The 72,089-nt window shown below is 43.9% G+C and overlaps 1 protein-coding gene and 1 long non-coding RNA gene across 2 annotated transcripts; both read left to right on the forward strand.

Moving 5' to 3' along the window:
• Positions 1–34,146: 34,146 nt before the first annotated feature.
• LOC308314658 (kelch domain-containing protein 3-like) lies at positions 34,147–35,271 on the forward strand (the record flags this gene model as incomplete). The annotated part of the gene is made up of 1 exon (XM_080762290.1): positions 34,147–35,271. One exon carries the CDS (start codon positions 34,147–34,149, stop codon positions 35,269–35,271), a length of 1,125 nt encoding a protein of 374 aa, XP_080618416.1.
• A 33,925-nt stretch (positions 35,272–69,196) lies between these two features.
• Positions 69,197–70,741, forward strand: LOC308313585. The gene is made up of 4 exons (XR_013963897.1): positions 69,197–69,312; positions 69,847–69,921; positions 70,026–70,126; positions 70,432–70,741. It is a non-coding gene; the product is annotated as an uncharacterized lncRNA (long non-coding RNA).
• The last annotated feature ends 1,348 nt before the right edge of the window (positions 70,742–72,089 follow it).

A 72,089-nucleotide genomic window follows, 5' to 3' on the forward strand; every position in this document is an offset into this window, starting at 1 on the left:
GGCCTCATATTTGGTCTTGAAGCGGGCCTCCAGATTCCTAAGGCCGCCCCTGGCAGTATTGCAACCAATTTCAAACTCTGTTGCCATGCAGGACCCAAAGGTGAGATCGGCAAGTGGGAAGTTGGTTCGATCGAAAATAATAATTCTGTAAAAGCCCATGAAGTAAGCTGATGTGATATAGACTGGTCACAGAACTCCATACAGTAGGCTCTACTGTATAAGGGGCACAGACGACAATAATATTCAGAAATCAACATGAGGGCATGAAAAGGGAAAACCATTTCCAACTTGCATCGTTCCTCAAGTAGGGTGGTCCTCAAGTCTAAATTGGGTTAACAAGAGTTAAGGTCATTACACACTGGCGAATTAGCGACGCGATGTGAATAAGCGATCTGAAAATGCGAAATAGTGCATGTTGCAGTTCGCCTGCGAATCTCTGCAAAATGCGACACCAGAGCGAACAAATAAAGAGCGAAAACGGTCGCATTTTCGCACATTCGCCACTGATGTGGAAGCTTGCATGGACTTCAATTGTTTTTTTTTTAAATGCGAATTATTCGCACGAATATATCGCGTCGCCAATTCGCCAGTGTTTAATGACCTTTAGTAGGCTACAGTGGATCAAAAAACAAAAAAAAACACATTCAGGGTTTTTTTTCTTCGATTTTCTGAAAAATATAGCGGTTTTGGACATACAAGGTTTCTGCCTATTAACCCATTCTGGGCGGGAACCCATTTTGGTGTTATAGCATCATGTCGTGCTTTAAGTATTGAAAAATAGCAGATCTACAAGCTCGTAGCGCGCCACCGAGTGGCGCGCTACGAGCTTGTAGGTCCGCTATTTTTGAAAAATCGAAGAGCGACTGACGTATAGAAGACATTTTTAGAATCTGATCTCAGGTCAGAATGGAAAACTGTCAGGATGTAGAAGACAGAATCTGATCTCAGGTCAGAATGGAAAACTGTCAGGATGTAGAAGACAGAATCTGATCTCAGGTCAGAATGGAAAACTGTCGAAGACAGAATCTGATCTCAGGTCAGAATGGAAAACTGTCAGGATGTAGAAGACATTTTTAGAATCTGATCTCAGGTCAGAATGGAAAACTGTCAGGATGTAGAAGACATTTTTAGAATCTGATCTCAGGTAAGAATGGAAAACTGTCGAAGACAGAATCTGATCTCAGGTCAGAATGGAAAACTGTCAGGATGTAGAAGACATTTTTTAGAATCTGATCTCAGGTCTGAATGGAAAACTGTCAGGATGTAGAAGACATTTTTAGAATCTGATCTCAGGTCAGAATGGAAAACTGTCAGGATGTAGAAGACATTTTTTAGAATCTGATCTCAGGTCAGAATGGAAAACTGTCAGGATGTAGAAGACATTTTTTAGAATCTGATCTCTGGTCAGAATGGTAAACTGTCAGGATGTAGAAGACATTTTTTAGAATCTGATCTCAGGTCAGAATGGGTTAAGTTAAGTATAGAGCCATGTCTGGCACAGGGATGGAGCCTGGGAATGATTTGCCCCGTGATGGGTCTTCTGGGAGGCTATGGTCGCACCGCAAAGCCTGAAACCTCTTATGAATCCGTTATTGTTTTTGTCACTTAAAGCAAAACACCATCTTTATTCTCATGAGTCTCATGTCATTATGCCCCCATTGTTCCGCATTTATTGTGTGGGTAATGTTGTATTTTTTAGTGCAACACAGAGAGCCCTCTGTTGCTCCTCCTCGTCGTCTCTAGGGGGAGCTATAAACAAGGTGACGTGATAGAAGGCGACAGGATTATAGTTTAGTTTAGACGTAAGGAGATGTGTTATTTAAATGAGGCTATGCTCTTGTTGGTCTGTTTGTCTGTTTATATTTTATTTTTATTTGCCTCTGAGGAGACAGCCTAGATAATGGGCTCCATTTTCGTCACCGCTAAACGCCCTTATCCCTAAACTACTTTGCCTTTTTTTACTAAAACTAAAAAACTAAAAACATTTAGCACTTTAGCCAACACTAGCCAATATACATTGACACGTTGTGAGCTTGTAGGACTGGCCATTTTAGTTTAGGGATAAAGGTTTTATTATAGCGGTGACGACAATGGATTATGTTTGTACAGTTTGTGTGAACTTCCAGTAATCCATAATATACTCCAGTTTGATCTGAAAAAAACAAACAAAAAAAACAGCTACATGTCTTCACTGGCTGCTCTCCTCCGTCTCTCCGTGTGGAGGGAGAACAAAGGTCATGTTTTTTATTTCCAAAATTAACTCTTTGGAAATTGCTTGGGCATTAACCCATTCTGACCGGGAACCCATTTTGGTGTTAGCATCATGTTATGCTTTAGCTATTGAAAAATAGCAGATCTACAAGCTCGTAGCGCGCCACCGAGTGGCGCGCTACGAGCTTGTAGGTCTGCTATTTTTGAAAAATCGAAGAGCGACTGACATTTTTAGAATCTGATCTCAGGTCAGAATGGGTTCATCAGAACAGTGTGTGTCCACTAGTGGAAACCTCGTATGAATCTGATCTCAGGTCAGAATGGGTTAAAATGACAAAACGCCGTGATTTATCGTGAAGAAGATCGAAGAAGCGTCATGCTGGCTCTCCGAGATTGGCAGCCAAATGAAGCAGGCCTGTATTATGGCCGGGGCTGGTTCCATTATAATTGAAAACACACTGTTCTGTTCACTCGCATTCTTGTGGCCGAGACAAAACTTGTTTTTCGAGAGGTTGGTCCCGCTTTCTGTCCTGTGTGTCAGAGCTGAGTTACAGTTTAACCCATTCGGACCGGGAAACCCATTTTGGTGTGTCAGCATCATGTTATGCTTTAGCTATTGGAAAATAGCAGATCTACAAGCTCGTAGCGCGCCACCGAGTGGCGCGCTACGAGCTTGTAGGTCTGCTTTTTTTTTTTTAAATCGAAGAACGACTGACATTTTTAGAATCTGATCTCGGGTCAGAATGGGTTAATCAAGACCAGTGTGTGTCCAGTGGAAAACCTCGTATGAATCTGATCTCAGGTCAGAATGGGTTAACCCATTTGGACCTGAGGAGGATTCTACAAATTAATGCCTTCTCTCTAAATCCTGACGGTTTTCTGATGTTTCTATGACTGCGCAAAAAGCTTGGAATACGGATGTGTATAATTACAGGAAACTCCCGTTGAACTTTACAACAAACTCCGGTAAACTCCCGAATTATACCACCACACCTGTATATTACCGTATATTAACTGTATATGTACCATCCACACCTGTATATTACCGTATATTAACTGTATATGCTGCTAAACATGAGGTTTACGGGCAAAATACAGTTCCCATAATTGCCCCGTTAACTCTCAAACTATCTCACGTCAAAGGATTTGAGCTAAAAGCGTTCGCTCTCAAAGAATATACAGTATATAGCCAAACATTTCTGCCATGCACATTGTCACGATAAAAAAAGCAGATCTACAAGCTCCGCGCTATGAGCTTGTAGATCTGCTATTTTTCAACCGTTAAAACTGTTTAGTAGCCATAAACGTCAAGACGTCTAATTGCCAATTAAGTACCGGATGCCGCGGACGACAAGACGTCTTCCCTTGGGAATTAAAAATTCATTTTTAATATTCTTAAAAATATATATATTATTTTTTCATCCATATTTAGAAAATGTCTCTAATCTGGTGTACAGGTGATGACGACATGCACATTACATGCACATAATAGAATGACAAATTATTTCTTTCTTTATAATGGGAGAATTGGCACTCAGAGCCTAAACTGGTGACCACCAGGTGGCGCTGAAGGAGTTTTAAAGTATAACATGACGCTTGAAAAACCCCAAAAGGGTGTTCCCGTTTTGAATGGTTTAAACATCCTCCGTTCTCTGTGCTCACCCTGGGAGCCTGCTTCAGATGCTCCTGACCACATTATCACTGTGGAATGTCTAAATGATTCTTAGCTATAGATCCTAAGAAATTGTATTTCAAGTACAGCGTTTATTCTTTAGTGTTTGATCCATAAAGCATGTTCGGAGTTACAGCTGTGTGTTGAAAAGACCACTGGTTTGATTGATAAACATAATAAACACATGTTTACTCAACATGTTTCTCATATGACTCAAAGTATATGACATACTACTAATGGGTTGGCGCACACATACACACACACACACACACACACACACACACACACATGCACACACATGCACACACACACACACACAGGGGGTGCGACTGCTTGGCGAGCGACTCCTGTGCGCGCGTGATTTTTTTAACCTTTTTTTTATTATTTTAGCGTTTTTACATGCCCTAACCCCTAAAAATGAGTTATTTAGGTAGTACAGCAGCTCACACACATACACACATGCACTACAGCCGTACAGCGAGTCATCATATGATAAGAGAGATGATTACAAACTACAGTCAGAAGCCATAAGTTAAGTTTGAAAAAAACTTTTTTTGTTTTGTTTTTGCCAGGGGGTGCAGTGCATCCCCTGCACCCCCCCCCCAAAATCCGCCCATGACACAGCATGAAGAAATGAAGAAATGTATACGGTAATAGGTGCTACTTTTCCCCCTAGAGGGCCATGGGATAGATTGTGTTAAACTACAAACCAATTCCAGCTCTACACTGACCTTTAAGTGTAGCTCAAAGTAGAGAAGTTGGTGAGGTGAGTTTAGACTTCAACATGATTATACTCTGTGTGTGTGTGTGTGTGTGTGTGTGTGTGTGTGTGTGTGTGTGTGTGTGTGTGTGTGTGTGTGTGTGTGTGAGTTCTACAGACTGACCTGACTGCAGCGTGTCCGGCTCCTCGGGTTTCTGGGCGATCTGAAGGTAGTAGAGCAGAGAGCCGTACAGGTGCGCACGCAGACGCTGGAACCCACCGCCTAGGAAACACACAGACAGACACCGGTCAATAAATACTTTAAAAATATTATATCTTCTTACAAATAAGTGTGAGCATGGATTCGTATAGAAGAATCAGTAGCCCGTCCACTTTGACATGATGAAGAGATAACAGTTTTCCATTCTGTGCATTGGTTTCTTAATTTGGACACATGCTAAACTCAAGAGTATCTGTGAATTCAATAGGTTTCGTGCATGTTAATACACCACGTAGAAATGACTCCAGGTTGTCTAATGATAATGAAAGTATACTGTCACCTCATAGACACACATGAACAACTGGAAAAATACAAAAAAATTGTGGCACTCCATCCTTTAATAAACTCACATTCTGGGGGCCAACATTCTGCCTCAAAAGACTATTTTATATTTACTAGGTGTTACCGTGTATATTTCACAACACCTAGTTAGCCTTTAGAGCTTCGGGGAATTGCGGTCAAAGTGCTTCGTTCAGTAGCTACGACGTTGTCCCTCACGGTGCTCAGAGTTCATATTATCGGCCCAGCAGTGGAACTAACATCAGCTGCCCTGACTGACTGGTCAGCTCAGCTGCCACATTATAATCCCTATAGGGAAGATATAAGACAGCTGACCGACCAAATGCAATTATGCAAGCTTATACGACCCTCTCAATCATGTTGGCACTCTCCCCCCTCTCTCTCCCCCACGGACAGGAACATATAATGTGATGAATAATACGGCATGCATAGTTGTCTGTATGTACAGTATGTATGTATGCTTTGCACTTACAGTACAGTATGTGTAAGACCTCTGATGACCCGACGGGTTGCTACATAAGTAATTCCATGTGTTTTGCAAGCAGGAGAGCCATAATCCAATTTGACGGAACAATATCTCTCCGAGGAGTACATGGTGAGGGTGTCCGAAGGATATTAACCCATTCTGACCTGAGATCAGATTCATACGAGGTTTCCACTGGACACACACTGGGTCTGATTAACCCCATTCTGACCTGAGATCAGATTCTAAAAAAATGTCAGTCGTTCTCTTCGATTTAAAAAAAATAGCAGACCTACAAGCTCGTAGCGCGCCACTTGGTGTCGCGCTATGAGCTTGTAGATCTGCTATTTTTCAATAGCTAAAGCATAACATGATGCTATAACACCAAAGTGGGTTCCCGTTGAGAATGGGTTAACCCATTTAGACCTGAAGACGATTCTACAAAATTAATGTCTTCTGACATCCTGACAGTTTTCTGAAAAAAAGCCATGTTTCTATATGTTCTGTGGTTCTCAAACATTTTCATGTCAAGGACCCCCAAATATTATATGTAATTGGCCGCCGGCCCCCCCATCTGAAAATATGTTGTTCCAGGGAAGATTTGAGTTAAAAATGTTCACTCTGAAAGAATATATTCAAAGATTTGTGCCACATTTTCACGATAAAAACCTACAAGCTCATAGCGCGCCACTATGGGCTTGTAGATCTGCTATTCTTCAATAGCTAAACTATAACATCATGCTTAAAATAAAACACCCAAATGGGGTTCTCGCCCCAAAATGGTTTAATAAAGGAATTTGTCTCCGTCCTTATATATCCTTCAAGGTCTTATCTTTTTAATTTGCAGAGAGAAAAATGTTCACCCTGTGTGCCCTTGTGCCCCTTACAGTTATGAAGTAATATAGGGCCTCACGTGACACACTAATGTATAGGGGAGAGGGGGCTTTTATGTTATTATATTTTTATCTCAGTGTGTGGTGCCGTGCATGAAGGGAACATATTGTATAATGTCCAAAACAAACAGGTTGAGTAATGGATGTAAAAATGGGTTAACCCATTCTGACCTGAGATCAGATTCATACGAGGTTTTCCACCGGACACACACACACTGGTCTGATCAATCAAATCTGAGATCAGATTTAAAAAAATGTCAGTCGTTCTTCGATTTTTCAAAAATAGCAGACCTACAAGCTCGTAGCGCGCCACTCGGTGGCGCGCTACGAGCTTGTAGATCTGCTATTTTTCAATAGCTAAAGCATTTAACATAGTGCTAACACCAGAATGGGTTCCCGTTCAGAATGGGTTAAAACACGGACGTTTCCACGGAGCAACCATACTTTATGCATGTAGAGAAGCATCAATAATTCTAAAGATCTGACAGCAATCTATGAAGAAGCAGATGTTGGGGCGAAGAGAAGAGAGACGTTTTGCACGACGCTACCTACACCGGCTCAAAGCTATACTCAACGCTTTTGGTTAACCAATTCTGACCGGGAACCCATTTTGGTGTTATAGCATTATGTTATGCTTTAGCTATTGAAAAACAGCAGATCTACAAGCTCGTAGCGCGCCACCGAGTGGCGCGCTACGAGCTTGTAGGTCTGCTATTTTTTTTTAAATCGAAGAACGACTGACATTTTTAGAATCTGATCTCAGGTCAGAATGGGTTAATCAGACCAGTGTGTGTCCAGTGGAAACCTCGTATGAATCTGATCTCAGGTCAGAATGGGTTAAACGTTGGGGCGATTTTTTGGACAGTCTTTGGATACCTTTTGGTATTATACCTCCGTGAAGGTTCCAAGCCAGTTAAAAGACAGTGGTAGACAAAGTACTCAACGGCCAGTACGAGTATTTAGAAACACTCAACTATACAACTAAAGTTGCTCAGTCAAATATATACTTGATTTAAAGCAGTGGAGTAGCCCCTGTTTCCCCTCACTGTATATGTTTCTTTTCCCTTTTTACCTCCTATGATGATTTCCTTTTGACTATATAGTTGTGTATATTCGTACGTCTCTACATGTTTTTGATGAATTGAACAAGGTGGACCCTTTTGTAAACAAGTGTATAATGCTTTATGGTGTCGTCCACCCACAGTTAACAGTTATATTGTATTGAGTTGTACTTGAAATGTACTGTAATTCTGCAAACTGTTAATACACCTTGGTTTCACTGTTCACTGAAACCAAGGTGTACTAAAATGCTTATAAGTAAACAATGGAAAATGCTAGAATCATAATTAATTTTTCATTGTAAAGTACAGACTTGCAGCTTGAGAATGAGACATTTCGTGACATTGTGGTCATATCGCACATATTTCTATTGTCATTCAAAAACTCGCCATATCTGGCCCAATGCACAATAAGATGTTATTAAGATTGTCCAGTCAGAGGGTTAATAGATCAATCATTCCATTCCTCCCCTCTTCTGTGAATCCCCTGCTATGAGGCTGGCCAAGCCAAGGCTACTGGAGTAGGTGTTTCCAAAAGGCTATTCAAAAAATACAAATAAATACAAATAAAACATTTAAAAAGTACAAATTACGAAGTGCAATGCGTCGCAACGCATTGTGAAATGGCACATTCTGCACAATGAGTACTGAAATGTACTTTAAGTACATTTCGCTGCCGATACTTTTGTACTTCTACTCAAGTACATTTTCAATTCCGTATACTTTTACTTGTAAACCAAGTAGTTCTAAATTGCAGTATTGGTACTTTTACTTAAGTAAAACAATTGAGTACTTTTTATCCACCACTGCTAAAGTTGTACTCGGAGCTATAACGCTGTACTGTGCTGTACTGTGCTGTGCTGTGCTGTACTGTACTGTACTGTACCCAAAACAAATACCACCCACCCACCCACCCAGCAAGCCTGCATGGCAATAAAAAGTGTCTTGAATCTGTAAAAAATGTTATAAGAGTTATTATTTCTTCATCCTTAGATATTATCACAGCGTCCTATAGTTTTAATGAGTGGATACAGTGGGTTTTTCTCCTGCCTCCTCCAGGCCTCTCCAACGCTCCATGAGCATCTGATATAGTACAGTAAGTGTGTAAATATATGAACAGACACTGCTCTGTCTCTCCCAGAGCAAAGAACTGTGCTTTAATAAAGAGTGACATACCTTAACCCATTCTGAACGGGAACCCATTTTGGTGATTAGCATCATGTTATGCTTTAGCTATTTAAAAATAGCAGATCTACAAGCTCATAGCGCGCCACCGAGTGGCGCGCTACGAGCTTGTATGTCTGCTATTTTTTTTTTTAATCGAAGAACGACTGACATTTTTTTAGAATCTGATCTCGGGTCAGAATGGGTTATAATCGGACCAGTGCAGTGTGTCCAGTGGAAACCTTGTATGAATCTGATCTCAGGTCAGAATGGGTTAAGGGCTCAGAGCTATTGTTATCACAGAGGGAGGCTCTGAGCTGACCTTTTCTATAGAACTGTAGGATGTCTCATTTCCCCTCCGTTTGACTTCTACACAGTCATACAGTCTTAAAGGGACATTTCACCCCTTTTTGCAAAAAAAATACATGTTAATGACGTTTAGGAGCTTTAGAACACTTTCCTGGGGGTCTTTATGTGTGTAATGTGTGGTTTTAGATATTTTAGATTGTAGCAGTGAGCCTGTTGTCTCTGATGTCATGGACACTGGTCTCACTTCCTTCCTGGACTACATGTTGTCTCAGTAAGACAGCTCTCCCCCCTATCCACAAGGAGGAGCAGTGCACCAAAGAATTATGGGAATTGTAGTCCAGGAAGGTAGTGAGACCAGTGTCCATGACATCAGAGACAACAGGCTCACTGCTACAATCTAAAATATCTAAAACCACATATTACACACAGAAATACCCCCAGGAAAGTGATCTAAAGCTTCTAAACGTCATTAACATATATTTTTTAACCCATTCTGGGCGGGAACAATTCTACACAAATGACGTCTAAATCCTGACAGTTTTCTGAAAAACCCTATAATGTTTCTATATGTCAGTCATTCTCAAACATTTTCATGTCAAGGACGCCCAAGATTATATGTAATTGACCGCCGACCCCCCCATCTGAAAATAATATGTTGTTCCAGGGACCCCCGCCCCCCCCCCCCCCCCCCAGAAGCAAAGATTTGAGTTAAAAACTTTGGCTCTGAAAAAAAAAATATATATATTCAAAGATTTGCGCCACATTATCACGATTTTTCCAAAATAGCAGACCTGCAAGCTCATAGCGCGGCAACTCGGTGCCGCGCTATGAGCTTGTAGATCTGCTGTTTTTCAATAGCTAAAGTACAAACATGATGCTTAAAAAACACCAAAAGGGGTCCCGCCCAAAATGACTTAAATGACACAATGAAACATGTTTCACACATGCAAGCAGAACAGGACTTTATAATTGTAACATCATGGAGTAAAGCGAAGCCAAGAGAGACGATGGTAGTCTTTTATCTGCAAGTTATTCTAATCTAGCTGCATTTATCTGTTAACCCATTCTGAACGGGAACCCATTTTGGTGTTAGCATCATGTTATGCTTTAGCTATTGAAAAATAGCAGATCTACAAGCTCGTAGCGCGCCACCGAGTGGCGCGCTACGAGCTTGTAGGTCTGCTATTTTTGAAAAATCGAAGAACGACTGACATTTTTAGAATCTGATCTCAGGTCAGAATGGGTTAATCAGACCAGTGTGTTGTCCAGTGGAAACCTCGTATGAATCTGATCTCAGGTCAGAATGGGTTAATTACCGTCATTCGTTCTGAAACGGTATCGCATGCAGGTACACAACGTACAGTATACAGTATGCTTTCATATCTTTCAATCTAATGTACAGCTTTATGACACACACATGTAGGTAACTACTGCCATGCACACACACACACACACACACACACACACACACACACACACACACACACACACACACACACACACATGTAGGTACCTACTGCCATGCACACACACACACACACACACACACACACACACACATGTAGGTACCTACTGCCATGCACACACACACACACACACACACACACACACACACACACACACACACACATGTAGGTACCTACTGCCATGCACACACACACAAACACACACACACACACACACACACACACACACACACACACACACACAGACACACACACACACACACACACACGCACACACACACACACACACACACACACACACACATGTACGTACCTATACTGTCACACACACACACACACACACACACACACACACACACACACACACACACACACACCTATACTGTCACACACACACACACACACACACACACACACACACACATGTACGTACCTATACTGTCACACACACACACACACACACACACACACACACACACACACACACACATGTACATACTGTCATGTATGCACACACACACACACACACACATACGTACATACTGTCACACACACACACACCCATTCTCGCTGTAGATGCATGCGTGTGTTTTGGTGGAAACAAAACAAGGTAATCAACCTGTTCCACGCTGCGTTTACACGGATCATAAATATGTGGCTGAAACATGAGCAGCTCCTTCCATCCAAACAAACAAAGCTTGTGTTTCAGATCCTGATCCAGATCAGATGCTTCTGATTATACAGAACAGATTAATTATACAGAACAGATTAAACACTGCAGTGATCCAGCAGCATAAACACCCCCCCCCCCCCCCCCCCCCCCCCACCCCCCCCGCCTCCATGTTTGACACGTGTTGACGTAAATGGTTCCCTCGGGGGGTTTGGCTGCTCTGGGGAGGTTCAAGTTCAACATGTGTAGAAAATCTATTGAAAATAGCTAATCTACAAGCTCACAATGCGTTGCGTTGCGATGCATTGTGAGCAGACCTCCTCCACCATGATTAGAGATTTGTAAGCTATCCTGTACAATCACAAGATATGTCATTAACAACTTTCGTTAAATATACTCGCAGGGATTTATATTAATTTCTCAGCCTTATTGTTGCACTCTGGGGGAACTCGTTATGAGCGTGCGGTCCTTGTTTATGCGGAGCATCGAGACGTCTGAATCAGATGTACAGTAGGAGGTAAATATTGTTATCCAAAGCATCGAGGCGTCTGAATCAGATGTACAGTAGGAGGTAAATATTGTTATCCAAAGCATCGAGGCGTCTGAATCAGATGTACAGTAGGAGGTAAATATTGTTATCCAAAGCATCGAGGCGTCTGAATCAGATGTACAGTAGGAGGTAAATATTGTTATCCAAAGCATCGAGGCGTCTGAATCAGATGTACAGTAGGAGGTAAATATTGTTATCCAAAGCATCGAGGCGTCTGAATCAGATGTACAGTAGGAGGTAAATATTGTTATCCAAAGCATCGAGGCGTCTGAATCAGATGTACAGTAGGAGGTAAATATTGTTATCCAAAGCATCGAGGCGTCTGAATCAGATGTACAGTAGGAGGTAAATATTGTTATCCAAAGCATCGAGGCGTCTGAATCAGATGTAGGCGTACGGGGGTAAATATTGAATCAGATGTAGGCGTACGGAGGTAAATATTGAATCAGATGTAGGCGTACGGAGGTAAATATTGAATCAGATGTAGGCGTACGGAGGTAAATATTGAATCAGATGTAGGCGTACGGAGGTAAATATTGAATCAGATGTACGTACGGAGGTAAATATTGAATCAGATGTAGGCGTACGGAGGTAAATATTGAATCAGATGTAGGCGTACGGAGGTAGATATTGAATCAGATGTAGGCGTACGGAGGTAGATATTGAATCAGATGTAGGCGTACGGAGGTAGATATTGAATCAGATGTAGGCGTACGGAGGTAGATATTGAATCAGATGTAGGCGTACGGAGGTAAATATTGCTGCTTGTGGTCTGTGAGATTTGTCCTCGTATATGTTTCCACAGAGGAGGAGGAGAAACGATAGTTACGTATGTAACTACGGTTCTATGAGTCCCGAATGACCGCCAGAGGCGGTGCTTTAAGCATGAATATGTCCTTCGCGCATGCGTCGTCGAGTGTTGTATACAAACAAAGTCAATTTTGACCCCGTGATGACCCGAAGTAGTCTATATCTTCCGGCAGTCTGCAGGGGATCAGTCTCTACAGAATTTTCTCGCGCGAAAACGAGGATTCTGAGTGACAGAGTGCCTCTGGCGGTCATTCGGGACTCATAGAACCGTAGTTACATACGTAACTATCGTTCTATTTCGTCCCTGCTGACCGCCAGAGGCGGTGCTTTAAGCATGAATGACTTATGCCAGCCAAGTCACGAGGGATCCTGATCACAAACCATAAGGAGTAGGCTTGGAGGACTCTCGTAAGAGGACCACGTCCAGCGGATGGGGAGTGGCAACACTCACCCAGAGGAACATAAACAACTCGCTGTGATGCCCATGAGGCAGCGGCACAGATATATTCCAGGGGTACTTCCCTCGGGGCAGCCCATGATGTGGGGACGCTCCCGTTAAGAGTGGCACCTCACGCCAAATGGTAAGGTACGATCACTCGCCCCATAAACGTGGTTGATGGCATCCACAATAGTGTGGGGCGGGCGCTGTCTGGAGAGAGCGCTACCTTTGAAAGGGCCATCGTCACAACGGAACAGCCATTCTGACCGCCGAAAGCATTCGGCAGGTCTAACAAGCGGCTCTCAGGGCCCACACTGGGCGCAATAGTTCCCGCTCGTCCATCCACTCTCCTGGTGGAGGGTAAAACTATGCTAGCCGTATAGGCTGGTTGAGGTGTGTATGTGACAGCACCCTCAGGAGGAACACTGTTCGGCCACAGAGACACTCAGGCCGTCTGAGCTTTGCTTCGGACGCAAGTCACTAACAGACAGGACGTGCCGCTCACGGACACGCTTCGTTACAGCAATATTGATTCTAGCATATCAACATGATATTGCCCCTACTTATGCTTTTAGAGTAGGAGATCGTCCCTTGTCTAGGAGGGACTGCGGAACTCCAGACAGGTAGGCAGGGCAGCGCACTAGGTCTTTGCTCTGGCCTCAGTTGGAAATAGGTTCCATCGGTTATCGTACAGTAGCCTGATGGATGTCATGAATGTCACCCTTGAATTCAGGGTGGCATGCCTGGCTGGTTCCACACAGCGGTTCAGGGCCGCCAGTGGCCAAGCGCACAGTTGGGGGCGTTGAGCATTTGAATGCCGTATCCGACCGCCTCCCAGTTGGGGGAGACCTCTGTCAGGGAGACGCCATGGCGTCCTCCGACTGGGTCTGTTCAGCAGAGGAGACCAAGTACTTCTTGGCTGGGGGGGGGGGGGGGCAACCAGCAGTATGGTGTGACCCTCCTAAATAACTCTGAGGCGCTGGTCGTATCAGAGAGGCAGTGGCAAGGCATATGCAGTGCCTCTGGCAGTGCGCATTTAAAAGGATAGTGCCCTGTGGGCGGTGGTCTGCTTAGGGCCATGTGTGTCAGGAACGATGTAGGTCGTTCCGTTCATACTGGCCATGTGGCAGGAAGCCTAAGAAGTCCAGCAGGCTGACAGCCATTTGTGGCGTTCAGGTTCTATGAAACCGTCGGACCCTTGCGTCCTGGCACGGTGGGCTGGGTGTCTCCGTTAGGGAGAACCAGGGAGGTTAGTGAGGTCCAGGGTGAGGAGGTCCACCTCCGCTCTGCCGGGGTAGCCTCTGATTAGTGTTCACCACCACTGGATGGGGTACCGCTCCCCTCATGGAAGCTTTCGATGGGAGGGAGAGCCTACCGTGTAGTCCCGCTCTCCACTCAGACAAATTGCCTATAGGCTGATCGGGCGGGGAGGCTGCCCAAGTCAGGAGGGGGTCCATAGACACCTACAGCAGCCGAGCAAACGTGGCCCTGCCCGATGACTTACGTGATACACGATCGAGGTGTTGCCCGAACGTATGAGAATGTGCTCGTCTCTCCTGTACGGCAGGAAGTGCTGTAGAGCGGAGCACACCACTTGCCGCTCCAGCACATTGCCGTGTTCGGCCCAGTAGACTGGCACGGACTTCATAGACCTGTTGGGTCCCATCAGATTCAAGACATGTCGACACCCGTCTGTCTTGCGTCACAAGGAAGTATGTAGATCGGACTTCCCTTAGTGTGACTGAGGATATACAGCCTCTGTTGCGCCCTTGGGCAGGAGGACACCTCACTCCTGGTCTGATAGTAGGGCTCTCGTCATGTTGCTGAAAATGGCCAATTTGACCCGCCGGATATGGGGGGCTGGCGTCAGAAGGCGCTGCACAGCCCGGAAAGTCACAGTCAGGTCCCTGCGTGGGACGCCAGGGAACACGCTGGCCTCTAGTGTGGGCCGGCGGTGATACGCGAGCTCCGAGGGCAGTCAAGATGATTTCATCAATGTTGGAGCTCGGCCCTTTGGGAGGCGTGATCTGTCATAGGCCTGCAAGCTGCAGCCTGGTCTTCCCCACCTGGATGGTTCGCTCCAGCGCTTCTCGCCCAGCTGAACCACCTAGTGCTCCTGGCTCCTCAGGGAGGCTACGGAGAGTTGGCCTAGTCTCATCAGTCAAGCTTGACTGTGAAAACCCGGCTTGGCGACGGGCTAGAGATACGATGGACATCAGCCGTCCGCGCTCTGAGGACATGACGCCAATGCCTCCAGTGATACACCAAAGGTGGCTGAGCCAGTATTAACGTTGCCACTATTAGGTGTGAAAAGGAGGCCCCAGTGAGCAGGTTGCCTGTGCTCCTGTACTGGGGTCGAGGTCACCTAGCGTTCTGCCGCCGGGCCTCGCTGGAGAACACCATGAGGGATGCAGTGACAGGCTTGGTGGCTGGCATGTAACCCAGGCCAGCCCTTATCGCCTTGTGCGTTCCAATCTATTAAAGTGTCAAGTCGCAACGGGTTGTCTCAGGACACTTTTTCCAATCAGGGCAGGGCTGCCAGGATTTCACCATCGGTATAGAGATGGGAGAAGGCCCTGATCGTCCGCCCGGCAGGCCTGTATAGCTGACTCAGGTACAGGCGTGGGGGACGGCGAAGACAGCAAAGCCGCGTCTGCAGAAGGCGCTTGGAGGAGCCGACTGCCTGCTTTAGTATGCGTTCCACGGCTATGCGCATGAGCTGAGAAGTGGGAGGCTGGCTCTGATGCCTGGGAGGCACTGCCTTCTGCATCTTCCTCATAGTCATGGAAGTGCATAGCTTAAGCTGTCGGGGAGAGCACATCAACCTCGAGTCAGCTGTGGCATCAGAGAGGGAGGCGCTTCGGCACCCTCCGAGGTGCCTAGGTGTCATCCGAAGTGAGCATGGACCTCATGTGGGCCACTCCGCAGATAGCTGAGCCCTCTCGGATCTGCTGTAGCCAGCGGTCAGACCTTTTCCTCCTGGCACACGGGGCAGGACCAAGGTCGGCTCACGGCTGAAGGAGAGCTTCACACGAGGTACAAAAGTGGGAGCTCTCCATTGTGGTGGCACCGGTTACTCTGGACCGGCCGGTGCGCACAAGTCCCAACTAGCCCAGGGCGCGGACGCTGCTGGTTGCTAGGTGTTGGCCGTATGCTGGGGGGAGGAGGCGCGTACGCTGCCTGTACCAGCAGAGGCTTTCCAGGTACAAAAGTGGGAACTTTCCGTTGTGGTGGCACCGGTTCCTTTGGGCCGGCCGGTGCACACCAGTCCCAACTAGCCCAGGGCGCGGACGCTACTGGTTGCTAGGGGTGGGGCCGTATGCTGTAGGAAGGGAGCGCGGACGCTGCCTGTACCAGCAGAGGCTTTAACTTAGATCGGCATCTAATGACTTAATCGAAAAACTGAATGCTGCTATACCTGCCGCAGCATGCATTTACGCTTTATGCAAATGCTCATTGTAGCACTTTGAGATTCAACCAGATGTAAAGTGCATCATAGAAACAGCACACAAATGTTGCTGTTAGATAGACTGTGCGACCTGCATGGTCGCGGTGGGGGAGGGGAGCTCGTACGCTACCTGTACCCCCGGCGGAGGCTTACTTATAAATTATGATAATAAAGTAGCCTCCAGTCAAGGTTTGGACGCTGCTATGTAGCAGCTGTAGTGTTTCCTATGCGAACGCTTATCCCAGCACTATGACATTTATCCAAACTCCAAGTGCATTATTATTAGTGTGGTTGCCCTAAAAGGGCAACCAGACTATTGTAATTTATGTTTGCTAGTCCAGAGCGAAACAAAAGACACTTCCAATACACTAGTCAAGTGTGCACTACTACGCATTCATGCTGGGAGGAGGGAGCACTAACGCTGCCTACCCCAGCCAGAAGTTTGGTTAAATAAACCGACACAAGCTAGTTTTGGAGAAAAGGCTACAACCGATGGCTCCACCAATGGGGGCCGCCTGCCGAAGGAAGGGAGCGCGTACGCTGCCTGTATCAGCTGCAGCTAAGAACAGAACAAGCTATACACCGATAGCTGTTAATAAATGCTTGAGCTAACAAACATTAGTAGTAAGTAACATCAAGCTGGCCGTATGCTGGAGGAGCGGAGCGCATACGCTGCCTGCCCTGTACCAGCTGGGCCAACAGTAAAGCAAGCTATACACAGATAGCTTTTTTTATCTTAGATAGTATAATAAGCGCTTGGGCTACAACTACAGGTAGCAGCGCCAGTTAGAGATCTATGCTGCATGGAGACCAGCTGGGCTACTAAAAAACAAGACAAGCTATAGCCTGTTCATAAACAGCTTTAACTTTAAACTACTGGTAGCTGCTGTGAGCTACGCTGGCAGCAGTGCCAGATACCCTGTGCTGGGGACCAGCTGGGTTAATGGGACCTACAGGTGGACAAACCAAGTTGTACCCACTGTATATGCAAGAAACTGTTAATGGAGCTTTGAGCTCCAGACCTAATAATAATAATAAACTTTTATTTATATAGCACATTTTCATACATAAAATGTAACTCAAAGTGCTTCACATTAAAATAAAATAATATAAAATAATACTGTATACTAATACATACTGGTAGCAGCTTCAGCTAGGCCCACTGCTGGGGGCCAGCTGGGTTAACAACCAGACAGGCTATGTACACCAATAGCTATTTAGCTACAGACTATACTGGTAGCAACATCAATACCCTGGGAGGACGCAGGTAGCTGCTCCTGTACCGGGCTAATAATAACAACAAGAATACAAGCTATTCGCAAAAGCGGTTAAGCTTGAATGCTGCCAATATTGGTATATGGCTTTGGCCAGCGGGGCTTGTCAAACAGAAAATGCCGGTTAGCCTTAACTAACTTAAGTCATAAGTTATATGTCGACTGCTGAGAGTATGTAGCGACAATGCTTGCCATCAGCAGGGGCTAACCAAAGCTTGACAGTAGCGTGTTTATCAAACGAAGGTAATATTATGACAGTGTTCTTATCCTTCGGCAGGTCTTATAGTCGCTTATAATAAGCGCTAGCGTTCACAGTTGAACAAAACTTTGTATGCAGAGCAGGGAGGCGGCGCGAACGCAGCCTATACTTACAAGAGGTTATGCCATGATACAATAATCATATAATTTGAACGTCTGTTAGCGTTCACAGTCGAACAAAACTTTTATGCAGAGCAGGGAGGCGGCGCGAACGCAGCCTATACTCACAAGAGGTTATGCCATGATAAAAATATATATCATATCATTTGGACGTCTGTTTAGCGGGGATAGCACCACTTTAAACGATAACGTACCTTTTGTCCGAGGGGGGTTAGCCTTCCTTACCGGCGAGAGAGATTGGACGCTCCTGCGTCCACGTGAATCCGCGAAATAAACTCCATTCATCGAGGAGATAGAAAACCATAGTCGCAGTTCCTGGAGGGCGAACAAACGCTACTCCGACAGGCAGTCACGCCGTCACAGAACTACCGGCGACCAGGTACAGGCACCGTAGCTGCATATTGTATTGCATAGCAATACCTCGCAGCCCAGTGCAAATTTCTCACCACGACGCGCGAGAAAAATTAGAGACTGATCCCCTGCAGACTGCCGGAAGATATAGACTACTTCGGGTCATCACGGGGTCAAAATTGACTTTGTTTGTATACAACACTCGACGACGCATGCGCGAAGGACATATTCATGCTTAAAGCACCGCCTCTGGCGGTCAGCAGGGACGAAATAGAACCACCCATGTGGTTAATTATTGTTTAGGGTATCGAGGCAGAAAAGTTGAAGAAAACTAAATTAAAATACAATAAACCCTGTTGAAAACAAACAGGAGGACAATCCGTTGGTTTTCTTCTTCTGGAAGTTTGACTTCGTGAGAACAAAACCTAAGAGATGTCTTCTTGTGTTACACAACATATTAACCATGGAATAACCCATTCTGGGCGGGAACCCCTTTTGGTTGTTTTAAACATTATGTTATAATTTAGCTATTGGAAAATAGCAGATCTACAAGCTCCTACAAGCTCCTACAAGCTCGTAGCGCGCCACAGAGTGGCGCGCTACGAGCTTGTAGGTCTGCTATTTGGTTAAGTCGTGAAAATGTGGCACAAATCTTTGAATATATTCTTTCAGAGTGAACATTTTTTACTCAAATCTTTGCTTCTGGGAGGGGGGTCCCTGGAACAACATGTTTTCAGATGGGGGTCGGCGGCCAATTACATATATATATATTTGGGGGTACGAGCTTGCAGGTCTGCTATTTTTTTTTGAAAAAAATCGTGAAAATGTGTCGCAAATCCTGACAGAAAAAACTGTCCGAATTTAGAAGACATTTTATACATTTCGACGTCGGGGCCTAAATGGAATAAATATGCAAATAATACAGACTAATATCTAAAAAGAAAACAGAGAATAAAGTGTTCTGTGTTCTCTTGCTCCCTGCAGGGCCTGGAAACAAAGTGCCTGGTAAGCATTCTGTATCATCTTCAGTCAGTGGTGGTTATTCCACCAGATGAGCGCTTTCTTCACCTCTGGGATTTTCCACTAGCGTACAGACGGACACAGAGGCCGATACCACAGCCAGATAATTTAGCAATAAATCCAGCACCCCCCCACACACACACACACGCACGCACACGCACACACACACACACACACACACACACACACACACACACACACACACACACACACACACACACACACACACACACACACACACACACACACACACACACACACACACACCCAGGCCTGTAGACCACTACGGACTCCTCACACTGTGTTTATACATTGTGGTCTACACACAGCATGCGGCACCCCCTGAATTACTCAAACGTATTACTTTCTCAGCCAGCCCGCTGTCCTCTCCTTTGGCACGTTTGGCAACTTTTCAGTGTTTCCACATTATCCCATTCTGACCTGAGATCAGATTCTAAAAATGTTCTTCTACATCCTGACAGTTTTCTGAAAAAGCTATGTTTCTATGTCAGTCGTTCTTCGATTCTTCCAAAAATAGCAGACCTACAAGCTCGTAGCGCGCCACTCGGTGGCGCGCTATGAGCTTGTAGATCTGCTATTTTTCAATAGCTAAAGCATAACATGATGCTATAACACCAAAACGGGTTCCCACACGAAATGGGTTATACAACCTGACATCATCAACAAACACACACATACGTTACAGTAAAGACACACATTGGCTGCTGGATTCTCAGCATCAACATATCCTCTCTCTCCCCATCCCTGGATAGCTCCTTTATCATGACCTCATCGAGTCATCCTCTTTTTTATTTTTATAAAGAATCCTTGGAGGGTCAGCCATGAGGCGGCCATTCTTCGGGAAAAAGCAAACAAAAGGTTTCTGGGTTCATCAATTCAGTCTGACAACACAGTCTGTACCAAAACAATTCAGTCTGGCACACACAGTCTGTGTACCAAAACAATTCAGTCTGACAACACAGTCTGTACCAAAACATTTCAGTCTGACAACACAGTCTGTACCAAAACAATTCAGTCTGAACACACAGTCTGTACCAAAGCAGTTCAGTCTGAACACACAGTCTGTACCAAAACAATTCAGTCTGAACACACAGTCTGTACCAAAACAATTCAGTCTGAACACACAGTCTGTACCAAAACAATTCAGTCTGACACACACAGTCTGTACCAAAACAATTCAGTCTGAACACACAGTCTGTACCAAAACAATTCAGTCTGAACAAACAGTCTGTACCAAAACAATTCAGTCTGACAACACAGTCTGTACCAAAACAATTCAGTCTGAACACACAGTCTGTACCAAAGCAATTCAGTCTGAACACACAGTCTGTACCAAAACAATTCAGTCTGACACACAGTCTGTACCAAAGCAAAGAGTAGTGTTTTGGGAAATAAATATACCGCCCACGATGCCCCACTTGTTCCAGACATAAAGAAAGCAGGACAGAAGTTCACTGCAGAGGGACAACCATCCATAATGTCCAGGGACAAAGAAAAAACTAGGTACAGACTCAGTGAGCACAGTCTCGCGATGGAGAAAGGCCGTCATAGGCAGACCTGTATCCCGAGAGAAGACAGACTATATGCACCCACTGCCAGTGCACACTAAACGAAGTGGAAACCGAGCTACACTTCCTAACCATCTGTCCATTGTACCAAGACATCAGAGACACATACTTCCCACAGATTACAACCACACAGAGATTTTGAAAACATGACCAATGACAAAAAACTCCCATATCTGCTGGGCGAAGTACAACAATGTGCAAACACAGCAGCAAGATTTGTGAGTTGCTGTGATAGGAGAAGGATATCAAATGGAACACAACCACCCTAAAGACTAATCATCGTGTATATTCCTGCACTATACCTGCATCGAGTGATCTTGGTACATAGAAGTTGATCTATTGAAGATTCTGACTTTCAAATGTAGGCCTACGTCATTTTTATTTTGATTGTATTGCTGTATTGTTGTATTGTTCTTTCTGCTTTGGTAATGTAAACGTACGTTTTCTCATGCCAATAAAGCCCTTTGAATTGAATTGAATTGAATTGACATGCAGAGAGTGTTAGAGAGGCAGGGGCTGAAATCCCGTAAGAGGGTGCACTTTAGGACCAGAAATAACGAAAATAGCAGATCTACAAGCTCACAACGCGTCGCAACATGACTCGTTGTGAGCTTGTAGATCAGATATCTTCGGGGCGCAACCCAACACTATGGATTTCGAAAAACAAAGTTGCTCAACGCAAAATACTGTGTTCAGGAGTTCAGGAGACTAAGGAAAAAACTAAGGCAATTCTCCTGATCACTGCCCACCTGTATATACAGGCTCTGTTTCTATTGATCCCCCTGCATTCATAATTCTACTTGGCTTATAATTTAACTAAAATGTTAAAATGAACAGGGAGAGAGCCCTGACGCCATATGCTTCATATATCTATGCTCAATAAATATTTATTCTAAATTCACTCTAAGAGTTGTCTGTCTGACTGAATTTACTGAAACAAGATCAGGAGAAGTAAAAAGATGTGCCTTTATATAGAAATAAGTCACTGAAACAAACGCTTAACAAATTGAAAATATTGTTGGCATAAGAGAATTCTTGTTTGAGGGCCAAATACACAATACATCATTATGAAAAGTGCAAAGGATAAGTGATGTTGATCTTCAGTATTATTTTCTCAGGCCGCAGCAACAATCTCTCCAATGTAGAAGTTTATAGATTTGGCAACTGCCATTTCTAACCCATTTTAGACGGGAACACCCTTTTGGTGTTAGCATTACGTTATGCTTTAGCTATTAAAAATAGCAGATCTACAAGCTCGTAGCGCGCCACTCGAAGAAAAATCGAAGAGCGACTGACATAGAAGACATTTTTAGAATCTGATCTCAGGTCAGAATGAAAACTGTCAGGACGTAGAAGACATTTTTAGAATCTGATCTCAGGTCAGAATGAAAACTGTCAGGACGTAGAAGACATTTTTAGAATCTGATCTCAGGTCAGAATGAAAACTGTCAGGATGTAGAAGACATTTTTAGAATCTGATCTCAGGTCAGAATGAAAACTGTCAGGATGTAGAAGACATTTTTAGAATCTGATCTCAGGTCAGAATGGAAAACTGTCAGGATGTAGAAGACATTTTTAGAATCTGATCTCAGGTCAGAATGGGCTAATAAGGCTTCGCTGTGGTGAGGTATAACTGACACAGCATAGTTCCGAACCCAGACTTTTCATCACTTTAAAAAACAAAGCAAAACAAACAAAAACCACCACACTGTCACAACAGTCTAATTCAAGCAAAACCCCCAAAGCAAAAAATGGTTCCAACTACAACAACGTGACTGTTTAGTATAAGTGATATGTTGTTATGCAAAGAAAGATTTGCAATAGAATATCAATGCACACCTCGTTCTGTTTATAACCCATATTGGACTGAGGTCGATTAAAAAAAATGTCCTAGCATTTTTCAGAAAAACCCATGTTTCTATGTCAGTGGTGCTCAACCTTTTTCATGTCAAGGACCCCCAGAATTATCTCTATTGGGCCACGGACCCCCAATCTCAAAATATGTAGTTCCAGGGACCCCCCCCCCAGAAGCCAATATTTGAGTTAAAAAATGTTCGCTCGGAAAAATATATATTCAAAGATTTGCACCACATTTTTACGACTTTTACGAAAACAGCAGACCTATACAAGCTCGTGGCGCTATGAGCTTGTAGATCTGCTATTTTTCAATAGCTATAAAGCATGACATAAATGCTAATAAACACCAAGAGGGTTTCCCGCCCAAAATGGGTTAAAGCAATAAAAATATAAAACGCTCAAAGTCAACAAAGGAATTAAAATGATCAGTTGGGAAATGTATTGGGTTTTTTATATATGAACCTTTTTCTTTCGTCTTCTTAAATGTCTACACCTGGGTGGCTACAGAGCTGGCAAAAATCACACAACTTTCATTTCATTCATCACAGAGTTCACCGTCCAACACAAACACCACCACAACCTTTTAGTGCGTTTGCTTTTCCATAACTTTTGAGGCAGAGATATTCCCACGTGGGCTCCGGTCCGTTCATAATGAATAGTTTTTTTAGCGCACTTGAAATTAAAACAGAACTTTCTCTCTTCTGCGGTGCGCGTGCGTTTCTTGCGTGCGTGCGTGCGTGTGTGTGCGTGTGTGTGTGTGTGTGTGTGTGTGTGTGTGTGTGTGTGTGTGTGTGTGCGTGCGTGTGTGCGTGTGTGTGTGCGTGCGTGTGTGTGTGTGAGAGAGAGATACTGTGCAGAAGGCTTTTTAGTTCTGAAATGAGCGTGAAGGCCAGGGTCAAAGACTATGTATTCATTTCAACCGTATAAAATGTGTATGTAAAAGCTAGCATAGTGTATTTGGTGTGTCTCCATATATAAGATATATATACCCTTCAGTACATCTGACACGTTGACCCTACACCCTGCTAACTGCACTGTCCAGGTATCCGTGTATTTAACACTTCATTATGTTGACCCTATACCCTGCTAACTGCACTGTCCAGATATCCATCTATTTAACACTTCATTATGTTGACCCTATACCCTGCTAACTGCACTGTCCAGATATCCATCTATAAACACTTCATTATGTTGACCCTATACCCTGCTAACTGCACTGTCCAGATATCCATCTATTTAACACTTCATTATGTTGACCCTATACCCTGCTAACTGCACTGTCCAGATATCCATCTATAAACACTTCATTATGTTGACCCTATACCCTGCTAACTGCACTGTCCAGATATCCATCTATTTAACACTTCATTATGTTGACCCTATACCCTGCTAACTGCACTGTCCAGATATCCATCTATTTAACACTTCATTATGTTGACCCTATACCCTGCTAACTGCACTGTCCAGATATCCATCTATTTAACACTTCATTATGTTGACCCTATACCCTGCTAACTGCACTGTCCAGATATCCATCTATTTAACACTTCATTATGTTGACCCTACCCTGCTAACTGCACTGTCCAGACATCCGTCTATTTAACACTTCATTATGTTGACCCTACCCTGCTAACTGCACTGTCCAGATATCCATCTATTTAACACTTCATTATGTTGACCCTACACCCTGCTAACTGCACTGTCCAGATATCCGTCTATTTAACACTTCATTATGTTGACCCTACCCTGCTAACTGCACTGTCCAGATATCCATCTATTTAACGGCTGCAGCGGTGGCCGAAACGGTTTACGGAGCGGTCTTGATATCGGAAGGTCGCTATAGTTCGTATCCCCGGACGGCACGTTAAAATCACCACCGCTGAAGTGCCCTCGAGCAAGGCATTGAACCTCTACCATGAAATGTTCTATGAGCAGGGCCTGGCTGTAAACAAGTTCTTGAGCTTAGTCCAGTTACCCTGGGTAAACATAGTACCTTTCCTTTCCTTAGTCCAGTTACCCTGCAGGGTAAACATGGTACCTTTCCTTTTCTTAGTCCAGTTACCCTGGGTAAACATAGTACCTTATTTCCTTTCCTTTCCTAACACTTCACTTTGTTTGTAGCTATATCAATACAGCAGCTCCTCACTTCATTGCAACGCTGCTCCTCTACCAACCCAACATCACCACTGCTCCTCTACCAACCCAACATCACCACTGCTCCTCTACCAACCCAACATCACCACTGCTCCTCTACCAACCCAACATCACCACTGCTCCTCTACCAACCCAACATCACCACTGCTCCTCTACCAACCCAACATCACCACTGCTCCTCTACCAACCCAACATCACCACTGCTCCTCTACCAACCCAACATCACCACTGCTCCTCTACCAACCCAACATCACCACTGCTCCTCTACCAACCCAACATCACCACTGCTCCTCTACCAACCCAACATCACCACTGCTCCTCTACCAACCCAACATCACCACTGCTCCTCTACCAACCCAACATCACCACTGCTCCTCTACCAACCCAACATCACCACTGCTCCTCTACCAACCCAACATCACCACTGCTCCTCTACCAACCCAACATCACCACTGCTCCTCTACCAACCCAACATCACCACTGCTCCTCTACCAACCCAACATCACCACTGCTCCTCTACCAACCCAACATCACCACTGCTCCTCTACCAACCCAACATCACCACTGCTCCTCTACCAACCCAACATCACCACTGCTCCTCTACCAACCCAACATCACCACTGCTCCTCTACCAACCCAACATCACCACTGCTCCTCTACCAACCCAACATCACCACTGCTCCTCTACCAACCCAACATCACCACTGCTCCTCTACCAACCCAACATCACCACTGCTCCTCTACCAACCCAACATCACCACTGCTCCTCTACCAACCCAACATCACCACTGCTCCTCTACCAACCCAACATCACCACTGCTCCTCTACCAACCCAACATCACCACTGCTCCTCTACCAACCCAACATCACCACTGCTCCTCTACCAACCCAACATCACCACTGCTCCTCTACCAACCCAACATCACCACTGCTCCTCTACCAACCCAACATCACCACTGCTCCTCTACCAACCCAACATCACCACTGCTCCTCTACCAACCCAACATCACCACTGCTCCTCTACCAACCCAACATCACCACTGCTCCTCTACCAACCCAACATCACCACTGCTCCTCTACCAACCCAACATCACCACTGCTCCTCTACCAACCCAACATCACCACTGCTCCTCTACCAACCCAACATCACCACTGCTCCTCTACCAACCCAACATCACCACTGCTCCTCTACCAACCCAACATCACCACTGCTCCTCTACCAACCCAACATCACCACTGCTCCTCTACCAACCCAACATCACCACTGCTCCTCTACCAACCCAACATCACCACTGCTCCTCTACCAACCCAACATCACCACTGCTCCTCTACCAACCCAACATCACCACTGCTCCTCTACCAACCCAACATCACCACTGCTCCTCTACCAACCCAACATCACCACTGCTCCTCTACCAACCCAACATCACCACTGCTCCTCTACCAACCCAACATCACCACTGCTCCTCTACCAACCCAACATCACCACTGCTCCTCTACCAACCCAACATCACCACTGCTCCTCTACCAACCCAACATCACCACTGCTCCTCTACCAACCCAACATCACCACTGCAGCGGAGACACTTCAACTCACTCGCTGAGAATCACTATATTAACCCATTCTGACCTGAGATCAGATTCATACGAGGTTTCCACTGGGCACACACTGGTCTGATTAACCCATTCTGACCTGAGATCAGATTCTAAAAATGGCAGTCGTTCTTCGATTTTTCAAAAAATAGCAGACCTACAAGCTCGTAGCGCGCCACTCGGTGGCGCGCTATGAGCTTGTAGATCTGCTATTTTTCAATAGCTAAAGCATAACATGATGCCAACACCAAAATGGGTTCCCGTTCAGAATGGGTTAATACAAGAAATCACTCACAAAACAATAAAACACCAAAACAAACAAACGCAATTCATCCATCCTTCTTTATCACAGCTGAATCTGTGCTGTTCTGGGTGTCAGAACGTCTTCCATCTATCAATACATTCCACAAATCACAGTGAGTGCATCTCATCTGTTCTTCACATTATCTCAACAACCACCACCCTGAGGGAGAGCAGCTTTGACTTGAGTTTGAATGACACCTGTCACATATCCATCAAGTAGGGCCCATAGGTTATAGGAATTTAGGACACAACTGCACAGAGGCAGAGATGACATCAAAACAACAATTTTCTTAACAGCTTATTAACCCATTCTGACCTGAGATCAGATTCATACGAGGTTTCCACTGGACACACACTGGTCTGATTAACCCATTCTGACCTGAGATCAGATTCTAAAAATGTCAGATCAGATTCATACGAGGTTTCCACTGGTGGACACACACTGGTCTGATGAACCCATTCTGACCTGAGATCAGATTTTGAAAATGTCAGTCGTTCTTCGATTTTTCAAAAATAGCAGACCTACAAGCTCGTAGCGCGCCACTCGGTGGCGCGCTATGAGCTTGTAGATCTGCTATTTTTCAATAGCTAAAGCATAACATGATGCTAACACCAAAATGGGTTCCCGGTCAGAATGGGTTAAGTATGTTTCACCAGTTTCAATTGAAACGGGCCTCCACCCTCAGGGGGGCCTCAACAAAATAATGATGTCATAGGTATGTGGGGGCCTCATATTTGGTCTTGAAACGGGCCTCCAGATTCCTAAGGCCGCCCCTGAGAACACACAAACACACCAAGCTGGCCATAGGGGGGCGCTAGATCCCCTCAAAGAGCCAGAATGCAAAATGCTTGTCATTCAGCCTCACTTTGAGTTGCTCAGTGGACTGTCTCTCACACAGCGATATGGAGAAAAATATCACACCCGCGTGACGTGAGCGGCACTGTTGTCACCATACATCACATTCCGTGCTCAGCCAGTCAGCTTGAGTGTGCACGCGCGCGCGCACGCACACACACACAAACACACACACACACACACACACACACACACACACACACACACACACACACACACACACAAAATACAACACAGCTCAGTGTTAGGGAACGCCGTAGCAATTTACAATTTAGGCATTTAGTAGACGCTCTTAATCCAGATTGACTTACATTAAGCAAGAACAAAAAAGCATGGGAATGCATCACATAAAAAGCATTTATCATGAAACATGCGTAAGCTAAGAACGTAACAGTGGAATATCTATATAATGAAACTATATTATAAACTATACATATATACTATACTATGCTATACGTGTGGAAGACCCATAGATCCGTAGACCCATAGATCCATGGATCCATAGACCCCAAGGTAGCCGCAATGAAGTAATAAATACAGCAATAGAGTTCAAAGGGTGCAGATGAAGAACAGCTGCACTAATTGGCGTCGTTAAGGCGTGCATGGCAACAGTTTGTGTCTCGTGTGATTTCACACCAGAAGATATAAGATGATGCACCGTGTTGAAAATGACTGTAGACGTCGAGAGAGAGAAGAGATCGAGACAGACAGACAGTTTGACAGACAGACAGACAGACAGAGTGATGTTGTCTTGGACCGTTTCCAAAGCAGGAGGACCAAAGGGAGTCTTTCATGCTGCTGTAGCAGTGAGGAACAATCTGTATTCCTTTGGAGGATACTGTGATGGATGGACCATCAACAACATGGAACAGATGGATGTCCATGTCTTCAACACAGTGTCTTTATGCTGGAAGAAGTTACCTCCAGTGGAACCTGGAAGAGGAGACGGTCACCTTGAGGTCCCATCCCAGCGCTGGGGCCACACAGCTGTGTTGGTTGAAGATACAGTCTACATCTGGGGAGGGAGGCCTTACTGCAGTGTGCTTTATTCATTTGATGTTGACTCCCACAGATGGTTCCAACCCAGGGTTTCTGGGACTGTTCCAGAGGAGAGGAAATACCACTCAGCCTGTGTGTTGGAGAAGGTCATGTTTATCCATGGAGGACACACCAAGCTGACTGGATACACTAATGACATGTACAAGTTGGACACAAGCACAATGGTCTGGGCTTTAATTAACACCAGAGGAACTCCACCTCTTGCTTCAGGATATCACTCTGCCACCAGCATTGGTACCAAGATGTTTGTATTCGGGGGCTGGAGGGGGCCCCAGGCGGTCTACAACACCATCAGAGTGTTTGACACAGAGACAAACGCCTGGCTGGACACACCTTCTGCACAACTTCTACCAGAAGGACACTGTTGTCATTCAGCATTTATCTACAATGGTGAGCTGTACATACTTGGTGGCTGGAAAGGTAACCAGAACATCAATGATGTGTGGAAATTCAGTCCAGAGACCTTCTCCTGGAAGAAGGTTGAGCCCAAGGGGAAAAGACCATGTCCAATGCGTGGTATGTGCTGTTGCATTGTGGGAGATTGTATCATCCTCTATGGAGGAAGAAAAGGAGATCACACTATCTCTGATGAGCTGTTCATCTTAGACTTGAGTCCTTGTCTTAAGACGTTATGTAAGCTAGAAGTTATTCAGTACGCTCTGGACCAATCAGAACTCCCACACGACATCAGGTGGGAACTGGCAGCCATGACAACCAACGACAACAACAACAACACCGAGACCACATTCCAGACGAAGGAACAGCAGAAAGATCAAGAAATGATGGATCAACATCTCATCCCACCTGATGGTGAGTCACCTCTCAGCATCACTTACTGAGATTCAAACCTCAGGAGACTCCTTCTCTCCAGACAAGCTCTCTAACCATTCAGCTAGGCATCAAACAATGACAATTGTTCCGTCACTTGGTCTTCTATTGTTGTTAGTTTTTTTCCTTCTCCTTCTGCCAAAAAATGGCAGTTTTAGAGAAACTTTAGCGAAAAATTGATTATCGGCCTACAGAAAAAACAAAAATCTTAAAGACTATCTGGCACACAGCAAGCTAAAAGGAATCAACACACCAGCACGCCAGAGACCAGAATACTTCAAACCCAAACAAATAGTTAAAAAACTACAAAACGCATGTTGGAGATTAAACAGATAACAGCCAGCACCAGCAACTGTGTTTATTTAAAAAAAATGAAGTGAAAAATGTGGCTTACATTGTAAGCCACATTTTAAGCCTTACAATATGTCGGAGAAACAGGTAAAACAATAGCTACAAGGCTGAGACAAAACAAATACAATATTAACAATGCAAAAAAGACAACTACAAGGATTGTTCAACATTACATGGCACATGGCATTGAAGCTCTAAAAGTATCTGGACTTCAACACAGTCCCAACTGGACAGTAGGACAAAGACGTTGTAATGAAAAACAATGGATCAAGAACCTCAACACGGATTTTCCTGGAGGTTTAAATATGGCTACTCTGCCCTCTAGTCCCAGAGGCTACCAGGACCGAGGCTACTCTGCCCTCTAGTCCCAGAGGCTACCAGGACCGAGGCTACTCTGCCCTCTAGTCCCAGAGGCTACCAGGACCGAGGCTACTCTGCCCTCTAGTCCCAGAGGCTACCAGGACCGAGGCTACTCTGCCCTCTAGTCCCAGAGGCTACCAGGACCGGGGCTACTCTGCCCTCTAGTCCCAGAGGCTACCAGGACAGAGGCTACTCTGCCCTCTAGTCCCAGAGGCTACCAGGACCGAGGCTACTCTGCCCTCTAGTCCCAGAGGCTACCAGGACCGAGGCTACTCTGCCCTCTAGTCCCAGAGGCTACCAGGACCGGGGCTACTCTGCCCTCTAGTCCCAGAGGCTACCAGGACCGGGGCTACTCTGCCCTCTAGTCCCAGAGGCTACCAGGACCGAGGCTACTCTGCCCTCTAGTCCCAGAGGCTTAGATTTAAAAAAGGGGCCTTTACTCACACATAATTTATTGTAGGAAACAGTACTACATTCTTGTGAAAAAACAGTGGATACAACATTGCAAATATACTATATTAATTTATTACAGCATTGATTTATGTCATGTTTGCTAGATGACATAATCTTTCCGTTATGGTTGAGCCACCATACACTCTCTCCTGTACTCCAGGTGTGTATAATTGTACATACTGTACAGACATTAGCGCTGCAAAGCATGACCCGTACAGTAGACAGACATGAGCTCATTTCCTCCATGTGGTGATGGCCTACTGTACCAACATGATTCAATGCCACCTCCTAGCTCACACAGGGGACAAAGTGCCACCTGAACTCATAGGCCTATACCAATGGAGCAGGGGTGTCCAAACTGTTTTCAAAGGGGGCCATTTTAGAAAATATTAAAAACACCCAAGGGCCAACTACATTACCAAATATAACCAGACGTGCAAGGTAAAAAACAAATGAAATAAAATAGACTTTCTTTGACCCCTTCAGGGAATCCTGACAAATGATATGTGAGAAATGCCCAGGTGAATAAAAACACTTCAATGTAAAAATGTCCCGTACCGTTGGGTGAGCCGCTGAGGTCAAAGCTGTGTTACATGTATACCGTTAATCACTAGTATGTCATTGTCATGCCTGTCTATATATTTATTATTATCGGTTATTAGTATCGGTACTTCTCCGTCTTGAGAAGCAAGAAGTTATCGATATCGGTATATCGGCTGCAAAAAAAATCAATATTGTGCATCATACAAACCGTTAAGGTATATTCAGTGATTTCACTTCATTCAAATATCACTTATTTTTTTTGTTTTGTTGTGATAATCCTCTCTACTATAGAGTGTGCTGACCATATAAGGAGTTCCTCCGTGTCCCCAGTTAACCCCTGTGGGGGTCAAAAAAACCTTAGGTTTCGTGTTTGACTCTCTATCCTGATTGGACGAAGGCTTAGGTCCCACAGCCAAAAAACGAAACCTACGGTTTTTTTGAGTGAAATCACTGAATATACCTTTACAATGTGTGAGGACGGGTACCTGCGGTCCTGCGTGGGCGTGCTGTGTTACACAAGGGCTGGTCTTTGGCCTCAGAGATGAACCTCTGGCAGCCCCGGTGTTCTTTCACCACATCCAGAGACTCAATCACAGTGTGGCGGTAGGAGGAGGGGCTTATGAGAGGCAGACGGATTTGCTCTAGCACCTTAAAAGAACACAGAACGGATACATTACAGCACCTTTTCAAAAAAAATATAATATCATGGAAAAGTTGGTTTATTTCCATAATTCCATCCAAAATTCCTTTTCATAGATTATAGATTCAGTGCACACAACATAAACGATTTCAAGTATTTATTTGTTTATCTTTACACAATTGTGGCTTCCAGCTCATAAAACCCTCTAAAACATTAAAAAAAAAAAAGAAGAGGAATACTGTGAATTAGAAATCAATTAGAAATCACCAAGCAGGGTTGATCAACACCTGCACTGCACATTGCACCCCGAATCATGACTGACTCTGCTTTCTTACATCCAAGGTCACCACAACAGTCTATACCAGAATGTTTTAGAGGACTTCATGATTCCTTCTGCTGAGGATCTGTATGGAGATGCAGATGTCATCTTCCAGCAGAACCTGGCCCCGCCCATATACCGCAGGAAGCACCACACCCTGGTTTGATGCCCATGCCATCACTGTGCTTGACTGGCCAGCCAACTCGCCGGACCAAAAACCCCCTTGAGAATCTATGGGGTTTTGACCAGGAGGAAAATGAGGGGCACCAGACCCAGAAACAAAGAAGAGCTGATTAGCAAGCACCAAGGAAACCTGGGCTTCCAGAACTCCCGGGGGGCAATGCTGCCACAGGCTGAGTGCCTCAATGCCACAGGCTGAGTGCCTCAATGCCACAGGCTGAGTGCCTCAATGCCACAGGCTGAGTGCCTCAATGCCACAGGCTGAGTGCCTCAATGCCCACTCAATGCCACAGGCTGAGTGCCTCAATGCCACAGGCTGAGTGCCTCAATGCCACAGGCTGAGTGCCTCAATGCCCACTCAATGCCACAGGCCGAGTGCCTCAATGCCACAGGCTGAGTGCCTCAATGCCACAGGCTGAGTGCCTCAATGCCACAGGCTGAGTGCCTCAATGCCACAGGCTGATTGCCTCAGCTGATTGCCACAGCGTATCGAGGCAGTGATGAAGGCAAAGGGGTTCCCAACCAAGTATTGAAGATTGACATTTACTGTTTTGAAAGTACCATATTTTGATTGATTTGATGTGATCCTATAATTTCTCAATGTGGCATTCAGATGAGTAAATGTTGATTTCTTCACAGTATTCAATTTTTTAGAAATTCTGTTTTAGTGGGTTTTTATGAGCTGGAAGCCACAATTGTGTAAAGATAAACAAATAAACCAACTTTTCCATGACATTCCAATTTTTTGGAAAGGTTCTGTATATAAAAAAAAACATGCATAGCACCAGAAAGTACCATATGCCACACATGCATTGGATGCAAAAAAAATAAAATTAGTTTTACAGTGTGTACAGACAGACAGGCATCCAGTTTGAATTCTGTCCTCCTGTGCTTGGAGTATCAACACACAGCAGCTTGAACACAACAACTCACATGGTAAGTGTCCAGAGTCTCATTCTCTTCGCAGCCTGTCGTGGTTCACTCCCGGAGGCAGCAGCCATGATGTTCTCAGCTACGGCTGAAGTGAGGTTTGGTGGAGGTTTGGTCACGTCTGCAGAGAGAATACACAAATTACACACCAATATTGTTACAGCTGGCTACACGGTACATCTCATCACCTGTTGATAATACAGTGATTTAATTCAGTTCAGGCTGAGCATAGTGAAGTGAGGTTGTATCGTGGTTGTATACAGCTGTTTTTCGCACGGCGGAGAAAACAGCACCTGGGAGATGACGTCAGTCCCATGACGTTAGTCCCAGAGGCTACCAGGACCGAGGCTACTCTGCCCTCTACACAGCTCTGTGTTAGGGAACCCTGTAGCGTGTGGAAGACCCATAGATCCATAGATCCATAGACCCCAAGGTAGCCGCAATGCAGTAATAAAAATAGCAATAGAGTTCAAAGGGTGCAGATGAAGAACAGCTGCACTAATTGGCGTCGTTAAGGCGTGCATGGCAACAGTTTGTGCTTCGTGTGATTTCACACCAGAAGATATAAGATGATGCACCGTGTTGAAAATGACTGTAGACGTCGAGAGAGAGAAGAGAGCGAGACAGACAGACAGTTTGACAGACAGTTTGACAGACAGACAGACAGACAGAGTGATGTTGTCTTGGACTGTTTCCAAAGCAGGAGGACCAAAGCGAGTCTTTCATGCTGCTGTAGCAGTGAGGAACAATCTGTATTCCTTTGGAGGCTACTGTGATGGATGGACCATCAACATCATGGAACAGATGGATGTCCATGTCTTCAACACAATGTCTTTATGCTGGAAGAAGTTACCTCCAGTGGAACCTGGAAGAGGAGACGGTAACCTTGAGGTCCCATCCCAGCGCTGGGGCCACACAGCTGTGTTGGTTGAAGATACAGTCTACATCTGGGGAGGCTATCCTTACTGCAATGTGCTTTATGCATTTGATGTCGACGCCCACAGATGGTTCCAACCCAGGGTTTCTGGGACTGTTCCAGAGGAGAGGCGCTACCACTCAGCCTGTGTGTTGGAGAAGGTCATGTTTATCCATGGAGGAGACACCAAGCTGACTGGATGCACTAATGACATGTACAAGTTGGACACCAGCACAATGGTCTGGACTTTAATTAACACCCGAGGAACTCCACCTGCTGCTTCATCACGTCACTCTGCCACCATCATTGGTACCAAGATGTTTGCATTCGGGGGCTGGAGGTGGTACCAGGGGGTCTACAACACCATCAGAGTGTTTGACACAGAGACAAACGCCTGGCTGGACACACCTTCTGCACAACTTCTACCAGAAGGACGCTGTTGTCATTCAGCATTTACCTACAATGGAGAGCTGTACATATTTGGTGGCTGGAACGGTAACCAGAACATCAATGATGTGTGGAAATTCAGTCCAGAGACCTTCTCCTGGAAGAAGGTTGAGCCCAAGGGGAAAGGACCATGTCCAATGCATAGTATGTGCTGTTGCATTGTGGGAGATTGTATCATCCTCTTTGGAGGAAGAAAAGGAGATGACACTACCTCTGATGAGCTGTTCATCTTAGACTTGAGTCCTTGTCTTAAGACGTTATGTAAGCTAGAAGTTATTCAGTACGCTCAGGACCAATCAGAACTCCCACACGACATCAGGTGGGAACTGGCAGCCATGACAACCAACGACAACAACAACAACAACCGAGACCACATTCCAGACGAAGGAACAGCAGAAAGATCAAGAAATGATGGATCAACATCTCATCCCACCTGATGGTGAGCCACCTCTCAGCATCACTTACTGAGATTCAAACCTCAGGAGACTCCTTCTCTCCAGACAGGCTCTCTAACCATTCAGCTAGGCATCAAACAATGACAATTGTTCCGTCACTTGGTCTTCTATTGTTGTTAGTTTTTTTCCTTCTCCTTCTGCCAAAAAATGGCAGTTTTAGCAAAACTTAAAAAAAGGGAAAAAAATGGATTATCGGCCTACAGAAAAAACAAAAATCTTAAAGACTATCTGGTACACAGCAAGCTAAAAGGAATCAACACACCAGCACGCCAGAGACCAGAATACTTCAAACCCAAACAAATAGTTAAAAATAGAACTACAAAATGCATGTTGGAGATTAAACAACAGATAACAGCCAGCACCAGCAACTGTGTTTATTTAAAAAAATGAAGTGGAAAAATACTTACATTGTAAGCCACATTTTAAGCCTTACAATATGTCGGAGAAACAGGTAAAACAATAGCTACAAGGCTGAGACAACACAAATACAATATTAACAATGCAAAAAAGACAACTACAAGGATTGTTCAACATTACATGGCACATGGCATTGAAGCTCTAAAAGTATACCTGGACTTCAACACAATCCCAACTGGACAGTAGGACAAAGACGTTGTAATGAAAAACAATGGATCAAGAACCTCAACACGGATTTTCCTGGAGGTTTAAATATGACTACTCTGCCCTCTAGTCCCAGAGGCTACCAGGACCGAGGCTACTCTGCCCTCTAGTCCCAGAGGCTGCCAGGACCGAGGCTACTCTGCCCTCTAGTCCCAGAGGCTACCAGGACCGAGGCTACTCTGCCCTCTAGTCCCAGAGGCTACCAGGACCGAGGCTACTCTGCCCTCTAGTCCCAGAGGCTACCAGGACCGAGGCTACTCTGCCCTGTAGTCCCAGAGGCTACCAGGACCGAGGCTACTCTGCCCTCTAGTCCCAGAGGCTACCAGGACCGAGGCTACTCTGCCCTGTAGTCCCAGAGGCTACCAGGACAGAGGCTACTCTGCCCTCTAGTCCCAGAGGCTACCAGGACCGAGGCTACTCTGCCCTCTAGTCCCAGAGGCTACCAGGACAGAGGCTACTCTGCCCTCTAGTCCCAGAGGCTACCAGGACAGAGGCTACTCTGCCCTCTAGTCCCAGAGGCCTAGATTTAAAAAAGGGGCCTTTACTCACACATAATTTATTTTAGGAAACAGTACTACATTCTTGTGAAAAAACAGTGGATACAACTGGATTGCAAATATACTATATTAATTTATTACAGCATTGATTTATGTCATGTTTGCTAGATGACATAATATTTCCGTTATGGTTGAGCCACCATACACTCTCTCCTGTACTCCAGGTGTGTATAATTGTACATACTGTACAGACATTAGCGCTGCAAAGCATGACCCGTACAGTAGACAGACATGAGCTCATTTCCTCCATGTGGTGATGGCCTACTGTACCAACATGATTCAATGCCACCTCCTAGCTCACACAGGGGACGTCAGTGCATGTGACGGGCCACCTGAACTCAAAGGCCGCACTCACACCTTTCCATCTAGCATACAACATTGATGCATGCTAGATGTATACAAAGGGTGTGATACATCTTGCCCCCAATGCATTTCCAATGGAAGTCACATGGTTTGACACAACATTTGTGTTGTACGGCTTCCGCCCCTCATACAACACAAATGTTGTGTCAAACCATGTGACTCCCATTGGAAATGCAGTGCGAGCTTGCATCAGCTATACATCTCATACAACAAGCATACATCAGTCTGTTGTAAAGGTGTGAGTGAGGCCGTAGGCCTGCCCCAGTATGTACCAACATGCTTCAATGCCACCTCCTAGCTCACACAGGGGACGTCAGTGCCACCTGAACTCATAGGCCTAGCCCATTATGTACCAACATGCTTCAAACGCCCTTTCCACACCTAAGCTCAAAACGCAAAGACAGCCGCGGACAGAAGAAGCAGCGCACAGCTTCTTCTTCTGGGTTTTTAAGACAGCTGGTGGTTGGAAATTAAGCTCCACCTCCGCGGACGACTGACGCCGGAGGAGGAGAGCGCTTCCGGGAATCTGGACGTTGCGCAAAGTCGTCTCGCTGGAAGTGGAGCTTCTTTTCCGTCCACCAGCCGTCTTCAAAAACCAGGAAAAAGAAGCTGCGCGCAGCCGAGAACGTGCGCGGCTCTTTAGATAGTGTGGCAACACCTTCTGTGTACCAACATGCTTCAGTGCCACCTCCTATAGCTCACCTTCTATGTACCAACATGCTTCAGTGCCACCTCCTATAGCTCACCTTCTATGTACCAACATGCTTCAGTGCCACCTCCTATAGCTCACCTTCTATGTACCAACATGCTTCAGTGCCACCTCCTATAGCTCACCTTCTATGTACCAACATGCTTCAGTGCCACCTCCTATAGCTCACCTTCTGTGTACCAACATGCTTCAGTGCCACCTCCTATAGCTCACCTTCTATGTACCAACATGCTTCAGTGCCACCTCCTATAGCTCACACATTATGTACCAACATGCTTCAGTGCCACCTCCTATAGCTCACCTTCTATGTACCAACATGCTTCAGTGCCACCTCCTATAGCTCACCTTCTATGTACCAACATGCTTCAGTGCCACCTCCTATAGCTCACACAGGGTGCACTGAGGAACAAGCGTCAGTACCGTCAGTGGTCAGTCTCCGAGTGTGTTTTGTCTGATCTGGATGCCTTTTGTTTTAATTACCTGCTGCTTTAACTGCTACCACTGCTTTTGCTGCTAACTGCTGCTAACGGGTTTGACTTATTTACGTCACTATACAACGTTCAGTTTAGTTTAGCTCATGTGTGTTCATGTTGTGAATGTGTGTGTGCAAATAAATGTAACAAAACTAGTGATTGAGTTGCCTCGGTGGTGTTGCTTGCTAGCCTGCAGTGTATTTGCAGAGTAGTTTAACATTGTCCCAGACAGATGATGGCCTCGACGGAGGGCTAAAATTATTAGATTATGATTGAGTCTAGTGATTTCCGTACACTGTGAATAATGTGGCTGATCTGGTAATGTGGCTTGAAAACTCTCCATGAGCTTTTGCCTCTCCTCCTAAAATGCAGGTGGTGTTGATCACACCGAAATGCATCACTACAAAAAATGCAAATGCTTCATGAAACGCCTTGAAAAGCAGAGAGGCAAATGATACAGTGTGTAGTTGTGTACAGACAGACAGGCATCCAGTTTGTATTCTGTCCTCCTGTGCTTTGGAGTATCAACACACAGCGGCTTGAACACAACAACTCACATGGTAAGTGTCCAGAGTCTCATTCTCTTCGCAGCCTGTCGTGGTTCACTCCCGAAAGCAGCCATGATGTTCTCAGCTACGGCTGAAGTGAGGTTTGGTGGAGGTTTGGTCAGAGTCTGCAGAGAGAATACGCAAATTACACACCAATATTGTTACAGCTGGCTACACGGTACATCTCATCACCTGTTGATAATACAGTGATTTAGTTCAGTTCAGGCTGAGAATAGTGAAGTGAGGTTGTATTGTGGTTGTATACAGCTGTTTTTCGCACGGCGGAGAAAACAGCACCTGGGAGATGACGTCAAAGGAGATCTACCGACAATGGAGCCCGCTGAACCGACTGCGTACTGGGGTCGGCTGCTTCAAATTGCCCATGAAGAAGACAGTGCAGCATGCGAGTGCAAGAAGCATGAGCAGACTGCCGACCTCATCCTCACCAAAATGCCAACCTGTGTAGAGTAGACCGCCACCTTTGGAGGCCGGCCTCTCTTTGATGTGGGACTGAACGACACTATGCTGCAGTGGTGATTTCCTCCACTTAATACCATGACAAACAATGTTCGTCCACTACCTTTTTTCACTGACGAAAACTAAATGTAAACTATATGAAAACTAAGCTATGACGACTAAAACTACAAGGCTAAATGTATTGACAATTTTGTCAAATAAAAACTACACTAAAATGTTAGGAAGGGACTAGTGGACAAGAGATCCAGTATAAGTCATTTTACACTTGGTTGCATGCTGGAAATAGCCGATCTACAAGGTCACCACAACACGTCGCACTGACCTTGTAGATCGGCTATTTTTAAAGTGTAAACACTTTTTTTTACAACATTAAAGTCTACATAAAGTCTACTTGTAGACCAGGCCCATTGCAAGTTGCTGTACTCTGTCGTCAACCCAGACATTCCAATTTACAGCCTGTCAAAATGGGCAGGGGTGAGGTGGGTTCTGGGAGTGAGGCCTGACCAGTTTGTTTTTGATAGAGCATTAAAAGGATAGAGACTGATCTGGCGGTGAAGCTCCGCCCCCTCCGCTATGCATGTCAGTGGAAGTTGCTCAGTGGCGTTTAGAAGCACCCGGGTGAGGACCGTCTTTTTGGGGCGCATTTCCGCATTTTGACCTCCACATTTTGGTGGTCCAATGCGGAAGTGCAACCGAGCGCTCAATGTTAAAGCCCTGCAGCTGCACGGGGGTTTCCTCGTCATGAATCCACGGGTGCGCCTGCAGTCCACTAGGGGGCCCTGCAGCGCTTCAAGGTTGGAGTGCCTCACTGGCCCCGTGGCCTATAGCCCATTATGTACCAACATGCTTCAATGCCACCTCCTATAGCTCACACAGTGCACGTGACGAGCCACCTGAACTCATACTCCATAATTAATAGGGTGTTTTCACAGCACAGCACATCGACCAAGAAAAACAACTCCACTGACCGAGTAAAGTAAACCACATGAAGGCTAACAGTAAAGTAAACCACATGAAGGCTAACAGTAAAGTAAACCACATGAAGGCTAACAGTAAAGTAAACCACATGAAGGCTAACAGTAAAGTAAACCACATGAAGGCTAACAGTAAAGTAAACCACATGAAGGCTAACAGTAAAGTAAACCACATGAAGGCTAACAGTAAAGTAAACCACATGAAGGCTAACAGTAAAGTAAACCACATGAAGGCTAACAGTAAAGTAAACCACATGAAGGCTAACAGTAAAGTAAACCACATGAAGGCTAACAGTAAAGTAAACCACATGAAGGCTAACAGTAGTGTTAGCTCTTCTCACAACACTGACGACACAGCAGTCGATTCTTTATAAACGGGCATTTATTGGGCTTTCTTCTCATCCCTCAGCTGTTCCATGCTGTGAGAACTATATGTCAAAACACCACAATACAACACAACAAAGATAACTTCATGCTTATGCTTTATTTGTTGTAGAATGGTTCCCAGGTCAGAATGGGTTATTGTGTTAGCTGCTTCAGAACATATCTTCTCTCATTCATGTCTCTGTGATGCTATCTCATCCAGACACCGTGCCAATTGATTGACTGGACGGTATTATACCGTAGTTTATTCTGGAGGAAGTACTGAAATCTATCCTCAAACACTGTTCACACATGACTTGTCATCACAACCCCTGAGTGAGTACAAGGCGCAAGTTACTCTGCCCTCTAGTGCCAGAGGCTACCAGGACCGAGGCTACTCTGCCCTCTAGTCCCAGAGGCTACCAGGACCGAGACTACTCTGCCCTCTAGTCCCAGAGGCTACCAGGACCGAGGCTACTCTGCCCTCTAGTCCCAGAGGCTACCAGGACCGAGGCTACTCTTCCCTCTAGTCCCAGAGGCTACCAGGACAGAGGCTACTCTGCCCTCTAGTCCCAGAGGCTACCAGGACCGAGGCTACTCTGCCCTGTAGTCCCAGAGGCTGCCAGGACCGAGGCTACTCTTCCCTCTAGTCCCAGAGGCTACCAGGACAGAGGCTACTCTGCCCTGTAGTCCCAGAGGCTGCCAGGACCGAGGCTACTCTTCCCTCTAGTCCCAGAGGCTACCAGGACCGAGGCTACTCTGCCCTGTAGTCCCAGAGGCTGCCAGGACCGAGGCTACTCTTCCCTCTATTCCCAGAGGCTACCAGGACCGAGGCTACTCTGCCCTCTAGTCCCAGAGGCTGCCAGGACCGAGGCTACTCTGCCCTCTAGTCCCAGAGGCTGCCAGGACCGAGGCTACTCTGCCCTCTAGTCCCAGAGGCTACCAGGACCGAGGCTACTCTGCCCTCTACACAGCTCAGTGTTAGGGAACCCTGTAGCGTGTGGAAGACCCATAGATCCATAGACGCCAAGGTAGCCGCAATTAAGTAATACATATAGCAATAGAGTTCAAAGGGTGCAGATGAAGAACAGCTGCACTAATTGGCGTCGTTAAGGCGTGCATGGCAACAGTTTGTGCCTCGTGTGATGTCACACCAGAAGATATAAGATGATGCACCGTGTTGAAAATGACTGTAGACGTCGAGAGAGAGAAGAGAGCGAGATAGACAGACAGACTGGCAAACAGACAGACAGACAGACAGACAGACAGACAGACAGACAGACAGACAGACAGACAGACAGACAGACAGACAGACAATCAGAGTGATGTTGTCTTGGACTGTTTCCAAAGCAGGAGGACCAAAGCGAGTCTTTCATGCTGCTGTAGCAGTGAGGAACAATCTGTATTCCTTTGGAGGCTACTGTGATGGATGGACCATCAACAACATGGAACAGATGGATGTCCATGTCTTCAACACAGTGTCTTTATGCTGGAAGAAGTTACCTACAGTGGAACCTGGAAGAGGAGACGGTCACCTTGAGGTTCCATCCAGGCACCGCGGCCACACAGCTGTGTTGGTTGAAGATACAGTCTACATCTGGGGAGGTGTTCCTTACTGCAATGTGCTTTATGCATTTGATGTTGACTCACACAGATGGTTCCAACCCGGGGTTTCTGGGACTGTTCCAGAGGAGAGGAGCTACCACTCAGCCTGTGTGTTGGAGAAGGTCATGTTTATCCATGGAGGATACACCAAGCTGACTGAATACACTAATGACATGTACAAGTTGGACACCAGCACAATGGTCTGGACTTTAATTAACACCAGAGGAACTCCACCTCCTGATTCTCACGGTCACTCTGCCACCATCATTGGTACCAAGATGTTTGTATTCGGGGACAGGAGGTACCAGGGGGTCTACAACACCATCAGAGTGTTTGACACAGAGACAAACGCCTGGCTGGACACACCTTCTGCACAACTTCTACCAGAAGGACGCTGTTGTCATTCAGCATTTACCTACAATGGAGAGCTGTACATATTTGGTGGCTGGAACGGTAACCAGAACATCAATGATGTGTGGAAATTCAGTCCAGAGACCTTCTCCTGGAAGAAGGTTGAGCCCAAGGGGAAAGGACCATGTCCAAAGTATGGTATGTGCTGTTGCATTGTGGGAGATCATATCGTCTTCTTTGGAGGAAGGAAAGTAGATGACACTATCTCTGATGAGCTGTTCATCTTAGACTTGAGTCCTTGTCTTAAGACATTATGCAAGCTACAAGTTATTCAGTACGCTCTGGACCAATCAGAACTCCCACACGACATCAGGTGGGAACTGGCAGCCATGACAACCAACGACAACAACAACAACAACCGAGACCACATTCCAGACGAAGGAACAGCAGAAAGATCAAGAAATGATGGATCAACATCTCATCCCACCTGATGGTGAGCCACCTCTCAGCATCACTTACTGAAATTCAAACCTCAGGAGACTCCTTCTCTCCAGACAAGCTCTCTAACCATTCAGCTAGGCATCAAACAATGACAATTGTTCCGTCACTTGGTCTTCTATTGTTGTTAGTTTTTTTCCTTCTCCTTCTGCCAAAAAATGGCAGTTTTAGCAAAACTTTAAAAAAAGGGGAAAAAAATGGATTATCGGCCTACAGAAAAAACTAAAATCTTAAAGACTATCTGGTACACAGCAAGCTAAAAGGAATCAACACACCAGCACGCCAGAGACCAGAATACTTCAAACCCAAACAAATAGTTAAAAATAGAACTACAAAACGCATGTTGGAGATTAAACAACAGATAACAGCCAGCACCAGCAACTGTGTTTATTTTAAAAAATGAAGTGAAAAATGTGGCTTACATTGTAAGCCACATTTTAAGCCTTACAATATGTCGGAGAAACAGGTAAAACAATAGCTACAAGGCTGAGACAACACAAATACAATATTAACAATGCAAAAAAGACAACTACCAGGATTGTTCAACATTACATGGCACATGGCATTGAAGCTCTAAAAGTATCTGGACTTCAACACAGTCCCAACTGGACAGTAGGACAAAGTAGTTGTAATGAAAAACAATGGATCAAGAACCTCAACACGGATTTTCCTGGAGGTTTAAATATGGCTACTCTTCCCTCTAGTCCCAGAGGCTACCAGGACCGAGGCTACTCTGCCCTCTAGTCCCAGAGGCTACCAGGACCGAGGCTACTCTGCCCTCTAGTCCCAGAGGCTACCAGGACCGAGGCTACTCTGCCCTCTAGTCCCAGAGGCTACCAGGACCGAGGCTACTCTGCCCTCTAGTCCCAGAGGCTTAGATTTAAAAATGGGGCCTTTACTCACACATAATTTATTTTAGGAAACAGTACTACATTCTTGCGAAAAAACAGTGGATACAACATTGCAAATATACTATATTAATTTATTACAGCATTGATTTATGTCATGTTTGCTAGATGACATAATCTTTCCGTTATGGTTGAGCCACCATACACTCTCTCCTGTACTCCAGGTGTGTATAATTGTACATACTGTACAGACATTAGCGCTGCAAAGCATGACCCCTACAGTAGACAGACATGAGCTCCTTTCCTCCATGTGGTGATGGCCTACTGTACCAACATGATTCAATGCCACCTCCTAGCTCACACAGGGGACGTCAGTGCATGTGACGGGCCACCTGAACTCAAAGGCCTCACTCACACCTTTCCATCTAGCATACAACATTGATGCATGCTAGATGTATACAAAGGGTGTGATACATCTTGCCCCCAATGCATTTCCAATGGAAGTCACATGGTTTGACACAACATTTGTGTTGTACGGCTTCCGCCCCTCATACAACACAAATGTTGTGTCAAACCATGTGACTCCCGTTGGAAATGCAGTGCGATTTGCATCAGCTATACATCTCATACAACAAGCATACATCAGTCTGTTGTAAAGGTGTGAGTGAGGCCGTAGGCCTGCCCCAGTATGTACCAACATGCTTCAGTGCCACCTCCTATAGCTCACACAGGGGACGTCAGTGCCACCTGAACTCATAGGCCTCGCCCATTATGTACCAACATGCTTCAAACGCCCTTTCCACACCTAAGCTCAAAACGCAAAGACAGCCGCGGACAGAAGAAGCTGCGCACAGCTTATTTTTCTGGGTTTTTAAGACAGCTGGTGGTTGGAAATTAAGCTCCACCTCCGCGGACGACTGACGCCGGAGGAGGAGAGCGCTTCCGGTGGCAGCACCTTCTGTGTACCAACATGCTTCAGTGCCACCTCCTATAGCTCACACAGGGGACGTCAGTGCCACCTGAACTCATAGGCCTGCCCCATTATGTACCAACATGCTTCAGTGCCACCTCCTATAGCTCACCTTCTATGTACCAACATGCTTCAGTGCCACCTCCTATAGCTCACACAGGGGACGTCAGTGCATGATGTGACGAGCCACCTGAACTCATACTCCATCATTAATAGGGTGTTTTCACAGCACAGCACATCGACCAAGAAAAACAACTCCACTGACCGAGTAAACCACATGAAGGCTCACAGTAGTGTAGCTCTTATCACAACATTGACGACACAGCGGTCGGTTCTTTATAAACGGGCCTTTATTTCAGGCATTCTTCTCATCCCTCAGCTGTGAGAACTATATGTCAAAACACCACAATACAACACAACAAAGATAACCAACCTGAAAAGGTGGCTAAAAACAACTCAAATTTGTAATCATGAGTAACTAACTATCAGCACTATTTAGTATTCATCACCGGTGTCATTTATCACTTCACTTTGCCGTTGTTCTGTCCCCTGTACCATGTCGATCTGTTCCTGTACTGTATTGTGTTTTTGTATGGACGTGGTGTTGGGTGCCTGCACATATGCACACATGGCATCAACGCATGGTGTTGTGTGCAGGCACACTACACTTTGTTCTTCTTTTTTATCATTCATTCATTTTTTAAGAGCCTGCCCAACAGGGACTACAGATGAAATTTAGCTTCGGCTAACTCTGGCCCATTTAACATTTATGTGAAAACTGACATGTTGATTAATGAGCTTTGTCCCTGTCAAATAAATAAATAAATAAATAAAATAAAAAACTCTCAAATATAATACCTCGTTGGCCGCTTGTTGTGTAAAGAGGAGGTTCTTGATTCCTGCGTCGCTTAAGAGTCTTTAGAATGTCTCTTTGACCATTTCTCCTTGACTTAAATGTTCTTTATAACTTTAGCAGTGAAAACACACACACTACACTGCTGCAAGTGTACTGCTTCCTTCATGCAAACCAGAGTCTGAATGAGTGAGACACAGTTTGTACCACCTGTGTGCAATGCCAGGCAATCATGCATCAATCAATCATACGGTCCAGTGTTGCTACTGACAGACAGGGAACTTGGTTCTGCCTCAGAAAGTTATCACCACATCATGTTTTACATTCTTAACCTCATATGAAATCAATTATACTAACCAAATATTTATTGTACACCATGACATTATTATGGATTATGCTTTATGAACTTATGACCATGAATGTGAGTATTTTAGCTATTTTAGTATTTTTAAAGTAAGCATTTTAATAACAGCACTTACAAGTATAGCATCACTATTCTGGAGCGAACATGAACGTGTAAATAGCCGATCTACAAGCTTGAGCTTGTAGATCGGCTATTTTTTTATAGGCTAAGTTACCTGGTGAAACCAGGAGGTTTAATGTTGTACTTAAATGAAGTAAAAGTATCAATGCAATGTACAAGTGAAAGTCCCTCAAAAATGTAGAAAAGTATTGGCATTAAAATGTACTCAAAGTACCAAAAGTAAAAGTCCTCATTGTGTAAAATATCCCATTTCAAATGTATACAAAATTAAAATAGCAGATCTACAATCTCACAATGCATCGCTACGCATTGTGAGCTTGTAGATTGTCTATTTTCAAACGGCCGAAATGTATATAGGGCTGAAGTGGGTAAAGCATTTCCTTTGTTATAATAACAATCAAAATAGTTTTAAAATAAATGTAGTTGAGTAAAAGTACAATATTATTTGCCTCTGAGATGTATAGTGGCCGTAGAAGTAAAATTGGTCCTGGCAATGGCAAATACTCAAAGTAGTACAAAAAAGGTCAAAATACAGTATACTTAAGTAAATACACTTTAGATACTGTACAGCACTGGTCTTCACCTTGTGTGTATTTTTATAGTAACAATCAAAATAGTTTTAAAATAAATGTAGTTGAGTAAAAGTACAATATTATTTGCCTCTGAGATGTATAGTGGCCGTAGAAGTAAAATTGGTCCTGGCAATGGCAAATACTCAAAGTAGTACAAAAAAGGTCAAAATACAGTATACTTAAGTAAATACACTTTAGATACTGTACAGCACTGGTCTTCACCTTGTGTGTATTTTTATAGAGCCAGATGTACGTCTCAGCGAGAGGGAGTATAATGTATCATTAAGTGTTTGCAGAATGTCGCTCTCGTAATGTTTGAAATCCATACATGACCTGAATCAGTTCAATGTGGTTTATTGTGTTAGCTGCTTCAGAACATATCTGCTCTCATCCATGTCTTTGTGATGCTATCTCATCCAGACGCCGTGCCAATTGATTGACTGGACGGTATTATACCGTAGTTTATTTTGGAGGAAGTACTGAAATCTTATCCTCAAACACTGTTCACACATGACTTGTCATCACAACCCCTGAGTGAGTATACTGTGGCGCAAGTTGAGAATATAACCCCCATAGAATATGCATTACAATTCTATTTTTAGTCAGTATTAACGTTATATAATAATATCTCCACATCACTGCTACTTTCCCGAGCAACTGTGAGTGTTACATGTAGAGACTTTACTTCATCTTATGGAATATTTAACAGCTTTTTCCCCGACTGTTTCGTTTGCATTTCGGAAGGCATGCAGCTGTAGTGGAAGTAGCCTACTATAGCACTTAACCCATTTTGACCTGGGAACGATTCTACAGATAAATCTTCTAAAAATCTTGACAGTTTTCTCGAAAAACCTCTGTTTCTATATTCAGTGGTTCTCAACCTTTTTTTACTGTCAAGGACCCCCAGAATTATCTGTATTTGGCCACAGACCCCCCCCCCATCTGAAAATATGTTGTTCCAGCCAGGGACCTCCCCCAGAAGCAAATAATTATTTGAGTTAAAAACGTTACAAATATATTATGTAATGTTAACGTTATGTAAATATATATTCAAAGATTTGCGGCACATTTTGACGATTAAAAAACAGACCTACGAGTTGTAGATCTGCTATTTTTCAATAGCTAAACTATGACATGATGCTATATAAAAACCAAGAGGGGTTCCCGGGCCACAATGGGTTAAAACAGGGAGACTTCAAAGACGTTGCCCCCCCAGGGAGGGGGGCTTCTCTTCAGTCGTGGCCTGCGCGCCGCTTGACACATGAAACATTTAATTGGCATACTGTATATCCCAAACGTACAGTACAGAATGTCCCAATTCTATTGTAAGGAAATGCTGTGCGGCTCCTGCATGTGAACAGTAGGGTTGTGTTGAGTGCAGAGCTCCCTGTTTCCAGGTGTGTTATTATGGGCATGGGTTCCCAAAGTGGGGTCCGGGGGACCCCTGGGGATACTTGAGGGAGTTCCAGGGGGGGGTCCCTATACTATAGCTCAATTAGAGATAGAAACCAAATGGACCCTTATGGGTCTGTAACTCAGAGAGTGTACACTCTCAGAGTTAAATGAACAGTTGTTTTACAATATAAATCGGGGTACCAGAGATAGAAATGCCATTAAATCGGGGGGTCCGTAGCATAATGCGTGTGAAACTGTGGGTCCATGAAATGAATGTTTTGGAATCACTGCTAGAGCCGTAAAAATCCTCCCTTATCGGCATGTGTTTTCAAATGGGGGGTCCGGTGGCCTAATACATGTTGATTTGGGGGTCCTTGACACGAAAGAGTTTGGGAACCACTGTGTTATGGCTTCCTGTTGCACCATGCAGCCGTACACAAACACAAACACATGAGCCTTTATACCGACCGTCTTGTGGGGACAAAACTACAGTATGTCTGCTTGTCATCAAAGAATGGATGTATCCTATTCTATCCACCTGTGTTCTGGTCTTGAACCAGGGATACAGAGCAGGGTAAAATGATTTGGTACGTTTATTTATTTATTTAATCCTCAGAAATGTCCATGTACAGTACTGTAAATGCGGATGGCATGAGCTATAGGAGACAAGAGAATGGCCTGCAACACTCCAGATTAATTCAAAGTCTCAAGGTGCATACTATCGTCATGAGATTAAAACAGCCATCCCTCTACCTCAGTGTTGTGTCAAGACAACAGGAAGTGATCGGTTTAAATTAATAGTGTATGATGCAATCAAGACCGAAGGAATACAGGTGTGTGCTGTGATGTCATCACCTTGAAAGATAACAACAAGGTCTCTAGATTCAGAATATCAAATAGGCCTACAGTATATGTACCAACCAGGAAACATATATGAATTCAAATGCCATGATATCAAATAGGCCTATATGTACCAACCAGGAAAGGACATATGAATTAAAATGTCACAAAGAGAAGAAAAAAAAAATCAACATTGACAAATTGAAATGGCAGGATTAATGTACAGTGAGTCCACTATATGAATCAAAGCCAGACATGAAAGGATCGTGTTGTGATTCACATTAACCAGCAGCGTCCAAAGAATATCACTGCTATCACATTCCAATGGATACAAGTCTGCTGTTGCTACAGTATGTCCACACTCCACACACCTTTACAGTATGTCTTTCTTGCCTCAGGTGCTACTGTATGTGTAAATGTGCAGATCATATTTTCATAGTTTCCCATTGATTGATCTCTCTTCCCCTTTGCCCCTCGATATCTTCTTCTTCCCTTATCTTATTTGTTTTTATTGAAATACCAAACGATGGAGCTTGCACACAATCAAATTGAAATCCACTGTTTTACACCTGGCTGTAAACCTGTGATGTGACAATAGTTGATTCGGATTCTAAACGAATCTATTTATTATTCTGAATACATTACTGTACATTTTTCTGCATTTATTCTCTCCTTCACTGCATTACTGTAGTGTATTGCACTCTGGCTAGACGCCACTCTTCATTTCATTGTCAAAGTATTTGCATACTATGTGCACTGACAATACATTGAATCTAATCTAAAATCTAATAAACCTGCTAATGTATAGGTGCTTGTAATGTAAGGTTTAACTTTCTCAGGCGATTCACATGGATATCTAGATGGATACCTTTGTTGATCCTGGGCGGTAATTTCAGTCATCATAAAATATACAAAGTTACTGTAACGTTAAAAACATTAAACACACTTGATACCTATAGCTGATATTTATGCAAGTGTTTAAAATATTAATTTGGAAAAGCCAATATATATATATATGTATAAGCTAGCTAGTCCATGAAGCTTAAAAACATCTGCTCGTTGAATTTTGTTTTTTTATTGAAGTATAGGCATAAATGCAATAAAATACATATACACGCATAAATCTAATTAAAAGGATAAATACTATAGAGCGTCGCAGTCCCTCCCCCTTTCAGAACGACGAGTGGCCCAGGAAATAAATCCCAATGCATTTTTCCCCATAGGCTTTTCTTGAAGTATTTATTTAAAGACGGTTACGCCGCGGACAAAGCCAACTCGGATCGTGACAAATCATGACAATGAACACAATGTTTTGGGGCCGAAAACAAAACAAATAGTGTTTTGTCTCCTGCCTTTATTTTCTTCTTTCTAATGATTTGATCGGCCCCCAAAATATTGTGTTCATTGTCATGATTTGTCACGATCCGAGTTGGCTTTGTCCGCGGCGTAAACAGTCTTTAAATAAATACTTTAAGGAATGCCTAGGAGGAAAATGAACGGCGATTTATTTTCCGGGTCTCTCGAGGGGGGGCGGGACTGCGACGCTCTATAAAGCCCAAAGGTTAATTTCCTCAAGTCTTCTGCCCCCCCCCCCCCCCCCCCACCGCCGTTCCTCATAAATGATACGCCGTGACATTTCAGAACACGTCTTCCACACAACAGGACACCAACCTGGGACTTTAGCATCTCGAGTCGGGCCCCATTAATCTATATAGCTAATTGAATAAAGATGAAGAAAACGCCGTGATGCGAAAGGGCAGGAGGAGAGTGTCTGGAGTGTGATTTAACCCATTCTGGGCGGGGACCCCCTTTTGGTGTTAGCATCATGCTATGCTTTAGCTATTGAAAAATAGCAGATCTACAAGCTCGAAGAACGACTGACATTTCTTTTTAATCTGATCTCAGGTCAGAATGGGTAAATCAGACCAGTGTGCGTGTCCAGTGGAAACCTCGTATGAATCTGATCTCAGGTCAGAATGGGTTAATGACCCGAGTGATTTATGGCTGAGGGGATAACAACCCCCGCTTAGCGCTGCGTGGGTGGGCATGTCAGAGGACAGCTCACAAAAATGCCCTTTTCCAACGACGTTCTCCCTCTCCTAGCGATGCGGGGCGGACGACAGACACCCCGCCGCACGGGAGCGTCATAAATTTCAAGCAAGCAAGCGAGCGAGGGAGGGAGGTAGGGAGAGTGGGAGGAAGGGATGGAGGTAGGGAGGGAGGGAGGGAGGGAGGTAGGGAGAGAGGGAGGGATGGAGGAAGGGATGGAGGGAGGGAGAGAGAGAGGGAGGAAGGGATGGAGGTAGGGAGGGAGGGAGGGAGGGAGGGAGGGAGGGAGGGAGGGAGGGAGGGAGGTAGGGAGAGAGGGAGGGATGGAGGAAGGGATGGAGGGAGGGAGAGAGAGAGGGAGGAAGGGATGGAGGAAGGGAGGGAGGGAGGGAGAGAGGGAGGAAGGGAGGGAGGGAGGGAGAGAGGGAGGAAGGGAGGGAGGGAGGGAGGGAGAGAGGGAGGAAGGGAGGGAGAGAGGGAGGAAGGGAGGGAGGGAGGGAGGGATGGAGGGAGGGAGAGAGAGAGGGAGGAAGGGATGGAGGTAGGGAGGGAGGGAGGGAGGGAGGGAGGGAGGGAGGTAGGGAGAGAGGGAGGGATGGAGGAAGGGATGGAGGGAGGGAGAGAGAGAGGGAGGAAGGGATGGAGGAAGGGAGGGAGGGAGGGAGGGAGAGAGGGAGGAAGGGAGGGAGGGAGGGAGGGAGGGAGGGAGGGAGAGAGGGAGGAAGGGAGGGAGGGAGGGAGGGAGGGAGAGAGGGAGGAAGGGAGGGAGGGAGGGAGGGAGGGAGGGAGGGAGGGAGAGAGGGAGGAAGGGAGGGAGAGAGGGAGGAAGGGAGGGAGGGAGGGAGGGAGGGAGGGAGGGAGAGAGGGAGGAAGGGAGGGAGGGAGGGAGGGAGGGAGGGAGGGAGGGAGGGAGGGAGAGAGGGAGGAAGGGAGGGAGGGAGGGAGAGAGAGAGGGAGGAAGGGATGGAGGAAGGGAGGGAGGGAGGAAGGGATGGAGGGAGGGAGAGAGACGCTGCCGCATCGGCCAGGAAACCCTCTGCTGAGTGAACATGCACGCGAGGGCGACGGCTGGTCTTGTTTGAGGATCGAGGCTTTTAACGACCAAAACTGTGTGTGTGACGCGTAGCAGAGCTTCCCTCTGGCTTATAGAGTACAACAGAACGAGGAGAGACAGACAGACAGAAACGGAACAAGGCGGAGAGAGGTTAGGGAATAGGAACGGAGGACCCTGGGTCACCAGGTCAGAACATCTGGGTCTGGGTCACCAGGTCAGAACATCTGGGTCTGTTCCTGCTGAACCCAACGTTAAATGTGACAAATCGAAGGCCTGCAATCTTGGTTGGAATATAAGGGCAGTGTGCTATTTGAAGGCCCATGAAGTGGAAACAGAGCTACACTTCCTAACCATCTGTCCATTGTACCAAGACATCAGAGACAAATACTGTACTTCCCACAGATTACAACCACACACGGAGATTTTGAAAACATGACCAATGACAAAAAACTCCCATATCTGCTGGGCGAAGTACAACAATGTGCAAACACAGCAGCAAGATTTGTGAGTTGCTGTGATAGGAGAAGGATATCAAATGGAACACAACCACCCTAAAGACTAATCATCGTGTATATTCCTGCACTATACCTGCATCAAGTGATCTTGGTACATAGAATTTGATCTATTGAAGATTCTGACCTTCAAATGTACATCATTTTTGTTTTGATTGTATTGCTGTATTGTTGTATTGTTCTTTCTGCTTTGGCAATGTAAACGTATGTTTTCTCATGCCAATAAAGCCCTTTGAATTGAATTGAATTGAGCAGCGTTTTGCTTCTACGGGCCGTCGGCATGGAACAAGCTCCCACTGTACCTTCGTCAGGCAGCCTCTGTAGACATTTTTAAAGCTCAGCTCAAGACCCACTTCTACAACATTGCTTTTAATTGATCTTTTATTTTTTATTTTTGTTATTCATGTCCTCACTGTATTGCATTACTGCTTGTTTTTAATGTTGTTGCCTTGCTTTTCTTTTATGCTCCATTTTTCTGTAAAGCACTTTGAGCTGCATTTCATGTCATGAAAGGTGCTATACAAATAAAGTTTTATTATTATTATTATTATTATTATTAACAGCACAATTTGTGTTGAGTGTCCTATGACTGGCTGTATTATGCATTATGTATTATGCCGTTTATGCCTTTTTGATAAACGAACATAACTCAGACTGAATCAATAAGGTAGGACGTAGATTAGGGATAAATTGTTAAACCCAAGAGTATATCTGTACTGTAGACATGCACATTTCCAATGATTAATCTGACTGTAATACTATGGACAGTATGGAGAAGTATTGCACCCCTCTCTCTCTCTCTCTCTCTCTCTCTCTCTCTCTCTCCTCTGAGGAAAGCAATGATATTCCAGATCCAGCAGCGTGATTACATTGCGTGATAAAACGACCCCAGGGGTCCGTCGCAGAGGGTAAATCAATTGTGCAGCTGAGGCATACACACAGCGCTGACACAGAATTCCATGTTTGGGCAGACAGACACACACACACACACACACACACACACACACACACACACCGTGACAAACACTTTAGAAGGGAGGTACAGGAAAGGGTTAATGGTTAACCCATTCTGACCTGAGATCAGATTCTAAAAATGTCTTCTACGTCAGTCGTTGTTCGATTTTTCAAAAATATCAGACCTACAAGCTCGTAGCGCGCCGCTCGGTGGTGCGCTACGAGCTTGTGCACACACACACACACACACACACACACACACACACACACACACACACACACACACACACACACACACACACACACACACACACACACACACACACACACACACACACACACACACACACACACAGTTAGGGAACGCTGTAGCAATTTACAATTTTGGCATTTAGCAGACTTAATCCAGAGTGATTTACATTAAGCAAGAACAAAAAAGCATGGGAATGCATCACATAAAAAGCATTTATCATGAAACATGCGTAAGCTAAGAACGTAACAGTGGAATATCTATATAATGAAACTATATTATAAACTATACATATATACTATACTATGCTATATGTGTGGAAGACCCATAGATCCATAGACCCATAGATCCATGGATCCATAGACCCCAAGGTAGAGGTAGCCGCAATTAAGTAATAAATATAGCAATAGAGTTCAAAGGGAGCAGATGAAGAACAGCTGCACTAATTGGCGTCGTTAAGGCGTCCATGGCAACAGTTTGTGTTTCATGTGATTTCACACCAGAAGATATAAGATGATGCACCGTGTTGAAAATGACTGTAGACGTCGAGAGAGAGATAGACAGACAGACAGACAGACAGACAGAGTGATGTTATCTTGGACCGTTTCCAAAGCAGGAGGACCAAAGCGATACTTTCATGCTGCTGTAGCAGTGAGGAACAAACTGTATTCCTTTGGAGGCTGTGATGGATGGACCATCAACAACATGGGACAGATGGATGTCCATGTCTTCAACACAGTGTCTTTATGCTGGAAGAAGTTACCTCCAGTGGAACCAGGAAGAGGAGACGGTCACCTTGAGGTTCCATCTGAGCGCTACGGCCACACAGCTGTGTTGGTTGAAGATACAGTCTACATCTGGGGAGGCTATCCTTACTGCAATGTGCTTTATGCATTTGATGTTGACTCACACAGATGGTTCCAACCCAGGGTTTCTGGGACTGTTCCAGAGGAGAGGTGCTACCACTCAGCCTGTGTGTTGGAGAAGGTCTTGTTTATCTATGGAGGACGGACCAAGCTGACTGGAAGCACTAATGACATGTACAAGTTGGACACCAGCACAATGGTCTGGACTTTAATTAACACCAGAGGAACTCCACCTCCTGATTCACAATGTCACTCTGCCACCATCGTCAGGACAAAGATGTTTGTATTCGGGGGCCGGAGGGGGTTTCAGGGGTTCAACAACACAGAACACACACAAATCAGAGTGTTTGACACAGAGACAAACGCCTGGCTGGACACACCTTCTGCACAACTTCTACCAGAAGGACGCAGTGGTCAATCAGCATTTACCTACAATGGAGAGCTGTACATATTTGGTGGCTGGAACGGTAACGAGTACTTCAATGATGATTTAATGATGAAATTCAGTCCAGAGACCTTCTCCTGGAAGAAGGTTGAGCCCAAGGGGAAAGGACCATGTCCAATGCGTGGTATGTGCTGTTGCATTGTGGGAGATCGTATCATCCTCTTTGGAGGATACAAAGGAGGTGACACTACCTCTGATGAGCTGTTCATCTTAGACTTGAGTCCTTGTCTTAAGACTTTATGCAAGCTAGAAGTTATTCAGTACGCTCTGGACCAATCAGAACTCACACACAACATCAGGTGGGAACTGGCAGCCATGGCAACCAACAGACGACAACAACAACAACAACCGAGACCACATTCCAGACGAAGGAACAGCAGAAAGATCAAGAAATGATGGATCAACATCTCATCCCACCTGATGGTGAGCCACCTATCAGCATCTCTTACTGAGATTCAAACCTCAGGAGACTCCTTCTCTCCAGACAGGCTCTCTAACCATTCAGCTAGGCATCAAACAATGACAATTGTTCCGTCCAACACAATGCGGTGGAAACACAAACCTGTGTCTGTATGTTCCAAACTGAACACGTGGAACTCTCTTTATTGTATATTTATTTCTATGATCTTTTTTTATTTAAAGGACCAAGGAGTCCTTTATTGTTATTGTTAGTTTTTTTTTCCCCTTCTCCTTCTGTCAAAAAAATAATAATCGCGTAACTCGGCCTCCTGATCCAGAAGAACACAGTTTTCCGGCCCACTGCTACAGAGCTGACAATGAGGTTATATCTTCCCTTCTTCTCTGGAGTCCTGCCTCAAAGCAGACCAGAGGTAGAAAACTGTCGTTCCCTCCGATGTCATCGCTGGTAGGGACACATGCATCAGTAAGCAGGAACTGGGGATGGTAATGAAGGACCGAGAAGTCTGGCTTGGCGTTGTGAAATCCATGATCTCGACCGCGGTCGAAAAATGATGATGATGATGGTGATATGAATATCCTGTCCTCCCATTTCTTCAGTTTCAGAGGCTCAGCATCATTAGACCGGTCCCTTCTGTCAGCAGTCGATTGAATTCTCTTTGAGCGGCCTGCTCTCTCCTCGCCTCATAAAGTAGGGAAGGAATTACCGGTAGTTTGTATGCGTGCCAAAGATGCGGCAGAACCTTCTCTTCTCTGCAGACTCTTTCCAGACCCATGGATGGATCAAAGTGTTCTGGGATGCTATAGTGTGCTGCGGCCCAGACAGGTGAAGCATACATTCCCCACAGCTTGGTGGGAATCACTGTTAACCCTCTAACACCCGCATTAATTTCTACTTGCAAAAAAATTATTTCAACCTTACTACTACTTTGTACTACTAGGACTGACACAAAAAAATATGTTAAAAAAAATAAAAAAAATAAAGTTTGATGAAAATTTTATAATAATTATATAATAATTATATAATAATATAATAAATTAATAATTTACATTTGGGGGATATCTTTCACAATAATGAATAAAACATGTTCTAGACATTCTAATGATCACAAAAATACATATATTACAATTATTTTACCTACTTTTATTAGGGTAAAGGTCAAAAGTCTTAGGTTAAAAAATTTCAAAGACATTTTTTATTTGTGTGAATTTCAGCCTCTGTGGGGGTTGTTTATATGCAAATATCATGACCAATGGCATTGAAATGGCTTTGCAATGAACATCACTGATGACGTTTAGGTGAAAAAAGAACAGAAAAAAATAATAATAATTTAGTAATTAATTAAATTAAATTTGTTGCTAAAAAGCAACTCTGGGTGCTAGAGGGTTAATGGGACTAAACCAGGGTTACTCAACTTCAGACTCCAAAAGTCCAAGCATCACCGCAAGCTAAAATGTCAGTATTATTTTGAAAACGACTAGGTCTATATTCTATAACAATTAAGGAAACAGAGTAAAAAGCCACATTTCCATCTACAGTATATAAGGCCAAACCTCAATGAACAAAAACATTGTGATTGATGCTGCATTTACAAAATTAGTCTTCATTCAGAGAAGAGAACATTTTATAATGAACAGATTATCGCAGGTGAATGAATAAATTATGTTTTAATACTCAGCTGACATCCTCAGGCCATATATCACGTTCTGTTGGAACAAACAATACTATACCTATACAATCTGGTTCAAAACAATGAAAATAACGAATTATTTCATTGGTATGACCTTGACGGGCCTCAGATGCATTAGGCAGGGGGCCGCATGTGGCCCGCGGGCCGCGGGTTGAGTAGCACTATAGTCTAAACCCTCTAGACTCTAGAGTCTAGACTTACAGTAAAACAGCTTGGCTCTGACTGTACTCTCAGCTCTTTTTTTCCCCCGTCTTCACCAAATTACTTTGCCCAAAATTAATAGCCTATTATACCAAAACCTCACAGCATGCCACAATGTGCCGGTGTGATGATGTGGCCATTATTATAGATCTGCTATTTCCCTCAGAATCTGCAGGATGCTGGGATTCGAGTGGTTAACCCATTTTGGGCAGGAACCCCTTTTGGTGTTATAGCATCATGTTGTGCTTTTAGCTATTGAAAAATAGCAGATCTACGAGCTTGTATGTCTGCTATTTTTGAAAAATCGAAGAGCGACTGACGTAGAAGACATTTTTAGAATCTGATCTCAGGTCAGAATGAAAACTGTCAGGATGTACAGTAGAAGACATTTTTAGAAGCTGATCTCAGGTCAGAATGAAAACTGTCAGGATGTAGAAGACATTTTTAGAATCTGATCTCAGGTCAGAATGGATTAAAAGAGAGGAACTGAACTGAGTGCTGTTTGATAATGATTGCACCGGTCCGCCCATCATAAGAGTTCTGCCTTCCTTTCTGGTGAATAAATCAGAAGCAGCTGCCCTCAATTATTACTGAAAAGAAAAGAGAAGCGGTACAGCTGCAGGAAGTACAGGTCCAAACGGGCCTCCGCTGTGTTTATGAACCAGAAACACGCTGATCTGCTCTGCAGGTCACACTGATCAAAAAGCTCTCTAACCTCCACCTGCCAGACTCATATAGTCAAGACACCCACATTAAACACTGCACATTAAACACTGCATCTAATGCTCTCTGACCTCCACCTGCCAGACTCACATAGTCAAGACACTCCACATTAAACACTGCACATTAAACACTGCATCTACTGTAATGCACAACACTTGAAAACCTTTATACTTACACTGCTTCCATATACCATGATGTTTTTTTGAGTGGTGCAACCACTCCTACAACCAGCAATGTCCGTGTACACCTACTGTATGTGTTCACCTATGTATGTGTTCACCTATGTATGAGTACCAGTAGGGGCGCTGTTGTGCCATGCAGAAACAGAGAGAGAGAGACAGTGCTGCCTGCTAATGAGAGAGAGAGAGAGAGAGAGAGCGAGAGAGAGAGAGAGAGAGAGAGAGAGAGAGAGAGAGAGAGAGAGAGAGAGAGAGAGAAGGGGGAGCTGCACCACTCAGTTCACAGGGGTGTGATTTTTAGACCATTACAAGGTCAAATGATACATTTGCTCTCATCATAGTGAAGAATGCTCCTTTACATACAAGACTTATTTTTATAACAATGCATCTGTTTTAAGCTTGGATCGCTCTGCTGGCATATGGATTACCGGTACTTACTTATAGTCCTTTGAATTCCTTTGGGAACATAGGCCATTGATGAGTCGTTTCCACCCTCGTCTGTCTTGCGCCGTCCTCTCCAGCTGTTTCCACCTCAGTCCCTTCTGTTTGACATCTAGCTCCGTGCTCCTTCTCCAGGTGTTTTTGGGTCTGTTATATGGGTAGAATATGGATTAGAAATGTATTAATATTCATCTGGAAGAGAGGGGGGAGGCGGGGAAGAAAGTAATCACTGGTCAATATCACCAACAGCATGTGTGTGTGCGTGTGCGTGTGCGTGTGTGTGTGTGTGTGTGTGTGTGTGTGTGTGCTCATAGACGCCTGCATGTGTGTTTTTGTAAACCAAAGGCCAAAAGATCAACCGATCATGGACTCCACAGCTATAAAACCTTCTTTAAACCAGTAATAGCCTTTGAGTAATATTGGAGTTTTAGACTATCTCTCATCAAATTCTCATTTACTCGTCCCGGCCTGCTGGGTTTTGTAGTGTTTTGGAAACATGTCAAACTGCAGTCAGTACAGAAAACAGTGCAGGTTAAAAGCTCCATTTTTCATTAAACCAGTTACAATTACAGTAACACTTACATGCCTGCCTGTGTACTTAAAGGGACACCTCACCCTTTTAGCAAAAATAAAACATATGACGTTTAAAAGATTCAGAGCACTTTCCTGGTGGTTTATGTGTGGTTTTAGATATTTTTGATTTTAGCTGTGAGCCCAGTGTCTCCAATGTCCTCGACACTGGGCTCACTTCCTTCCTGGACTACAATTCCCACAATGCTTTGGTGCACTGCTCCTCTTGTCTTACGGAGACAACATGTAGTCCAGGAAGTAAGTGCAGAGCCATGGGCTCACTGCTAAAATCAAAAAAATACTAAAACCACATAATTACACACAAAGACCCCCAGGAAAGTGTTCTAAATCTTCTAAACGTTTTTATCTTTTTTGCAAAAAGGGTGAAGTTTCCCTTTAAATGGTTTGATATTGGACAACACAGTACCTGTGTCTATTCCAGTCAGTCATGAATCACACATACGTAGGTATAAAACTATCTTCCACATGTGGCGCGCAGCCGTATAGCACTGATAACAAACGATATGGTGTACAGATGTTCATCTGAAAGGTCATTTATTTGCTGTTGATGTTGTATCAACACAAGTGTTTTAGCTAACTGACTGAGCTGGGATTCATATGCTCTCTGGAGACTTAATGTAGGAAGATGATGATAATTGCAGGAGAACATTAAGGTTCTCGGTTCTCGTAGCTCAGTGGAGTTGTTCTTATGGGTCAGGTCTGCATGCTGGTTTCACCAAACAGAATTAGACTATAGAATAGAGTGTCACAGACCCCTTTCATGATGACGCCAGGCCCAGGAAATAATTCCCAATGCATTTTTCCCCATAGGCATTTCAAAAAGTATTTATTTAAAGACGTCGTACGAAGCCAACTCGAGTTGCGACAAATCATGGCAACACAATATTTTGGACCAAACAAATAATTACAAAGAAGAAAAACAACAAAAAAAGTGTTGTAACCTGCCGTGTTTTTCTTCTAAAAAAATGTCATGATTTCTCACAACTCGAGTTGGCTTTGGACGAGGCTTAAAAGGTCTTTAAATAAATATTTTTTGAAATGTCTATGAGGAAAATGAACAGGGAATAATTTCCAGGGCCCCGGTCCCCTACCAGGGCCCAGGGATTCATTTCCTGGGCCCCTACCAGGGCCCAGGAAATGGGGACTGTGACACTCTATAGCCTCATCACTCAGTGGGGAAGAAGTATTCCTTTTTGCTTTATAGAAATACTCTGTTACAAGTAAAGGTTCAGTAAAAGTACAGAATTATTGGCTTAAAAATGTACTTAACCCGGCAGATGCCAAATTCTGCACGCACACACACACACACACACACACACACACAGAAATCTTTCACAGACTTTACCACTAGGCTGAGGAATATATCACACATTTTTGGAACAAAATGCCTCAAATCATGAACGCAGCATGCAATTTACATGAAATCTTTCACAGACTTTCCTACTAGGCTGAGGAATATATCCCACCATTTTCACATTGGCCTGTTATAGCGCCACCAACAGGTAGATTTTTGCAAAACACTTTTTTGGAACAAAATTCCTGTCAAGTTCATTTCCTGTTCAACTCCAAAGGACTAGAGACAACTCAAGATTCAACTCATTCCAACTTTTTATTTTCCAACTTTTCAATTCTGTGTTTGCTTCATTTGGTGATTGGCTGATCTTTATCAGGTTGGTGATTGGCTGGTCTTTATCAGGTTGAAAACCTTCGAAAACAAAGAAACAAAGGTTTAGCAACAATGCCAAACAATCAAGTTATAATCTTTTCAAAACAACAGGTTCTCTTTTTAACCAGTCTTGATTTTAAACAATATATTTTTAAATAATCAAATGTCTTTTAAACAATTAAATTGTTTAACAATAGTGTTTTTAAACAAGTCTAAATTAAAAGTATTTTTAATAAAATTAAAGTCAACATTTTAATCAAATTATTAAAGTAACTTTAAATGAAACATTACAGCTTGAATAAATTAGGTAAACATCTAAGCATTTTAAATGGTATAAGTATTTAAAGAAAATAGCTGAACTTTGAGCTTGTAGATCTAAAGATTTAAATTAATAAATATAAATAATTAACATCTTTAACTTGCCTTTTGTAAATGTAGACTTGTCAAACAAATGAAATCCAAACTCAAAACAAATGGAGGCCATACTGCAATGAGGTGATGTTAAGGATCCTCACTTCAAACTGAAACAGTTGAACCTACTAAACACAATAAACCCATTGGAGCCAGATTTCAAACCACATTAACCCATTCTGACCTGAGATCAGATTCATACGAGGTTTCCACTGGATAGCAGACCTACAAGCTCGTAGCACGCCACTCGGTGGCGCGCTATGAGCTTGTAGCTCATCTGCTATTTTTCAATAGCTAAAGCATAACATGATGCTGACACCAAAATGGGTTCCCGTTCAGAATGGGTTAAGCAGTAGTCTAATGCATACATAGCTGTAATTCAGTAGGACAAAACAATATCACAGACCATTGGCGTCTTTGCAGGTAGAACTCAGGAGTAGATCGACTTTCATCTTGCTTGTATCTGGTTTGTTTGAGAGCCACCACCACCAGCCAAGGTGTTCAAGCTCAGGCAAACGAGCACCAGCAGCCATCTTGGCTGATGCACTCTGGGAGATGTAGTTGCCCGAGTGGACTTACAGTAGCTGTCCTGCTCTGACCATAATAAGGGAAGATGCATGCTCTTTCCTGCAGTTTGGACTCAACAATGCCTCAAATCATCCATTGGCCATCCAAGGTGTGAGAAGAATGGTCACGCTTTTCACATTGGCCTATTATAGCGCCACCAGGAGGCCACGACCTGACCTGCCCTGGTGGAGAGACCTGTCCTGTTATAGCGCCACCAGGAGGCCACAACCTGCCCTGCCCTGGTGGAGACCTGTCCTATTATAGCGCCACCAGGAGGCCACAACCTGACCTGCCCTGGTGGAGACCTGTCCTATTATAGCGCCACCAGGAGGCCACAACCTGACCTGCCCTGGTGGAGACCTGTCCTATTATAGTGCCACCAGGAGGCCACGACCTGACCTGCCCTGGTGGAGACCTGTCCTATTATAGCGCCACCAGGAGGCCACAACCTGACCTGCCCTGGTGGAGACCTGTCCTATTATAGCGCCACCAGGAGGCCACAACCTGACCTGCCCTGGTGGAGACCTGTCCTATTATAGTGCCACCAGGAGGCCACAACCTGACCTGCCCTGGGGGAGACCTGTCCTATTATAGCGCCACCAGGAGGCCACAACCTGACCTGCCCTGGTGGAGAGACCTGTCCTGTTATAGCGCCACCAGGAGGCCACAACCTGAACTGCCCTGGTGGAGACCTGTCCTATTATAGCACCACCAGGAGGCCACAACCTGACCTGCCCTGGGGGAGACCTGTCCTATTATAGCGCCACCAGGAGGCCACAACCTGACCTGCCCTGGTGGAGACCTGTCCTATTATAGCGCCACCAGGAGGCCACAGCCTGACCTGCCCTGGTGAAGACCTGTCCTATTATAGCGCCACCAGGAGGCCACAACCTGACCTGCCCTGGTGGAGACCTGTCCTATTATAGCGCCACCAGGAGGCCACAACTTGACCTGCCCTGGTGGAGACCTGTCCTATTATAGCGCCACCAGGAGGCCACAACCTGACCTGCCCTGGTGGAGACCTGTCCTATTATAGCGCCACCAGGAGGCCACAACCTGACCTGCCCTGGTGGAGACCTGTCCTATTATAGCGCCACCAGGAGGCCACAACCTGACCTGGCCTGGTGGAGACCTGTCCTGTTATAGCGCCACCAGGAGGCCACAACCTGACCTGCCCTGGTGGAGAGACCTGTCCTGTTATAGCGCCACCAGGAGGCCACAACCTGACCTGCCCTGGTGGAGAGACCTGTCCTGTTATAGCGCCACCAGGAGGCCACAACCTGACCTGCCCTGGTGGAGAGACCTGTCCTATTATAGCGCCACCAGGAGGCCACAACCTGACCTGCCCTGGTGGAGAGACCTGTCCTGTTATAGCGCCACCAGGAGGCCACAACCTGACCTGCCCTGGTGGAGAGACCTGTCCTGTTATAGCGCCACCAGGAGGCCACAACCTGAACTGCCCTGGTGGAGACCTGTGCCCCGAGGGGCACTTTATCTAGGCAATAACATGTTTCGCTTCCTTCCAAAAATATGCAATTAAACTATAATGGGTCACACTGTAAAATGTGCTACTTGTAAATTCTGAGAGAAATCCCGTGACTATATGAAATGCCAAGTAAGAAACAAGTGTTGCATGTCTCAGCCCATGGGGTTTTTCATTTTGAAAAACATTTAGACTCTCCATGTTGTTGCAACTAAGACACGTCATAACAAAGTACAATGCCCCGCATCACTGTTGTAGATATCAAAGATATGTTGTGGTGTTCATGTGGCACTGAATGTTGTTGGAAAGCTTAAAGTTATATAACCATCTCGAGGCTGCCATTAATAAAACACTGATTATTTTCTGATGTTTATCCATTGTGCTGCCATAGATGGAATACACTGAGATGGCAAAACAGTTCCACTTCTCGCTAACCCGAATACAATGGCTTGGACAGTATCTATGTGTGTAATCTGATCCCATTTCCAACTGAAAGACATTAGGACTGACAACTAAACGTGGGAACCCCTTTTGGTGTTTTAAGCATTATGTTATACTTATAGCTATTGAACAATAGCAGATCTACAAGCTCGTAGCGCGGCACCGAGTGCCGCGCTACGAGCTTGTAGATCTGCTATTTTTTTAAATCTTGAAAATGTTGCGCAGGTTAAAAACTGTTGATACAAAAACAGTCAGAAACCAAACAATACTAAGGCACAGCTTGCCGCAGAAAACAACAAACTTTCATCATCTCTTCAGCAGTCATAGATTCTCTTTCATTCAACATGTTTCTGGTCAAAAGGAGGTTCGGTCACCAGCTGACTGACCTCTCCTCTGAACTCAAACAAGGAGCAACAATTCCTCTGTTTATTTTTCTCAGACCTGGAGGAAATCCTCTTCCATTTCCACTCTCTTAAAGAGGTATTTGAATAGACTTCCAAATCCAATAATTAATTTCCTGCACCATTTCCAGCTCCAACATGCAGTCTGTGAAAGCAATTCAACATCAATGAAGTGGATCTATATTTAGCACACTTTTGAGTTAAGCATTGATTATAATGGAGGTATTTCTGATAACGGCCTGGAAAGGTTGAACATCTGTCCCCATTCATAACCCCCGTTTCATGGGTACCCCTTACGAAAGGAAAATATATGTACCAATATATTATTTGAAATATATTGTAATATATTGTAATATATTATTTGTCCAATACATTTTCCAATATATTATATATTGCAAATACATGGAATAATATATTGATGACACATATATTATACAATATATTATATATGCATGTAATATATTGCAATATATTGCAAAATACACCAATTATTGCCGTTTTCCATATATTGCAATATATTGAACATGAATATATAATATATGAGTTTATATATCCCCAAATATATGCAAATTTATATGGATAAATATAAAACAATGTATTGCGATTTATATGGTCACATGTATTGGTAAATATATGTAAAGATATAGTCACAGATATATGTCACATGTATGTTCAATATATGGTAGAATATATGTTAAATATATGCAAAATTATATGAAAACCTACATTATATATATGGAGATATATATGTTTAATATATGGTAGAATATATTTTAAATATATGATTTATTATATGGAAACCTACATTATATATATATGGATATATATGGTAGAATATATTTTAAATATATGCAATATTATATGGAAACACACATTAAATATATGTAGATATATGTTTAACATATATGGTAGAATATATGTTACATATATGTAGTTTTATATGGAAATATACACGTATAGATATAGCTGCAATATATGGTATAATATATAATATGTAAACATTTGAAATATATATATACATATATTCTAAAATGTATGCATGATATATGTATACATATACGAGAACATGCACATACAAAGTAAACATTTATACTAAGACAGACTAATGGGTAATCTATCAAAAGCCACCTTTATTTTCTTTTAAGAAAAATACAAAATATAAATTAAAGCAATGTCAATGACCAATGTCCATTTCAAACGTTCAGCAGTGCAGTTATAAATAAAATATAAATAGAATATCTTTAAACAAAATGCACAAAAAATAAATAACTGCAGATGTGAGATGCAAAAACAAAACCCTGAATTGATAATGGATAAGTTCTTTCTCTTTTTGGGGGCAGTCATCGTCTTAGATGTTTTGTTTGTTTCGAAAAAGGTATCGAATTACCGGTAGTACAGATATCGGGAGATTTCAAATTATACCCAGCCCAAACTGTCCAATATTGTCTAGTAGTAATTGTTATGTAGTATAATGTAAGTATATACGAAGCAAGTCACAAGATTTCAAGATTCCAGACTGACCCCAATGTTGGATGAACTTATCCATTAAAAGGACCACTTCACCACTGTTCAACCTATCTTCATATAATAGGTCCTCACTAATAATCATGAAAGAAATTGCATAATTCTTTTCTACTCTGTCTGTGTCTCATAGGAGGGCTGTGGGCAGTTCAGAAACCGTCCTCCAGTCACAGTGACATCATCGATGGGGAATACAAGCTAATATAAACTGCAGGCTTTCTAGTCCTGAAAAGGAAGAAAATGGAAGCCATCTAAACATTTTTGTAAAAACATCTGCCTAATGATGTCACTGGAGGACGGTTTCTAAACTGCCCACAGCCCTCCTATGAGACACAGACTGAGTAGGAAAAAATCGTCCCATTTTATCATGATTATTAGTGAGAACCTACCATATGAAGATAGGTTGAAAAGTGGTGAAGTAAATTAATATTAACAAAATACGTAGCTTCAATTGGCACTTTCAAGGAACAATTTCTTTTTCAAAACATCCAAGACCTTTTTTTAAAAAACAAACTTTCAAAGCAAAGAAATAAATTGCAAAAAGAACAGTCCTTTTTCTAGGTTAACAGTCCATCTTGGTACTTCACCGATTTAAACTTGGTGCGGAACAAAATACAAATTAAACAAGTGACTTATCTTATAACTTCACTCTTTTGTTTCACCTGGTGCCTAAGCTCGCAGATTCTGCAGTTGATGGACTTTTTCACATCACCTTCCTTGGCCGTCGGAAACTGGTTTAGAACAGCATCTGTAGAACAGAACAATGATTACTCTCCCCCTCCTCAAATCTCCCTCACCTCTGCCTGCCTGCCCTGCCCCCCCCCCCCCCCCCCCCCCCCCCCACACACACACACACTCACACTCTAGTTCCCTCTCAAAAATATCTCCCCACCTGGCAGGGATGCAATCAAATTTGGAAAGCACCAGCTCTGAGAACTATTTACCGAGTAAAGCCTGAATTTTGACTGGTCGAGAGGTCGAGAGGCTGGTCGAGAGGTCGAGAGGCTGGTCGAGAGGCTGCCAAACGCTCAGCCAAACGCTCAGCCAAGGGATCCACCTTGCTGGCCCCTCCTTTCAAATTTGATATGAGGAGGACATCCACCTCGAAAAGCCCCAGTAGTAGGACTCGTGCCATCCCATTGGCGGTGGTTGAAGATTTTGCCGTCTCCCAACAATGCGCGGAGATGGTGACTGTTCCAGCCTTCCCGATTTTCACCTTATGTAAACAAAATAAATGAGAAAAAAAGATACAAGGAAAATCACCACAAGCAATAGAATGCAAACAAGGCCAAAAACAAAGAAAAAACAATTAATACGTACTTGTGAAGGTCTGCTTGGTGTGTGGATCAGTTCACCTGGGCCATCACTCTCAGCATCAGGGATGTCCTCTTTGGTTGATCTTCTTCTTCCGTGTGATGCAGAAAGATGCTCTGTTCCATCAACATCTTTGTTGATGGATATGAGCTTCCTCACATCAACCAACAAAGGAGGAATTTCTGAGAAAAAAAATGCTACAAAATTATACAGACAGCAAACATCACAACACATCAGAACAGGAACAATTAAGTGATAGGACAGACACCCCATTTTGAAAGCAAATATTGATTTATTTTTGTCATGTTTTGAGTAAAACATTTAATTGTAGTCTCATTTTAGTAATCTGAAATTGTGTTTGTCTAGTATTAGTTGACTAAATATCATACAGTTTTAGTCTACTAAATCCACAGTTAATTAAGTTGACTAAAATGTATCTTAGCAGGCCTGATTTTCACTGAGCTACATGTCTTAAATAGCAGATCTACAAGCTCACATGTGTTGTGAGTTTTAGAATCACTCAGTTCTAAATGGATTAAAACCATTCCATATACAGTAATATTTGATTACATAATTAATACTAGATACTTGCCTTTAACTACCATGCTTCTTAGTTTGGCGTTCTCTCTCTGTAAGGCCTTGATCTGGCCTTGCAGGTCTCTGGTGTTTTCTTGGCTTGACACTGACAGTTCTTCTGAACCGGGGCTGAAGAGACTGTCCTCAGACAAGATTTCCTCCTCCGCCTGTCTTTGCGCAGCAACTTTGGCCTTTTTCTGTAGGGCAAAGATGTTATTTTATATTATTTAATCAATGATAATCCTATACACAAAGTATGCCTAATATAATGCTATCAATCTCTGCTGTTTAATTACCAGTTTGGGATTTCCAGAGCCAGACTCTTTGTCACCACCATTATTGGAATCTTCTCCATCAAAGTCCAGTTTTTTTGCTTTCCTCACCCTCTTGCCAGGATTTGGTACGTCAACTGGGTAAAGTTCCCGTTCAGCAGCTTTGAGCGTAGCCTCTTTTTCTGCATTAAATATAGATTAGGATAGATTAAAAATCAACACCATTGTGCAAATATGCAGTGGTGGAAAAAGTACTTTTTTAAACTTTAATAAAAGTATTAATATGCAAAAGTACAAAGGTGTATATACAAAAATGTACAGTAACAAAAGTAAAAGTACTAATTATGCAGAATGTCCCATTTAAAGTTTTCAAATGTATATTTTGTGTGTGAGTGTGTGTAAAGACCGACTTGCCTGCTAATCTAAGAATATCAGCCCTCTCAACCGGCCATCCATTAGGAGGTTTCTTGCGGCCTGGCGCACGGCACTCCACAAGATAGGTCCTGTCAATTTCAATTCAAATGAGCTTTATTGGCATGAGAAAACATATGTTTACATTGCCAAAGTACAATAAAAAAAATACAGTTGAAAATGTGGAAAGTACATACGTACAGTTGGAGGGGGTACAGCATTGTGTAACCAGAGCAATGTCACATTGCATCATTATACATCTTATAGGGTATAAAGCTTTTTTGAAACAAATAGCAATTTTTTTGCAACCATTTTGGTACAGATAGCAGCTTTTTTTTCTCATGACTATTTTAATAGTAGTTACAGAAAAACTCAGACGTGTTTAAAGGTAGCAGCTCTGTTTACATGTGCATGTGTACAGATAGTAGCCCTTAACGTGGTTGTATTCCATTGGATAACCTTATTTTGTTATCAACAGTTCACAAATCTCGCTCCTGTGTATGAGAGCATTTTGTCATTGGTCATATAGTTTCAAACTCACCTGTCAGCATCACCGTCAAAATCAACTATCCAGCTGGTTGGAATGATGCTGGTTGTGTTCTTGTCGGGTCCCATCGCCCAGCTAACAAGGGCAAACCTTTCTGTCATACTTTTCTTGTGTTAGTGCAATTTAAAAATGTTTGTTTGCTAAAAGTTTGTGTGTACCGCAGCCGTGTGTCTCCTCCGTCTCCTCACTCTTCAATGTGTAACTCGCGCCAAACTCTGACGTCAGACAACAACTCTCGCTCATGTGCATGCGCGAAACACATCCGTGTGCGATGATTGGCTGGCTTGAAGGGCAAAGGGTTCAGCACATGCGCAAGTCGCGCACTAAGCATTCTGGTCGATGTAGTCCTAATGTAATTAGCACTGCTTACTGCTAAATACAGTAGGACTACATCGACCAGAATGCTTAGCGTCTCAAGGAAGTCAGCGTCTCTGAATCAAAAACAATACAGAGCACTAGAGCAGTCAGCAGAAGTAGAGAAAACATCGAAAATGGACCGAAGAAGGAAATATATTCTCCCGACTGTTATGGAAAAGAAGGTTAGTCTTTGTTTTCTTGATTCACATGATAATGCACTGTCTATCTACGTAGTGTTGTAAAGTAAAGTAACTAAATAGCCTGATTGAATGCAGCTGCCTGCGTGAGCTGTCAGCTGTAACACTGTCTAAACCAAACTATCTGTCTATAATGTTAGTTTAGACTAAACTAACATTATAGACAGTCTGTCTAGTGCCTGTTTGCTTCAGGTAAAACTCATATGAAGGGAACATGCTATATATCACTCTATCTATCAACAATGAGTAGCCTATGTAAATTAAGTGTTTAGTTGAACAATGTATACTTTAGCAATACTTTAAACTTCAGCAAGTATCTGGCTTATAGCCTCTTAAACAGACACTTGGCTCTCACACATTTCAAATGCTTCAGCCTGTGTCTGTATTGAATGCTTGGAAAACCTGGTCAAAACAGAAAGGGAAAAAACCTCTAAAGCCGATACAGTACATGTGATAAAATCTGTGTTTAATCTGTATAATTATAGTAAGTTAATCAAGATGTTGTATTCTTATTTACAGAACCTAAATGCCAATACCTCTCTCTATGACTCCGACAATGGCCCTGAAGATGTACATTATGTCACTCCTGATGTTGTAAGTATAGTGTACAATACAGTTCACGTTCTATTTTATGTTAATCATCTTAAGAACTAGCCATGTTGCACTTTAGTAAACAATCTAATCTATGTGGTCGACAGTCGCCGGTTTCTGTTTCTAATAGGTAACTGATGATGATACTGAGCCATGGACTCCTCTCAGTGGACAACAACAAAGTGTATCAGGAGGAGCTGAAGTCTATGTAAGTTAACTGTGTGTTTTCTATTGTTAGTTTTCCACATCCTCTCCTCACCTAGTTCACTTTCTTTCACCACACTTCCCAATTCCATTTCATCCTCACTGATTGTTTTCACCTGTTTGATCCCTCACTGATGGTCCTCATAGACGTAAGAAAGATTAGACATCACATTGACCATGTACTGTACTAGCTGTGGCTGTATGTTATCTTAGTTTACACCTTGGTGTGTGGGTGTGTGTGTGTGTGTGTGTGTGTGTGTGTGTGTGTGAGATAGATATCCAATCAGATTTTTTTTCTTCTCCATATAGAGCCCGTATGATGACTGTGGAGATTCTATTCCCAGATGTCCTACTTCCCCGCTCTTGTTTGAGGATGAATGTTCCACAGAGAGTGAACCTCACTTCAATTTCAGTAATTTCAGTCAAGCTTCACCAAATACCAGTAACTTTATTACTAATGACTTTGATGACAGTCTTGGATCCATTATTGGAAGTGAAGAAGAAGATTCAATTGTATTTGAAGATAGCCCTGATCAGTCAGTAAATGAGGAATCACATTTTGGAGAAGTCAGTCATGAACAGTTTCCTCTGGAAAATGAAGACCCCCTTTACACTGGTTCAAGACTAACCCAAGCTCAGAGGTTTTTACTTATACTTTCATTTGTTTTGAGACACAGCCTCACAGGCATGGCTCTGTCTGATCTCCTAGATTTGATCAATATTCACTGTCCAGAAAACACACAGTTAACCTCAAAGTATCTGTTCTTAAAAGAGCTGAAGCCAGTAGAATGTCACCTACAATGTCACATATATTGTCCAAACTGTGAGTACTACATCGGTGACCAGTATAGTGAAGGACAATGTGTTGTATGCAACACTTTGACATCATATCGGGTCTGCCTCCTGACCATATGCATAATGTATATCTTGGTGTGGTTCGACAAATGGCAAGCATGTGGCTGGACAGTGAGAATCATGAGAAGCCATATTACATTGGCAATAGAGTAAATGAACTTGATGAACAGCTTGCAATATAACAAGAGTGCCCCGATCTTTTCAGCAAAGGAGATTTTGGAAGGCTAGTGAATGGCAGAACTGGTTACTGTTTTATAGTATATTTGTGCTAAAAGGAATTCTGCCCCAGGCATTTTACAACCACTGGTTAGTCCTTGTCACCTTTATGTTCATTCTTTGCAAGGACATTATAACAACAGAGGACGTAACAAGATGTGAAAAACTTGTTGTAGATTTTGTCAAACAATTTGAAACACTGTATGGAAAGACCCATGTGTCATTTAATGTACATTTATGTCTTCATTTGCCTGAATCTGTCAGGAATTGGGGACCTTTGTGGGCTCATTCTGGGTATATTTTTGAATCGTATAATGGTGAAATACTGAAAATGTTTCATGGCACTCAGTGTGTTCCTTTACAGATAATGAAACAATTCACGTATAGACAAGTATTGCCTCTTTTGAGGAATGATGCACTGAGAAATGCTGTTCCTGAATGCATCCAGCTATTTAATAACTTAACTGGACGAAAAAGACTGAAGCAGTTTGAAAGAGTAGGCGATCAACTTGTTACCCTTGGTTTACATTATTCTCGAAAACTTTCTAGTGAAGAGACACTGGTCATGAGAGAGCAACTTTCAGTCACCACGGATACAGTCCTGAAAATATTCAGACGACTTCTAGTCAACGGGGAGCTGTATTACTCTCAGGAGTTCACAAGAGTAGTGAAAAGGAACAGTTTCACTGTGCTGTTGCAGAATGGACACATCATCACTGTATACTATTACATTGTAGTAGTGCAACATGGTGACAGAAAATGCTTTGCTATTGGAAGATCGTATGACAGATCACATAGTACGCTGATTAATGTTGAGAATGTAGTTGGTCTGAAAAGGGAATTTCGGGGCAGGAAACAGATATTTGATGTGACATTGTTCAAAAGAAAATGTATGC

This window comes from Protomyctophum bolini, assembly GCF_963924005.1.
Source record: "Protomyctophum bolini genome assembly, chromosome: 4".
Classification (NCBI taxonomy): domain Eukaryota; kingdom Metazoa; phylum Chordata; class Actinopteri; order Myctophiformes; family Myctophidae; genus Protomyctophum; species Protomyctophum bolini.